This window comes from Haliotis cracherodii, unplaced genomic scaffold, assembly GCF_022045235.1.
Source record: "Haliotis cracherodii isolate W230 unplaced genomic scaffold, xgHalCrac1.p SCAF_5, whole genome shotgun sequence".
In the NCBI taxonomy this organism is placed as follows: Eukaryota; Metazoa; Mollusca; class Gastropoda; order Lepetellida; family Haliotidae; genus Haliotis; species Haliotis cracherodii.
This window is the reverse complement of record NW_027266308.1, coordinates 775,730-847,818: the sequence shown is the minus strand read 5'-3', so window position 1 is coordinate 847,818 and position 72,089 is coordinate 775,730. Positions and strand designations below refer to the sequence as shown.

The 72,089-nt window shown below is 41.0% G+C and overlaps 4 protein-coding genes across 4 annotated transcripts; 2 read left to right on the top strand and 2 right to left on the bottom strand.

The window, feature by feature from the left end:
• Positions 1-9,460: 9,460 nt before the first annotated feature.
• Positions 9,461-10,831, bottom strand: LOC139442219 (tryptophanase 1-like). Its single transcript, XM_071223002.1, has one exon. The coding sequence runs from the start codon at positions 10,829-10,831 to the stop codon at positions 9,461-9,463; it is 1,371 nt and encodes a 456-aa protein (XP_071079103.1).
• A 24,771-nt stretch (positions 10,832-35,602) lies between these two features.
• On the bottom strand, positions 35,603-46,593 carry LOC139443070 (tripartite motif-containing protein 2-like). Its single transcript, XM_071224000.1, has 3 exons — positions 46,493-46,593; positions 39,320-39,626; positions 35,603-37,564 (listed from the first exon to the last, which is right to left on the bottom strand). The coding sequence occupies exons 1-3, from the start codon at positions 46,574-46,576 to the stop codon at positions 36,039-36,041; spliced, it is 1,917 nt and encodes a 638-aa protein (XP_071080101.1). The 5' UTR covers positions 46,577-46,593; the 3' UTR covers positions 35,603-36,038.
• Positions 46,594-57,985: 11,392 nt separating this feature from the next.
• On the top strand, positions 57,986-59,915 carry LOC139443418 (uncharacterized). The gene is made up of 2 exons (XM_071224409.1): positions 57,986-58,054; positions 59,439-59,915. The coding sequence occupies exons 1-2, from the start codon at positions 57,986-57,988 to the stop codon at positions 59,913-59,915; spliced, it is 546 nt and encodes a 181-aa protein (XP_071080510.1).
• A 6,845-nt stretch (positions 59,916-66,760) lies between these two features.
• Positions 66,761-68,880, top strand: LOC139442524 (uncharacterized). The gene is made up of 2 exons (XM_071223340.1): positions 66,761-66,895; positions 68,503-68,880. Exons 1-2 carry the CDS (start codon positions 66,761-66,763, stop codon positions 68,878-68,880), a joined length of 513 nt encoding a protein of 170 aa, XP_071079441.1.
• Positions 68,881-72,089: the final 3,209 nt, after the last annotated feature.

Sequence of the window (72,089 nt, the reverse complement as noted above, 5' to 3'; positions counted from 1 at the left end):
AATGATGTTCCAAACTGTAGGAATTGGATGTTGGTTGATAATGTCACCCATAGCTGATAGCGGGTGTTTACGGGGGATGGCATTCAAGTACTGCATATCCTCAGTACAAAACTTTAAATTTCCTCTTTTACTGTACTGACAACCTTGCTATTTGTCATATTTCTTCTGGTTATGCTTCTGGGAAATACATAAGTTGACGACGTTGTATGTAACGTCTGGGTACTGCTGCAGAATGATTTACATTATTTGCATTTAATAGTAAAAAAATACAACATCTGGTTTGATGGATGAATACTTCAAATATTAATAAATAACACAAACTTCTGGCTGATAAAACAATATCGGGTTTTCTCAATATTATTAATTTGACGTTGTATGTGGCATCTGGTTGAAGTATTCACTGATGCATGATAATGTGAATAATAAATAAAAAATATTTCATTTATTTATCAAGTTCCCAATTTGCACCATCTGCACGATCAGGTTTACAATTCATTTTGGTGTTGTATATGTAAATATCCATTTGCACAATGTCAAACAACTGCTTAATCACTTTGAGTACTTGTAATAAAAGGGGAAAAGTATCTGCTTTGATGGACGAATTCGTCACATATCGATAAATAACACGAACTGTTGGCTGACAAAACAAACCTTATTTTTCTCAATATTTTGAAATTTACAGTTCATATTTGTATATTGAAGTTATTTGTGTTATTACAAAATATTGTATCAACAATAGACATAAGCCCCAACATACCACACCCACGTGGCCCGGGGTAACGGAGTTGTCAAATGTAGTTTGTTTGTTTACATTGCACAGAAAGAAAAAGGATACAAATGGGAAGATTGATGGAGTACATGGGACGGGGTCATGGAACTACACGCAATAAAACCCTTTCGGTAATCATGACATATCTGCTAAATAAGAGATGGTATGAACATGTGTTTATGGATCACTATCAAGTTGTGACGAAACCAGAAGATCGCGAAAAGGTGAGCGTATCTTGCCTCACCGATGGAACCGTCAGAAACACATGCAAAGGCAAAACAATCGTGCACCTGAAAAAAACATTGGGACGTATGGTACAAGTCAAAATAAAATACCTCTGTAGTTTGCATATTAGCAATATTTATATATGTGTCCCTCAATTTTATTACTTATTTAACAAATATGTTCCATACACGTCATGTCAAACATTGTTGATGACCAGGGATATTTGCTTGGTTCTGAATGAAACCATAGACGAAAACAGCGTAAACGTGGAAGCATCGCCTATACGAATGCGTAGGCGGAAATAACTTCATTGGCTGAAACCATTTTTGTCGATTTCATTAAATTGATAAATTAAGATGATTATGTGGAAACACCTGGAATATTTTTGAGTGCAGCGTTAAAGAACAAACAAACAAACAAACAAACAAACATAAATGATAGGCTAATGATTCACATTTTCAGATTTATGGACGAATTATTTTTTGGCTGTTTGAAACCAGAAAGGGGTTGCTGACGTTGCACAAGCATAATAATTAGATCACGCTTAAGTGGAACTTAGTATATACAAAATATAGAAATAATTGCAACCTTACACACATATTTCGTATGAAAGACTGTCCATATTCACGTGGTATACTATGTAATCAGTACCGTGAGTCCCCATAGTCTCTGGAGTGGTGGCCTGTGGTTGTTAGTGATCTGTAGCTAGTTTTTACATTGTATTGTTATGAATATCTTTTTACCTTTTTAACCTTTAGATACTAGCTTGATCTACAACTCTGTGATAATCCATTGTCGACAGATGTTATATATTCTAAATGCGGTTATCAATATTGTGTCAAAGCCTTTTTGCTGCAATTGTTACTGATTTGAGGATTTTTTACTCACTCACTACGTTAATTCGAGTTATCTCCACTAGGCCACAGTATCAATATCACTCCAAGTGCTCTGAGGATTGATCAGCCATGGTAAAATACGTATACGAGCGAAAGACACAACAAATTCTTTTATGATATGATACTGTTTTTTGTTTTGGGAGGACTTGCGTTATATTTGCAAATTTTCGTGAAGAGAGTATAGCGAAAAGCGTCAACGGTTGCACGGAGTTTAGTTACTCTCTTACCCAGAGTTCCTCGCGATCAATCCAGTACCTTTGTCACAGCCCAGCGAGATGGGACGTATTACATCATGCACAGTTCATTTATCTGGCTCAGCTTTTGAAGGGGGCACGGATGGCCCAGTCGTCTTTGGCGCCGCGATTCGCTATGCAGAGTTGCGTCCCTTGGGCACACCAGAAACCTATGATTGTGGGTTCGAATCCCGGTTCGCCCCGATTATGTTTCTAGGTTTGTCAGCACCATACCCGTGCTCTTGCGTTTCACCGAAGTGGTAAACGTCTGAGACCTGCATCACTTCGGGCTTTCCTTCCACATTAAGCTGACGCGTCGTGATATAACTGGAATACTGTTAAAAGCGTCGTTGAACCCAAATCACTCACTCACTCACTTTTTGAAGTGTCTGCACATTCAGATAAATATAGATCATGAAATGGTCAACTTTTATTGCAAAAATATCCTAAAAAGTGAGGAGCTATTTCCATTTGCGTATTTGTCCTTCAATTTCTTTGGGTGTACGGCTAATCGCTCTGTCATCGAAGCCTTTATGGAGAGCTAGCGATACGGTGACTTTGATAAGGGAGTTACCTGACTGACACCCTTGTCGAAATAGGCTGGAATTTCTGGGCTCGATCGTAGCGCCACCAGGAGGATTACGATTCAAACAAAATGGCGGGATCCAGTCAAGACGATCTCGTCAATGATCAAGATCTATATTGTAATAAAACGTATCTTTCCTCGCGAAGTGCATCAAATCACGTTAGCACATTGATTAAACGCATGAAAAGATTTGGAAAATATCTGTCGATGCCCAGTTGACGGTAAACATCCTTTGCAAATCCTTCAGTCGACCGAAATCTGCACGTTGAAATCCATGTTGTTTACGAACCGGATGTCGATTTCGTAACGCGATTTTGATTGGTCCAGGCATAGACTCGCTACTTCAGCCAAAATATAACTCCATAATCCCAGCCTAGATCGGCAAGGGTGGAAACTGGACTTTTACAGTCAGTTAACTCCCTTTCCTCGGGAAGATGTGTGTAAGTATAAGTTGCCATCCTCACTGTTGCAGTTGTCGTATCATATCTTTGTAATTATGCACAAACAATATGTAACTCACACGGAAAGGCTTGCGTGATGCCAGTCTGCTCTGATAGTAGTAATACTCGCGTTTCTTTACAAAGTCCGGTCTCGTGATGTGCAAACTATCTTTTGAGAGTGGTGTAATGCTTTGTCATCACGGCGCCAGTACAGGCGTTTAACCATGTCCTTATATAGGTAATCCTTGAATGGTCACGCTGGTACTACTTTTTCGCATCGTACATACGTCTTTATTTTGATCAAACCAGGGTATGATTTCAGATCTAGATCAAGGCCGATTGAGGTAACCCTAGAATGATCACGCTGGGACTACTTTTTCGCCTCGTACATATATATCATATTGATAAAAATTGTGGAATAAATGCAGATTTAGATCAAGGCCGTTTGCGGTGATTTCTGAAAGGACACGCTTGTATATTCAAAATTTGTATAGCGAAACAATCACTCTTTGGTACGATATACCCTTCAGTAATCATTGTATAAAACAAGACAGCCACACAGGCCATGTTTCCAATGGTGCAATGTTACTTGTACCATACGTGTACGTTCCAATGTTCTTTTCAGGTGAAAACTTGATTTGCCTTTGCGTGTGTTTGTGATCGTTGCCATCGTTTGGGCATGATAAGCTCACCTTTTTAGCGAAAACCTGGTAACGTCATTATTTGATTGTGTTTCATAAACACGTGCTTATGAAACAGTCGGAATGATAACTGCACAGCAATTGCCATGGCAGTACACAAGAAGGTGACAGTACAACAATTGGCAGTATATTTGCAATGACAGTGTAAAATGTAATAGCAGGAGTCAAAATAGTCACCTAGCAGCAACAATGGTCAAGCTTCCAAATAATGCATAGCCTGGAACTCCAGGGTGAAAACAATCAACGTCGTATTACGCGCATACCCCCCTTCATTGCATGTCACAAGTACCCGATACCTCGCACGAGTACCGCAAAGCTACCATGTAGATAAGGAGAGGGGGTAACAATGCATCACACAGTTACTTATCAAAGCCCGACGGCAATGATCGGCCCGAATAGATTGAAAATAAAAGTATGGTGTTTTTTTATCTTCAGAAGGGTAAAGTGTTACGTTATATACAGTATGTCTCTACACAGATGGATGGACATATTTGGTATGCGCATATTGCGCCAAGACGAGGGTCAAGGGTTTAAAGCCGAACACCGACCATTCGGCATCCCAATTGCGTTGATCGATGTTCATGATTTCAATCACTGGATTGTCTGATCGAGACTCGATTATTTTCACACCTCTTTCATATAGCTAGAATATTGCGACGTTAAACAAACAAACATGCACGCACGCACGCACGCACGCACGCACCCATCCAACCATCCATCCAACCAACCAACCATCCATCCAACCAACCATCCATCCATCCATCCATCCATCAGCATTCAGAAACTTAGGAAAGGCTTTAGAACATCAAGAACATGTACTCTTGCATGTCCGGAATATAATGATTGAGGCTCCTCCTGATTTTCTGTCAATATGATTAATTGTCTTGATATAAAATGTGTGTGTTCATCCAATAATACGAAAACAATCTTGATGCCTGCAAGATGTGTGCATAGTGTGTTCGAGATCCGTCACAATATGCTTTGAATATTGTCAATGTGACGTTAAGTTTTAACTCACTCACTCAAGATCCATGGGAATAAGAACCAGTTCCTATGGGTACATCATATTATATAAGAAGATGTATGCATTTTGGGGGGTTGTTTTCTTAAAGAACAAATCAAATGTTGTTATGTTTGTGATGGTGAAAGGTTTTGACGCACTTTGTTTAACAGTCAATACCGGTACCGACCTGTTAGTGTTACTTTACTTCACTAAAGCAGCGACCTTGACCTTTCAAGCGACAATATTGCAAGTTAAAGGAAAAGTATGACATCAAGCAAGCAGTCGGGAAATAACTATTGTAGATTCGTTCCTGTAAAAGTTGAATAAAAAAAAACATAGTGTGCATCCAACATTGTATCTGCGCCCATTTGAACTTATACTGGTGTTTAATAACCCTGAAGGGGCGGTCGGGTAGCCTAGAGGTTAAAGCGTTCGCTCGTCACGCCTTAGACCCGGGATCAGTTCCCGACATGGTTACAATGTGTGAAGCCCATTTTTGGAATATTGCTAAAAGCGGCGTAAAACCTTACTCACTCACTAATAATCCTGAAAGTGAGCCCGGTAGGATTTCCGATCATACTTTACGTCTTAAAATAAGAATTAAAAACAGTATAATTGCAAACTCATTTTTGTCTGTCAGTGTGTGTACTCAGTTAGGGTTAATAACTTCTCTTACAGGGACTGACAGTACCCATTAGAGATGTTCAGCTGTTTTAAGGGGGAGAAACTTGAGCTGTCGTTTTGTCTATACCGAGTGTGCTTTATAACCGTTCGATCAACTTCCCGAGGGAAAGGAGTTAACCGGCTATGAAAGTCCAGTTTCCATCTTTGCCAAACTAGGCGGCAGCTGAGTTATATTTTGGCTGGACTAACGAATCTACGCATAGTCCAATCACAAAAGTGTAACGAATTCAACAGTAGGTTCGGAAACTGCCGTACAGAGTTTCGTCTGGGCGACGCCATTTTGTTTGAAACAAATGCAAGTGATATGAGAGGTTGAATCTGATTGGTCAGAAGGAGGGACATGATAGGGACACAGCTCGTGATATGGCGCTACGACCGAACCAAGAAATTCCGGCTTCGTTCGCGTTGGTAGAAACTGGACGTTTTTTTTAGTGAGTTAATGTATTTGATGAAAGTATCAGCATCTAACATTGTGGAGAAATATACAACATAAGCTCCAGTATCAGTCTCTGACGACATAGACAGATAAACAACATAAATAAACAACATAAGCTCCGGGATCAGCACGTGACGAGGTGGACAAATAAACACCATAAGCTCCGGCATCAGCACGTGACGAGGTGGACAAATAGACAACATCTCCCTGCTCATGTCCTGCTGAGCTTCGCTCAACCAAAACAGTGATTATGTCAAATCTTCCAAGAAGAAACCCATTCATTTGAAGCGACAAGTAAGGTGACTGAAATTGGTTGTAAGATCACAATGAAGAGAGTCACATTCTAATTGATCAGGTAGTTAGGATGGTTGACTGGTGGCGCTCATCAGTGAAGGTATATGAAAGAGTTTTTTTTTAAAAGCTGTAGCTCAGGATATGAACCAATTTATGCTGCATTACAACATCCACGTCAGTCTCTACTACCATGAACATTCGGTGCCATCACACGTGTATGTGGTCACTACGTGTGCTTCACTCCGTCCTGTGACCTTCGTCATTGAAACAATATCGCTAAGGTTATCGGATAAATATCAGCCAGTTGCAAGTTGTTTGCAATTAGAAAAAAATTTGAATACGTCCTACCAGGACACGGTTTGGTGGCTGTGAGGCCACATTGAAAATAGATTTCGACACTTCAAGAAAACACAAGCAACAGCTACTGAATCTTTATTAAAATGATAACATTATGTAACAGTTATGACATGTTTTCTTCATCAAAGAACGAACATAACTGGTTACACATTAAACCCGAAAATCTGAATAATGATACTTAATTCGAATAGTCCACCACAATAATACCACCCTACACCAAGATATCTTCAAATCCTAATGCCATATTGAAGCAGGAGTATGAAATGATTAATACGTGTAGATACATGTATAAGCTTTTATGTGTTATATCCCTCAGCTAGAAACAGGCTTCGAGAAGCTGCCTCATCTGTTTAATATTTATATCTATGCATACAGATTCAGAATGACAAGAAACTATCCACTGTATGACTGCATGACAAGATGGATTACTTTCACATTCCTTCAACTTCACCTTTATGTCGAGCAATATTCCTGCAGCTATAGCAGTTTGTGTCTACATTCCCCATATTGGAGGTACAATCGAGCATGCATCATAGTTAATTCTTTCAAGGCCTTAGTCCAGAGGTGAGCTGGCGTGGCGTTGAAGTGATCCTTCTTGTCATACAGTCTTATGAGCTTCCAAGTCACGTTCATATAATTGAACAACCTTGATGAAATGGTGCTCGTATAGATAAATGAACATTGAAATGTTGTGGGGCATTATGCGAAACTGAATTCTTTCTGAGATTGTTAATACAGCACAACAAATTTTAGAAACACGTCATAATACTATGGGACGTGTGCAAGGTTGCACCGACGAAACAATGTCCTGGTGTCTGAGAATGCGAACTCCTCTCAGTGATCCATCTGTGCACACAATGTCATTGAATAAGCTCAGCGGTGTTGAGAGTTTTGAATATTTGTTTGCTAAATATAGCCTGCAGCGGCGCATTTTATAGTAAGTGCTAGTTTATGAAAGCACTTTTACTTTAAACATATTTTATATTTTTGTTTCAACATAATTCATGGTGCTAAAATGATTATAAATGGGAACGATTATACATATAACATTTTTCGAGCAATTACTGTTCATTATTATACACAGGAATGCAGTTTTTTAGGCTGCATACATCCAAATGTCTCTGGAGGGACATATTTTGCAAGAAATCAATTAGATTTATAGGCTCCGGTTTTTGTGTCAGTGGCTCTGGCATCACTGATCGTCTATCCTGAGGCCTAGGTACCCGTTTCGTGCATACTAGTTTCTTTAGCGGAATATTCCCGAAACCCCGAGAAAGCAGGATGAAAGGGTTTAGTTTAGAATATTTTGGCTACTGGAAACTGTCCTGGAACATTCAAACAAGCCACTTCCATCCGCTACAATTGTTCAGTAATGATTTTAAAAGCCCACCGAGCGTCACTAGCCATGCTTCCCCCATTCCACTAGGCGATGCTCTTCTGCGCTCCACGCGCTCTGAGAGAGCGCCATAGGTCTCATTTTTCATTTATCTGGGGGAACTTACGATCTGATTACGATCAGATAGTGCTCCTGTTGCGATCCAAAGGCGATCTATGCGATCCGATAGCGACTTGAAGACCCTTGCACGTAACCAAATAACACGTGGCGGAATATGGCGATCTATGGCGATATGGCGATCTTGCATGATCAGTTCCCGCTCCTTTTGCGATCCATGGCGATCATTGCGATCTAATGCACTCTACTCTGACCCGATAGCGAACTAGGTGACCTATTGAGCCCTATTGCGACCCGATCGCCGAATTTTGGGTTCGATCCTATAAAAACCCGTAGCGTTCTGAGGCGCTCATCAGAACTATGCTTGGCAGCAGAGGGGTAGGTCCTAGTCTTTCGCGGCGAACGGCGGCTCTAAGGTGATACGATAGGGCTCTGATTACGACCTTGGCGATCAAGTTGCGCTCTGATTAAGATCTTGGCGATCAAGTAGCGCTCCGATGGCGATCTCGACAATCAAGTAGTGATCTGACGGCCTTCTGGACAGAACGCCACGGATCTTTGTGCAGGGCAGTCGACAGGCCGCAATCTTGACGATCATGGAGATCATTTAGAGATCAGATAGCGATACAGTAACGCTTTTGGAGATCTTAGCACTCTAAATAGCGATGTATGGCGATTTGTAAGAGCGCCACAGAGCGCCGCTTAGTGGAATAGGGGTAATGCCTTCCTCGTTCCTCACTGTGATCCCCGCCGTGATATTGCTGGGATATTGCTAAAAGCGGCGTTAAACAATATTCATTCACTCACTCCTTACTGTGATCCACATTATCCTTACTATGTTCCCTCTCACACCTTTCTGTCACAAAATCGCCCGACGAATTATTCAAACCCATGTCATGCATTTCAGTTCGCGCCATATCGGCTCATTCCTCAGCACTCGGTATCTTGTAGATTACGGTAGGGGACGTATGTGCCAAATGGCATCAGGATCACTCATCCGTAGGCTGGGTCACGAGACACCATGCCTATCCGTAACCTTCGCTAGTGTCCCTCACCTATCCGACCCTTTCCTTTCACTTCCGTAACGTCTTAGGCATGACTAGATAAATTTAAAATAAGTTTGACAGTGTGGATCTAGCTCTGTCGGTTAGCTGTCGGACTAACAAACCGAAGTAGTCGCGATATCCCGTTCGACTGATTCTAACAAAAACTGGTCGTTTGTCTTAGTGACGTGTCCCCACTAGAAGTTGTGGTGCTGTATTCTAAAGGTGCTGATTTGTGTTTGATTTTGTGAAGCTGTCTGATTTTGTGGAGTCTCTTTCTGTTTTGGCCAAACGTTTCAAAGTAATATCAAGAACTGCACTCTCTAGATTATATTAGCGCCTACTGTTCAAGAGTACCACTTTTCACTGAGCATGAACCAACTGTGTCGAATAATATAGACTCAGGATTTGTCGCTTTCTGCATCAAGCATAACCCTAATATGTTTTCCTTTTGGGCCAATACACACTTAAAAACCTCACCGATATACAGCATTTGAGAAAAGGTGTAACATCTCCTCGGTAGACAGATTTGTAAGAAGTGTTGGGGATTGTCTTGAGTATTGTTCTCGACATCCTGCAACTCTCCAACATGTTTACATCGAATGCCACCTTCTACATACAGGGCACAGTGCAGGGCCCAAGCTGGATACTGTTCTGTGGGAATGTGGGGTAAACATTTGGCAGCGTTAATGTAGATGGCACTTCCTACTGGCTCTACTAATGGGACCCCGGCCTTCTTTAAGATGTCACCAAACGTGGACAAACTTTCAATTCTGTACTTCAAGTAGCGGTCTTCGAGTCCTTCTGTCAGGCCAATTGTAACAGCTACAAGATCCCTTGCTGCCATTCCACCATGTTTTCTCGTGCTCCCGATCTTCTTGTATGTATCTATAAAATTGAGAAACAGGTCCTCACGTCTACAGGCAAAGAATCCCCCAACGTTGCAAAGGATATCCATGTGTGCAGCCAGATACAGGCCGTCACAGTAGGAAAACATCTCTTTGGCTATGTCTCTGGCTGAACTATCCACATACCTCTCATCTCTTAATTTGATGAAATAGGCATTTTCGGCAAAACGACACCCATCCATAAACAGAGGGACACCCCATTTCTTGCAAATTTGAGAGACATTTTTTATGTTGGTCATGGATACAGGCTGACCTGATTGACCATCACTGGTCACAGTCAAGATAACGACGGCATGTTTAGGAATTCTTGTAAGTTCCTTATCCAATCTATCACAGTCAAGGTTACCATTAAAACTACCGTTATTGATAAATGTGCATGGAAGATTTGTTACTGATGCTCCTACCATTCTGTCCATTTTAGAAGCAGCTGAATGCAAGCTGTTGCTAAATATTGCTAAGTTTGGCTGAGCAAGAATCGAGAACAGTGTGTGTTCCGAAGCACTTCGTTGGTGAACAGGATGTATCTGTGCATGAGGGAAGCCTGTTAGAGATGCCACATTCTGAATAAATGTATCAAAACTGGTGGGGTTAAAGGAACCTTCGTGTGTCCCCAGCATGCTGGCCCACTGATGAATACTCATGGAGGAGGTTCCTGCATCTGTCCACAGATCAAAACAAATGTCGTCATCTTTCAATCTGAATGGGTTGAAATTGTTGTCTTTTATTGTCCTTCTTCTTTCGTCTTTGGTTATTTTTGGTAAAGGTTCCACCAGTTTGATACGAAATGGCTCCATGGAAGACATGCTGCAAGGTGAAAAGAATCGACAGTTATATCACAAGGCACTAAATTCATGTTGACATTCCTTGGAATGTTTCTGGAAGTTAAGTTAAATTATGGTGTTGCATCTGACTGTCTGGAGCAAACCTAAAGTAGTGGCTGTACCACCCGTGCCAAATGGCATTATGGGGAAATATTTACATAATATATGTAAGATCAAATAGAACCACAATGGAAATAAGAATGTATATAGCTCAACAAAACCTTCCTGTTTCATATTCTCTGGGACCGCTTGTGTGGTCTAGTGTTAGAGCGTCCTCTTGATGAATATCCGGGATTTGAATCTCGGCCGCGTCATAAAAGATTTACCTTGTTGTCACCCTGTCTAACCCTCGGCATTACGGGGCTAAAACAAGGACTGGTCGGCTCGGGGTCAGTATATCGTGTCTGTAAAATGAATGCATTTGTTGTGGGGTGCATTTAACCTTCTGCCACAATCAAATATATGTCCTTGGTCATCAACTCTCACTAAAGCCACATCAAACACATGAAAACTGTTCACAGTTTTGCATTTTGCGGGAAATTTACTGTTCTGTGAATTCTAATCAAAGCCAAAGGCACATCGGAAATGTCGCCAGTTTTGACACTTCACTAAATCATCATTCATGGCATTATTTCGTGTCTGTTTATAAATCTATATATCCGATACTTAGTCGGAGAGTTTAATTACAAAAATATCATATTAATGATCACGGGTATTCGTGAAATATGAAATCATCAATAATGATTCTGAAACACCGCCAATTAACCATAGAATCGTTCAGCATGTTACAAACACAAACTTGATGTCATTTCGGATAGTGATTACATAATCATGTTTCGCGTAGGACGTGTTATGAAATTGCTACTACACCACATATTTATTTCACAGTCTGCTGCAATACATACATCCCTGAATTACTTGTACATTTCAGAATAAATGTGTTTGTAACTTTAATAAAATTAATGGTTCAGGCGAAATCAAGCGAAATTAGGTCTGAAAACGAAAGCTGTGCTCTGAAAACTGTACTTCTGTGAAACCGAAAATAAAGCAAAATATAAACCGAAAATAAAGCAAAATATAAACCGTAAATAAAGCAAAATATAAACCGAAAATAAAGCAAAATATACCGTAAATAAAGCAAAATATAAACCGTAAATAAAGCAAAATATAAGTTTTACGCATATCATTGTCATCTATGTTGAGAGATCCGTTAGTTTATTTGTTGTAAAATACTCTCCACTAGACTGTTTTACAAGAGGGATGACTTCAACTTCCAACTAGTCAACTTTATGGCGAGCTATATTCCAGTAGCTCCAACCTTTAATGTCTACCTTTCACTTCTTTTAAGGTACAATCGAGCGTGCCTTTCTATGAAGAGCGCAATACGAATCTTGGTAATTGTTGTTTTATCACGGTTTCTACACTCAAGGCTTAAATAGGGTAAACGGGAAGAGGACATTTCTAAATTTGGGGCATCAGTGACAAAAATGATATCCGATTACTTCATTTTGACTTACGAGTACATTGTATTCCCGTTTTTTTAGGTTAACAATTGACTTGCCTTGTTCATGACGGGTGGGGCAGGTTACGCTAACCTTTTCTCGAGCACCTGGTATCATCACTATTTGATAGTGATTCATAAACACAAACTGATTATAAAGTCGGAATCGTGGAATTATCGACTGATCCTGTACGTTCTCTTACATTAAACTACAAAATAACCCTTTTGTTTAATAACATTCTATTGAGGTTGAAAGATACATTCCCAAAGTATAAAAGACAGCTCTTGCATATATTTTATAATGAGAAATAATATTCTCGAGTTTTTAGGAAATTATTCGTTTGTTTCCAGCTCATCAAGACTAATCGCGAATAAAATATGCCAATCAGGACGCATGGTCCCTGGTCCGGCCGAGTAAAGGCTAACGTCTATGTTGCATGCGGGTATAAAAACAAGGACTAATGTTTGATGAGGCATTTGATGAGGCCCGTGTGCGAAATACGCATCAGTCGGAAAGCGCACGTTAAATCTCCAAAGTAAGTAAATTGATGAGGCAAGACCTGAGGATAAGGAGTAGAAACAAAGTTCTATCCTAGGATACAGGCAGCATCTTCCAGCTGCATCGTTCAGCTCCATGTGTTATTATACAGAAAACAGCATGCTGAAAGTGTACATATCACAACAGTAACGTACCTCAAATTGCTTGATTGGACGTTAAACGTGTCGGCTTTGAAAGCCCCGTATCAGATGAATTGCCTTATATACAGACCACAACCTATTGGTTTTGAGTATGGCTATTGTTGAAGCCCCACCCTGACTACAAATAGCCCGCCAGGTGGCGGTGTTTAGTTTCGAACAATGACTGACAATGTAAACACAAGCGAGTGTTGGGAGAAGCTTTTTGAAAAACGTACGCAAACAAGATCACCATTGGCCGTCAAACTTTGTATCAACTTAAATAACAAACCCTGGATGCCACAAATGGCTCCATATCTAGATAAAAGTCAATAAATCTTCTACAGACTTCTTTATTGACATTTATCATAAAAAAATCGAATCGATCGTGTTTGCATTAATCGCATTGGGCGGAGCTTATTTACGGTTGTGCTATAAATAGAAAAGCACATGGTCATGTGAACATGTGAGGCATTCAATGCATTTGTGGTCAAAGTGTATTGTTTTGTATATTTTTACGGCGGAACAGCAGCAGAACAACAGTTTCGGTTAATGTAACGGTAACGATACATAAATATGAAACTGACATGATTCTTTCAGTTCAATCTGAAAAGTACAGATATTTGTTTAGTTATGGTCATTTGGATTCAACAGATACCACACAATAATCAAATTATATTTATAAAACAGATTACACAGATTTTTCAACAGTGTTTAGGAAGGGGCCTAATTTGAAGCACCAGAGGTTGCGCCAATATTCATTAGCTTGACTGTAATATATGAATATGTCACGTGTGTCAACATAACGATGCACATAAGCAACTAATAAATACGTAACGAAATATACTTGATGTTTTGACCTCCATTAGGCCTATCTAGATACTTACGATAAACGAAAACTCCGATACCCATATTCCAAGACAACTTTAATTGTGGATTTCCTTTTCTTTCACAGAATTTTCACACACAAAACTGAGTTTGATCACACACGTGTCCCATGTATTTTGTGATCGGGGTATTTGGATACACATTACGGACAAGTTTTAAAATACAATCAGGGATCCCTTTCACGTTTTGTCCACAACAATCCTCATCTGCTGCAACGTTTAATATCCGTTTCTTAAAGTCCGAGTAGCTACATGCTCTCCAAACACTTCGTTTATTTAGCTCACCTCAGTCCAGAAGTTTGAGCCATACTGTTTTAGAATCGACGAAATTCTGCAACATGGTGGCCGAACCGTTCCCTAACTGCGATTGTCTGTGGTGTGTTGACAAAAGAAGTGTGAACATACATATTAGGCTTCACCTGGTTCCACAATGAAATATCGCTGAGACATTGATTCACTAATCCCAAGAATCGGCACAGAATTTGTCAAAGTCTCTGTTGCACTTGCAAGGGCGGGAAGAGAGGCGCCATCTTGTCGATTCGAGTTGACGATCGGAATTATGTCATCTTGAATTGGAGTGTGTGAGTTTGGTTTAACGCCTCTTTTAACAGTATTCCAGTGATATCACGGAGTGTCAGCTTATAGTGGGAGGAAAGCACGAAGTGATGCAGGTCTCAGACGTTTACCACTTTGGTGAAACCCACGCACACGGGTATGGTGCTGACAAACTAAGAAACATAATCGGGGCGAACCGGGATTCGAACCCACAATCATAAGTGTCTAGAGTGCCCAAGGGACGCAACTCTGCACAGCGAATCGCGGCGCCTTAGACAACTGGGCCACCCGTGCCCCTCTTGAATTGGAACTTTCTCCACGATAAAGTCACCAATGTCATAATCGAAAGGACAAAAGGCTCCCTGATTATATCGAACAACTGACCGTCAAATTAACCGCCACATGAAAATGTTTTTTTGCTCATACTTACAGTTGTAAGCAGCAATCAACTTTGATGCGCTCATTGAGCGTGGTTGCTAGGAGATTTCGTTCTCGTCCAGAGAATAGGGAAGAACTATAATTTGTGTGTTGGACTGTTTTAGGTAAATCGCGAACAGTCCACAATATCATTTTATTAAGATGTGAAGACGACTTGGCAGGCAGGTTTTGAAACCTAAGGCCTACCCGTTTATCGAAAAGTCTTTGACTCATTAAAATTGATATTTATTACCATTAAAACTTACGTCCTTGTTGTCAAACGGCTCACGTGGGTGGGCGTTTACATGAGTACACCCCTTAACGCATTAACCAATGAAATTCGTCTGTTATCATGGCGTCATATTGACCTGTCAGATCACTCGAATAAGCTCCGCCCACTAGAGTGCGGCAGTCCCTACCGTAAATGTCCCTTTAAATGTAAGGTACTCTCAATCAGAGTAACTCTGAAGCTGTCACAATCTCACCTTATAGCCCCAACACAATCGTGACAAGACTGAACCTTATCAGTGTTTTCTTCATCGCCGACAATTGGCTTCATATTCGAAGAGTGTTTATGCTTAGAGTGATATTTCTTCTGTCGTACTGCCCGTATCCCTCATCAATATTTATCACCTGCGATGCTTAAGTTTTATGTAAATAGAAACAATTACCAATAATGGGAATGAATTCATGTGGAATGCAAATAAAGAAAACAACATATGTCGGATAATACATAACAAACATGAAGTCATTCAATTAAAAAATACGCCTCGCTTTCTCTTTAATTATATGTCTGGAAGTTTCCATTATGATAAAAATCTTAAAAACAAAACAAAATACGCGTTGTTTATTTATGGTAATTATTAATGACAAGTGTATAGTATGTGATGTAGACGCGGAGATACGCACTCGTTCACACCGGCAATTACCTTTAGGTATATTTATATATCCTACAATTACGTCGGTATTTTTTTCAAGGAAATATCATTAATTTATTTCAAAGAAACGAAGTATAATACGTTTTTTCAAGATTTGAACAGGAAGCACATATGCTTTTCGATAATAACAGCCCCCCACCCCCCACCCCCCGCCAACACTCCGAACAAAATAGGGTCGAGCCGAGGTTGAACGCATGACTATTTGAACATAATAATTAACATGATAAAGTTTACTGCAGCCCCATGTGTAGTTGAAAAACGTACAGCATGACCCTGAACTTTTCTAGTGAAACCACGAGGACGAAGACTTGTTTAATATCACGCATGCACTGTAAAACTATATTGAAGATAGTGTATGTAATGATTATACCCTGGCTGATAGAGAATATTAGACATTTTGCCGCGATCACAAATCTATCGGAAAATCTACATTCTGTTAACAGTTAAAACTCACCTTCAATGATCTGGAAAAAAGTTAGAAAAAACTATTTGAGCAGAACAGCCTCTTCAACAGCAATCTTCTCCTTTATTTGCAGCTAGCAAATTTACCGCTTTTGTTTAGAAAGTGCACGGTAGATGTAACTAGAAAGTACATAGTAGATGTAACTAGAAAGTACACAGTATATGTCACTTGAAAGTACACAGTAGATGTAAGTAGAAAGTACACAGTAGATGTCACTAGAAAGTACACAGTATATGTAACTAGAGAGTACACAGTAGATGTAACTAAAAAGTACACAGTAGATGTAAGTAGAAAGTACACAGTAGATGTAAGTAGAAAGTATACAGTAGATGTAACTAGAAAGTACACAGTAGATGTAAGTAGAAAGTACACAGTAGATGTAACTAGAAACTACACAGTAGATGTAAGTAGAAAGTACACAGTAGATGTAAGTAGAAAGTACACAGTAGATGTAACTAGAAAGTACACAGTAGATGTCACTAAAAAAGAACACGGTAGATGTAACCAGAAACTACACAGTAGATGTAACTAGAAAGTACACAGTAGATGTAACTAGAAAGTACACAGTAGATGTAACTAGAAAGTACACAGTAGATGTAAGTAGAAAGTACACAGTAGATATAACTAGAAAGTACACAGTAGATGTAACTAGATAGTACACAGTAGATGTAACTAGAAAGTATACAGTAGATGTAACTAGAGAGTACACAGTAGATGTAAGTAGAGAGTACACAGTAGATATAACTAGAAAGTACAGAGTAAATGTAAGTAGAAAGTACACAGTAGATGTAAGTAGAAAGTATACAGTAGATGTAACTAGAAAGTACACAGTAGATGTAAGTAGAAAGTACACAGCAGATGTAACTAGAAAGTACACAGTAGATGTAACTAGAAAGTACACAGTAGATGTAACTAGAAAGTACACAGTAGATAAAACTAGAAAGTACACATTAGATGTAACTAAAAGTACACAGTAGATGTAAGTAGAAAGTACACAGTAGATGTAACTAGAAAGTACACAGTAGATGTAACTAGAAAGTACACAGTAGATGTAACTAAAAAGTACACAGTAGATGTATCTAGAAAGTACACGGTAAATATAACTAGAAAGTACACAGTAGATGTAACTAGATAGTACACAGTAGATGTAACTAGAAAGTACACAGTAGATGTAACTAGAGAGTACACAGTAGATGTAAGTAGAGAGTACACAGTAGATATAACTAGCTATACAGTAGATGTAAGTAGAAAGTACACGGTAGATGTAACTAGAAAGTACACAGTAGATGTCACTAAAAAAAACACAGTAGATGTAACTAGAAACTACACAGTAGATGTAACTAGAAAGTACACAGTAGATGTAACTAGAAAGTACACAGTAGATGTAACTAGAATGTACACAGTAGATGTAAGTAGAAAGTACACAGTAGATATAAATAGAAAGTACACAGTAGATGTAACTAGAAAGTACACAGTAGATGTAACTAGAATGTACACAGTAGATGTAACTAGAATGTACACAGTAGATGTAAGTAGAAAGTACACAGTAGATATAACTAGAAAGTACACAGGGGATGTAACTAGAAAGTACACAGTAGATGTAACTAGAATGTACACAATAGATGTAACTAGAAAGTACACAGTAGATGTAAGTAGAAAGTACACAGTAGATCTAACTAGAAAGTACACAGTAGATCTAACTAGAAAGTACACAGTAGATATAACTAGAGAGTACACAGTAGATGTAAGTAGAAAGTACACAGTAGATGTAACTAGAAAGTACACAGTAGATGTATCTAGAAACTACACAGTAGATGTATCTAGAAAGTACACAGTAGATGTAACTAGAAAGTACACAGTAGATGTATCTAGAAAGTATACAGTAGATGTAACTAGAAAGTACACAGTAGATGTAACTAGAAAGTACACAGTAGATATAAATAAAAAGTACACAGTAGATGTAAGTAGAAAGTACACAGTAGATGTAACTAGAAAGTACACAGTGGGTGTAAGTAGAAAGTACACAGTAGATGTAACTAGAAAGTATACAGTAGATGTAACCCTAAAGTACACAGTAGATGTAAGTAGAAAGTACACAGTAGATGTAACTAGAAAGTACATAGTAGATGTAAGTAGAAAGTACACAGTAGATATAACTAGAAAGTACACAGTGGATGTAACTAGAAAGTACACAGTAGATATAACTAAAAAGTACACAGTAGATGTAACTAGAAAGTACACAGTAGATGTAACTAGAAAGTACACAGTAGATGTAACTAGAAAGTACACAGTAGATGTAAGTAGAAAGTACACAGTAGATGTAACTAGAAAGTACACAGTAGATGTAAGTAGAAAGTACACAGTAGATGTAAGTAGAAAGTACACAGTAGATGTAACTAGAAAGTACACAGTAGATGTCACTAAAAAAGAACACGGTAGATGTAACTAGAAACTACACAGTAGATGTAACTAGAAAGTACACAGTAGATGTAACTAGAAAGTACACAGTAGATGTAACTAGAAAGTACACAGTAGATGTAAGTAGAAAGTACACAGTAGATATAACTAGAAAGTACACAGTAGATGTAACTAGATAGTACACAGTAGATGTAACTAGAAAGTATACAGTAGATGTAACTAGAGAGTACACAGTAGATGTAAGTAGAGAGTACACAGTAGATATAACTAGAAAGTACAGAGTAAATGTAAGTAGAAAGTACACAGTAGATGTAACTAGAAAGTATACAGTAGATGTAACTAGAAAGTACACAGTAGATGTAAGTAGAAAGTACACAGCAGATGTAACTAGAAAGTACACAGTAGATGTAACTAGAAAGTACACAGTAGATGTAAGTAGAAAGTACACAGTAGATAAAACTAGAAAGTACACATTAGATGTAACTAAAAGTACACAGTAGATGTAAGTAGAAAGTACACAGTAGATGTAACTAGAAAGTACACAGTAGATGTAACTAGAAAGTACACAGTAGATGTAACTAAAAAGTACACAGTAGATGTATCTAGAAAGTACACGGTAAATATAACTAGAAAGTACACAGTAGATGTAACTAGATAGTACACAGTAGATGTAACTAGAAAGTACACAGTAGATGTAACTAGAGAGTACACAGTAGATGTAAGTAGAGAGTACACAGTAGATATAACTAGCTATACAGTAGATGTAAGTAGAAAGTACACGGTAGATGTAACTAGAAAGTACACAGTAGATGTCACTAAAAAAAAACACAGTAGATGTAACTAGAAACTACACAGTAGATGTAACTAGAAAGTACACAGTAGATGTAACTAGAAAGTACACAGTAGATGTAACTAGAATGTACACAGTAGATGTAAGTAGAAAGTACACAGTAAATATAAATAGAAAGTACACAGTAGATGTAACTAGAAAGTACACAGTAGATGTAACTAGAATGTACACAGTAGATGTAACTAGAATGTACACAGTAGATGTAAGTAGAAAGTACACAGTAGATATAACTAGAAAGTACACAGTGGATGTAACTAGAAAGTACACAGTAGATGTAACTAGAATGTACACAATAGATGTAACTAGAAAGTACACAGTAGATGTAAGTAGAAAGTACACAGTAGATCTAACTAGAAAGTACACAGTAGATCTAACTAGAAAGTACACAGTAGATATAACTAGAGAGTACACAGTAGATGTAAGTAGAAAGTACACAGTAGATGTAACTAGAAAGTACACAGTAGATGTATCTAGAAACTACACAGTAGATGTATCTAGAAAGTACACAGTAGATGTAACTAGAAAGTACACAGTAGATGTATCTAGAAAGTATACAGTAGATGTAACTAGAAAGTACACAGTAGATGTAACTAGAAAGTACACAGTAGATATAAATAAAAAGTACACAGTAGATGTAAGTAGAAAGTACACAGTAGATGTAACTAGAAAGTACACAGTGGGTGTAAGTAGAAAGTACACAGTAGATGTAACTAGAAAGTATACAGTAGATGTAACCCTAAAGTACACAGTAGATGTAAGTAGAAAGTACACAGTAGATGTAACTAGAAAGTACATAGTAGATGTAAGTAGAAAGTACACAGTAGATATAACTAGAAAGTACACAGTGGATGTAACTAGAAAGTACACAGTAGATATAATTAAAAGTACACAGTAGATGTAACTAGAAAGTACACAGTAGATGTAACTAGAAAGTACACAGTAGATGTAACTAGAAAGTACACAGTAGATGTAACTAGAAAGTACACAGTAGATGTAACTAGAAAGTACGCAGTAGATGTAACTAGAAAATACACAGTAGATGTAACTAGAAAGTACACAGTAGATGTAACTAGAAAATACACAGTAGATGTAACTAGAAAGTACACAGTAAATATAACTAGAAAGTACACAGTAGATGTAACTAGAAAGTACACAGTAGATGTAACTAGAAAGTACACAGTAGATGTAACTAGAAAGTATACAGTAGATGTAACTAGAAAGTACACAGTAGATGTAACTAGAAAGTACACAGTAGATGTAACTAGAAAGTACACAGTAGATGTAACTAGAAAGTACACAGTAGATGTAACTAGAAAGTACACAGTAGATGTAAGTAGAAAGTACACAGTAGATAAAACTAGAAAGTACACAGTAGATGTGACTAGAAAGTACACAGTAGATGAAACTAGAAAGTATACAGTAGATGTAACTAGAAAGTACACAGTAGATGTAACTAGAAAGTACACAGTAGATGTAACTAGAAAGTACACAGTAGATGTATCTAGAAACTACACAGTAGATGTAACTAAAAAGTACACAGTAGATGTAACTAGAAAGTACACAGTAGATGTAGCTAGAAAGTACACAGTAGATATAAATAAAAATTACACAGTAGATGTAACTAGAAAGTACACAGTATATGTCACTTGAAAGTACACAGTAGATGTAAGTAGAAAGTACACAGTAGATGTAACTAGAGAGTACACAGTAGATGTAAGTAGAAAGTACACAGTAGATGTAACTAGAAAGTACACAGTAGATGTAACTAGAAAGTACACAGTAGATATAACTAGAGAGTACACAGTAGATGTAACTAGAAAGTACACAGTAGATGTAACTAGAAAGTATACAGTAGATGTAACTAAAAAGTACACAGTAGATGTAACTAGAAAGTACACAGTAGATGTAGCTAGAAAGTACACAGTAGATATAAATAAAAATTACACAGTAGATGTAACTAGAAAGTACACAGTATATGTCACTTGAAAGTACACAGTAGATCTAACTAGAAAGTACACAGTAGATATAACTAGAGAGTACACAGTAGATGTAAGTAGAAAGTACACAGTAGATGTAACTAGAAAGTACACAGTAGATGTATCTAGAAACTACACAGTAGATGTATCTAGAAAGTACACAGTAGATGTAACTAGAAAGTACACAGTAGATGTATCTAGAAAGTATACAGTAGATGTAACTAGAAAGTACACAGTAGATGTAACTAGAAAGTACACAGTAGATATAAATAAAAAGTACACAGTAGATGTAAGTAGAAAGTACACAGTAGATGTAACTAGAAAGTACACAGTGGGTGTAAGTAGAAAGTACACAGTAGATGTAACTAGAAAGTATACAGTAGATGTAACCCTAAAGTACACAGTAGATGTAAGTAGAAAGTACACAGTAGATGTAACTAGAAAGTACATAGTAGATGTAAGTAGAAAGTACACAGTAGATATAACTAGAAAGTACACAGTGGATGTAACTAGAAAGTACACAGTAGATATAATTAAAAGTACACAGTAGATGTAACTAGAAAGTACACAGTAGATGTAACTAGAAAGTACACAGTAGATGTAACTAGAAAGTACACAGTAGATGTAACTAGAAAGTACACAGTAGATGTAACTAGAAAGTACGCAGTAGATGTAACTAGAAAATACACAGTAGATGTAACTAGAAAGTACACAGTAGATGTAACTAGAAAATACACAGTAGATGTAACTAGAAAGTACACAGTAAATATAACTAGAAAGTACACAGTAGATGTAACTAGAAAGTACACAGTAGATGTAACTAGAAAGTACACAGTAGATGTAACTAGAAAGTATACAGTAGATGTAACTAGAAAGTACACAGTAGATGTAACTAGAAAGTACACAGTAGATGTAACTAGAAAGTACACAGTAGATGTAACTAGAAAGTACACAGTAGATGTAACTAGAAAGTACACAGTAGATGTAAGTAGAAAGTACACAGTAGATAAAACTAGAAAGTACACAGTAGATGTGACTAGAAAGTACACAGTAGATGAAACTAGAAAGTATACAGTAGATGTAACTAGAAAGTACACAGTAGATGTAACTAGAAAGTACACAGTAGATGTAACTAGAAAGTACACAGTAGATGTATCTAGAAACTACACAGTAGATGTAACTAAAAAGTACACAGTAGATGTAACTAGAAAGTACACAGTAGATGTAGCTAGAAAGTACACAGTAGATATAAATAAAAATTACACAGTAGATGTAACTAGAAAGTACACAGTATATGTCACTTGAAAGTACACAGTAGATGTAAGTAGAAAGTACACAGTAGATGTAACTAGAGAGTACACAGTAGATGTAAGTAGAAAGTACACAGTAGATGTAACTAGAAAGTACACAGTAGATGTAACTAGAAAGTACACAGTAGATATAACTAGAGAGTACACAGTAGATGTAAGTAGAAAGTACACAGTAGATGTAACTAGAAAGTATACAGTAGATGTAACTAGAAAGTACACAGTAGATGTATCTAGAAACTACACAGTAGATGTAACTAAAAAGTACACAGTAGATGTAACTAGAAAGTACACAGTAGATGTAACTAGAAAGTACACAGTAGATATAAATAAAAAGTACACAGTAGATGTAACTAGAAAGTACACAGTATATGTCACTTGAAAGTACACAGTAGATGTAAGTAGAAAGTACACAGTAGATGTAACTAGAAAATACACAGTAGATATAACTAGAAAATACACAGTAGATGTAAGTAGAAAGTACACAGTAGATGTAACTAGAAAGTTTACAGTAGATGTAACTAGAAAGTACACAGTAGATGTATCTAGAAACTACACAGTAGATGTAACTAGAAAGTACACAGTAGATATAACTAGAAACTACACAGTAGATGTAACTAGAAAGTACACAGTAGATGTAACTAGAAAGTACACAGTATATGTCACTTGAAAGTACACAGTAGATGTAAGTAGAAAGTACACAGTAGATGTAACTAGAAAATACACAGTAGATATAACTAGAAAATACACAGTAGATGTAACTAGAAAGTACACAGTAGATGTAACTAGAAAGTACACAGTAGATGTATCTAGAAACTACACAGTAGATGTAACTAGAAAGTACACAGTAGATGTAAGTAGAAAGTACACAGTAGATGTAACTAGAAAGTACACAGTAGATGTATCTAGAAACTACACAGTAGATATAAATAAAAAGTACACAGTAGATGTATCTAGAAACTACACAGTAGATGTAACTAAAAAGTACACAGTAGATGTAACTAGAAAGTACACAGTAGATGTAACTAGAAAGTACACAGTAGATATAAATAAAAAGTACACAGTAGATGTAACTAGAAAGTACACAGTAGATGTAACTAGAAAGTACACAGTAGATGTCACTTGAAAGTACACAGTAGATGTAAGTAGAAAGTACACAGTAGATGTAACTAGAAAATACACAGTAGATATAACTAGAAAATACACAGTAGATGTAAGTAGAAAGTACACAGTAGATGTAACTAGAAAGTACACAGTAGATGTAACTAGAAAGTACACAGTAGATATAACTAGAAAGTACACAGTAGATGTAACTAAAAAGTACACAGTAGATGTAACTAGAAAGTACACAGTAGATGTAACTAGAAAGTACACAGTAAATATAACTAGAAACTACACAGTAGATATAACTTGAAAGTACACAGTAGATGTAACTAGAAAGTACACAGTAGATGTAACTAGAAAGTACACAGTAAATGTATCTAGAAACTACACAGTAGATGTAACTAAAAAGTACACAGTAGATGTAACTAGAAAGTACACAGTAGATGTAACTAGAAAGTACACAGTAGATATAAATAAAAAGTACACAGTAGATGTAACTAGAAAGTACACAGTAGATGTCACTTGAAAGTACACAGTAGATGTAAGTAGAAAGTACACAGTAGATGTAACTAGAAAATACACAGTAGATATAACTAGAAAATACACAGTAGATGTAAGTAGAAAGTACACAGTAGATGTAACTAGAAAGTACACAGTAGATGTAACTAGAAAGTACACAGTAGATATAACTAGAAAGTACACAGTAGATGTAACTAGAAAGTACACAGTAGATGTAACCAGAAAGTATACAGTAGATGTAACTAGAAAGTACACAGTAGATGTAACTAGAAAGTACACAGTAGATGTAACTAGAAAGTACACAGTAGATGTATCTAGAAACTACACAGTAGATGTAATTAAAAAGTACACAGTAGATGTAACTAGAAAGTACACAGTAGATGTAACTAGAAAGTACACAGTAGATATAAATAAAAAGTACACAGTAGATGTAACTAGAAAGTACGCAGTAGATGTAACTAGAAAGTACACAGTAGATGTCACTTGAAAGTACACAGTAGATGTAAGTAGAAAGTACACAGTAGATGTAACTAGAAAGTACACAGTAGATGTAACTAAAAAGTACGCAGTAGATGTAACTAGAAAGTACGCAGTAGATGTAACTAGAAAGTACACAGTAGATGTAACTAAAAAGTACGCAGTAGATGTAACTAGAAAGTACGCAGTAGATGTAACTAGAAAGTACACAGTAGATGTAACTAGAAAGTACACAGTATATATAATTAGCTTTGTACTACCACTCCATTGTGTACTGCTAATGTAATTGCCGTGCAGGAATTTTTGTATTGGTTTGTAAGGCTTGTTAATTTTATAATATAATTGTTGATTGTATATCATTTGCTGGTTGTTTGTTGGCTTCACAATGAATTCGTTTACGTACAGATTTCTGGAATAACATGTTTTATTTTGGGAATCGACACGTAACAGTATGCACATCGTCATGACGTCAGCACAGGATGGTGCACTGTGACGAAAATGTGCTTGTCACAGGGGCCTTTGATCAATTCTGTTAGTTCAGCCTTTGTCACCATGGAAACCATGTTATTGCCCCTCTCGAGACTATGTTAGTATAAGCTAATCTTCGTTACCATGGAAACCCTGCTATCATTACTACAGAGACTTCGCGCAGTCTTCGTCACCATGGACATCCAATTATCATTATTCTAGAAACACTGTTAATTTGATCATCGTTACCATGGAAACCCTTCTAATCCTTTTGTTACATATTTTCATGCTAAATAGTATCTTTGGCTGATCGTGGCTGAACTGATCTTAGTAACCGGCATCTTCCCGGGCAAGCGTGTCCACTAGCCTATATCAAAGTCGAGTTTCCACTCTAGCCACACCAAGGCCACTTTCCTTAGCGCGATCCTGGCGCCACGTCGCGTTGATCACGAGTTGTTTGACGCGTGGGGTTTGACGACCCGTTCAAGATTATTTCATTTTTAAAGCGACGTGCATGCACTCGGAGGACGGTCCTGGCTCACGGAGAAACCCTGCCCCCGTGAATATGGATGCGCCGTGCAGACACAGTATAGTGACTCAGTCGTCATAATATCGAGTGTCAGGCAAGGTAACAACAAGTGCCATCTTTAAATCTGTGACATGACAAGGCCAAGGGATCGAAACGCCAACCTTCCGATCTCTGGGCAGACGCTCTACCTCTCCCCCCCGGAGTCGGCCCGTGACACCACTGTATCATAGTAGTGTAAAGGAACATATTAATAACACCATGCGTTCAATGTGAGTGAATATAATATTGAAACATGAATCTGATAATGTCACACACTAACACAGCTGATAGCGTATCGTTACTGGGGATGATGATCATGCAATGGCAGAACAAGCTTACCCTTTTCGCCAACACCTGTTATCATCACTGGTTTTCAGTGATCCATTCACATTATAATCACCTATTTTGCCCTTTACGCCAAAAGGAATCTGTTACGGTTGATAATCTAAACTGGGAACTCTCTTGCATTGACAATTTGCATTTTTTATGAGCTGTGCGGCGTCTGGCAACAACTATTATTCATGCAAATTGTGTGAACGGTGAGTGCTACCGGTTGGACAAGATATGCTTCTTTTAATGGAACGCCAAGTGCCATCACTGATGTTAAGTGCGCTATTCATATATTTTTCACAGCGTTTGCGCCATACGAAATCTGTTTGGGCGTATAATGAAGACTTGTTATTCTTTGCTTTAACGTTATATTTTTAATTGAATTGGACCAATGTTTCCGATGTGATGGACTGAATGTGGATTGTATACACAGAGTACAGAACAATAAATTAATATCCTCTCTTAGTGTACTGGAAACCTTGCTCAGGGTTACAATGTCATATGTGGCATCTGGTGTAAAAAGTCACAGATGATGATGTGACTAATAAATTCAAAACCGTTCCAAAAAGTTCACAATTTGCATCACCCGCACGATCGGTTCAACTGTCAATTTGTAACTGTAAATATCCATTTGCACCATGCCAACTCACATGTATAACGGCTGGAGAACCCATTTCAGTATGTTATTGGGGAAAATACATCATCTCTGATGGATATATTATTTGCATATTAAACATAACACAAACTGTTGACAAAACAAACCTTATTTTTCTCAATTTATTTCCAGTTCATATTGGTATAATTAAATTTTCGTTGTGTTCATGGAAATTCCTGCATTCTGATTAGCTGAATTGGTCACGTGTTATTGCATTCATTTCCCAATGAATGTAAAAAATTAAGCCACGCCCACCGCTGCGCACTACTTTTATTCCTGCGGAATGTCGGGGAATCCCAATATTACAGTCGAGGGAATTCCCTTTCTGCTCATGTGTATCGTCATGCACAGGACATTTAGCGACTTTCATGCATATTCATTGTCCAAACTACCCTTTGAAACCGAAGGCCGAGAATGAATGAAACAGCAAACGTGCAGGCTCGCTCGCCAGTTTTTTTTCCCGCTTGCCTCGGTTCAACTTTCATGTCTTCGCGTTTCATTTCTAACTAGCATTTCTCCAACTGTTTTACCGTAATCAGAGAAGTAATGTTTGAATCACGCAGTAAATGACCATGTTATTTGAAACAGCCGCCTTCTCTCGGACATATTTCTTCCGTTTCTTTACAGTCTGACTATTGCAAGTCTTTTCGCCTCTTGCCTTAATTGACAGGTCAAATGAACATTGTTTTAATGGTTACAGGCCGGCAAAGCCACATTTCGAAAATAGATAGCCCAAATTGATGTGGCTCTCGCGGCAATGGTTATGGTTGCGTGATTGTATAATGTGGCTCTTGCGGCTATGCTGTCAAAACATGCTTTGTGATTCTAACAGGTTACCGTATATAACAAAACAAATCTTGTTTTCTCATTTTCTATTCAACAAGGATAACATATTCATCAAAACTTTACATTGATGAATATGAATAGCATATGAATATCATAATGCAGATGAAGGAGGTCGCCCACGTGGTCAGCATATTCCATCTCACTCAGGTGTGGGTTCAGGAGCTGGATCTTGAGGGACGCAATACGTGCATCGATTGCCTTGTACTTCTTTCTTCGTGAAGGTTCTGATCACTGGTGTGAGAGTCTCAGGACTGCAACCTCTTTGAGTGACTGCTCTCGCTGAAATAGCTTCACTACCTCGTAGATGTTCGGGTGGCACTTCTTGGCAAGTTTCTTTATCTTGTTGTGCAACCCTTCCAGGTGATTGTTGGTACGGTGGCCTTGGTTTTCGAAATGGTTCCAAATCTCTGGCATGAAGGCCCGTCCTTGAACCAAACAGGTTGTCACGTAGTCCATGAAGGCAGTCACTTTAGGGCCAGCAGGAGAGTCAGCAATGGCATCAAGCCACACATCATCCACTTTGTCACGAGGTACTAGAGGGAGGGCAGCAGCTCTTGTCACCAGCTTCTTCACCTCCTCATCTTCCTTATAGTCCAACGCCAGACCTTCTTCCTGCACCCTCCTCCAGATACATTGGGTGAAGTGAAAGAAACACCCTCTAACTAATGTCTCAGGAAATACCTCAGTCACGGCATTGTGAGCTGCACGTTCAAAGTCCAACTGAATTGTAAGTGGGGCAAACTCTAGACCTCCCCTACTAGCAAAATGGCATAGGTACTGAAACATGTTGACATAACTTTTGTTCGATTGGACAACAAACAGTAAACTAATGGAAACATATGTCCAAACACCTCAGCATGTAAACAATAAATCTGATCAAACAACTTGGGACAGGCATAAGATGTACCATCACAAAATACAATGTCTGCAGTACACAAATGTTCAATGTTCTTGTCTGTAGTGAAGATGAGGATGTCGTCACTAACATGGTGTCTCCCTCAGTCTGGGAGTACCGCGCTTAGTAATTTAAATGTGGGACACTCATATAAAGGTATCGGTAATCGGATTAATTAATTACCCGCTAGAATAGGCGAAATGCACTCAGCTGAAAATGTGGCTTTACCGGCAATAGCCATTTCTGAAATGTGGCTCTCCCGGCTAGACACCGTTTTAATCCCACTCTCCGTTGATTGGCTATTGACTGTGTAGGCGTGTCAAGTTATGTGCATAAATTAAACGATCACCTGATTCATGTCACGCCACTGTATGTATTCCTACACCTGGAATGTTCATCAATGCCGTCATTTTTGTCTGTTTTGATATATGCAACTGTTTTGGGTTAAACTATTGTAGATAAAACATGTTTTACGTTGTCGAATTTAATTATAAGCATTGACTGTGTATTTGTTTCGGTTCATTGAGGTATGAATCGAAAAACCGATGTGCAAACTTTTGTAAGAATCCGCTACGCGGATTCATACAGTTTGCACATCGGTTTTTCGATTCATACCTCAATGAACCGAAAAAAATACACAGTCAATCCTTAAATATTAAAGTTATTTGAGTTACAGTATGTTATTACACTATAGACAAACAACAATGGACAAAAAACAACAGCCTAGTTGCCAGGGGTAATTGAGTTGTCAAATGTAATTTGTTTGTCTACATTACATAGAAAGAGAAGGATGCAAGAGGGGAGGGTTGATGGAGTACATGGGATGGGGTCATCGAACTACATCCGACCAGAGATTATATGGTCTCTGATCCGACAAAACCATTTCAATAATCACAAGAAATATCTGCTAAAAGTGGAGTTGGTTGTACGATTCTGACCATATCATAAGCATGTGTTTCTGAATCACTATCAAATAGTGATGATACCAGATCGTATCCTGCCACGCCGGCGGGATGTGAAGTGTACAAGTCAAACATCCCAACACATGTACACCATACAACGTTTTGAAAGCTTTACTATGGCCTTGAAGGCCAGGCTCGCTGTATTGGCTGATGCATGTCATCGTATGTCCAATGCGTGGATCGATGGGCATGACATCAATCAATGGATTGTCTGGTCAAGACTCAATGATTATTTACAGACCCTGTCCATCAGCTGGAATATTGCTGTGTTCGGCGTTAAACAAACAAACAAACAAACAAACAAACAAACAAACAAAGGCCTTGATTGCTGTAATCTGCTACCTTGATGAAACGATCGACTGTACCCCAAATGTTGTGAAATGTAGACACCATGGCGTAAGTTTACTTTTCGAAAGTTGAAGTCATACCTCATGTCATAGAGTCCTGTTGATAAGCTATTGTATCTCTGAACCTTTGTGCATCGATCCGAATCTATTACTGAAGCATTTATGGATAGCTAGCGATACGGTCACTTTGATGTGTAAGTATGTGTTGTCATGCTTCTCACCGTCGCACCTTTAGTAGCATATCTATATATGATGCAAAACAATATGTAACGCGCACTGAAAGGCTTGCATGATGTCAGTCTCCTCTGATATTGGAATATCCGCTTTTTGTTTACAAACAAGCGCAATGTACCGTTACGTGATGTGCAAAGTCACCACTGATTCGGAGTATGGTTTGCAAGGTAGCCTCATAACGTAATCCATGAGCGGTCACGCGGGAACTACTTTTTCTCATAGTACATACACCCTTTTATTGATCTGTTGCAGACAATTTCAGATGGAGCTCTTACTTCATCCTATCTTATTGGGTCCGTTGTGGGGCCGGTGGAATAGCCCACTGGATAAAGCGTTCGCTCATCACGACGAAGTCTTGTATTCGATTCTCCTCATGGGTACATTGTGTGAAGCCCATTTCTGGTGTCCCCCGCGGTGCTGGAGTATTGAATAATGAGAGCAAACCATACTCACTCACTCACTCACTCACTCACTCACTCACTCACTCACTCACTCAGCCACTCACTCAGCCACTCACTTACTCACTCATGCTTCACCACATAAATTGTTATAATGCGACTTAAAGCTGTCTCTAATTACCACACTACATTCTACCAAATCCTTAATCCTTACAGGACGCCCGATTCTTCCATATTACTTTACTTAATCTGTCATGTCATGTGACATTAACTGTAATAATAGGAAAGGAAAGCTTTTATTAGACCCAGTGACCATGTGATCGTGGAGCGGAAGTCACGTGACTGGAGAAGGAGGGGTGGTGCCCAAAAACAACGAGCATGCTTTTTTAACCGTGTCAATCAGCCAGTATGTACATTTTAATCCTGTTTTTCAACCGGTGTACAGATTAAACCTTTCTACTGAGTTGGACGCGTTTCCTGTTATGCAGGTATACAGCAGCCTGCAGTTGCAGAAACAATAATGGGGTTTTCTGTAGCTTCATTTCAGTAGTACATGTCATGCCATAAAACTGCATAGGTCAGTTCACCAGTACCGTACGTGATGCTGTCTAGGCTGTAAACGTTGCCGTCAGCCATTCATGTATGCAATACTGTGAAAAATGTAAAACCTACACTCAAAAGCAGTGTTCTATGGGGTAGTTTGTGTGATCACTCTATAACAAGCCCAGCACATGGACATTTACAATGTTAATGAATGTGCGAATTGATCATCATTTTCACTTGTTTGAAGCCATGTCAACCCATACGTCATTCATATGACCTGCACGTGGTTTAGACAACCTACTCGTGGAAAGACAACCTACACGTGGTTCAGACCACCTACACGTGGGTTAGGCAACATACACGTGACACAGACAACATACACGCGGTTCAGACCACCTACACATTGTTCTGACAACCTACACGTGGAACAGACAACCTACACGTGGTTCAGACCAACTACACGTGGTTCAGACAACCTACACGTGGTTCAGACTACATACACGTGGTTCAGACCACCTACACGTGGTTTAGACAACATACACGTGGTTCAGACAACATACACGTGGTTCAGGCAACCTACACGTGGTTCAGACCACCTACACATTGTTCAGACAACATACACGTGGAACAGACAACCTACATATGGTTCAGACAACCTACACGTGGTTCAGACAACCTACACGTGGTTCAGACAACATACACGTGGTTCAGGCAACCTACACGTGACACAGACAACATACATATGGTTCAGGCAACCTACACGTGACACAGACAACATACATATGGTTAAGGCAACCTACACTTGACACAGACAACATACACGTGGTTCAGGCAACCTACACGTGACACAGACAACATACACGTGGTTCAGGCAACCTACACGTGACACAGATAACATACACGTGGTTCAGGCAACCTACACTTGACACAGACAACATACCCGTGGTTCAGGCAACTTACACGTGACACAGACAACATGCACGTGGTTCAGGCAACCTACACTTGACACAGACAACATACACATGGTTCAGACAACCTACACTTGACACAGACAACATACACGTGGTTCAGACAACCTACACGTGACACAGACAACCTACACGTGACACAGACAACCTACACGTGGCACAGACAACATGCACGTGGTTCAGACAACCTGCACGTGACACTGACAACTTACTTGTTGCTGTGACATCTTACACTTGACTCGTACAAGGTACACGTGGCTATGACACCTTGCATATAGTTGAGACGACGTACACGTGGCTATGACACTTGCATATAGTTGAGACATCGTACACGTGGCTATGACACCTTGCATATAGTTGAGACAACGTACACGTGGCTATGACGCCTTGCATATAGTTGAGACAACGTACACGTGGCTATGACACTTGCATATAGTTGAGACAACGTACACGTGGCTATGACACCTTGCATATAGTTGAGACAACGTACACGTGGCTATGACACTTGCATATAGTTGAGACGACGTACACGTGGCTATGACACTTGCATATAGTTGAGACAACGTACACGTGGCTATGACACTTGCATATAGTTGAGACAACGTACACGTGGCTATGACACCTTGCATATAGTTGAGACGACGTACACGTGGTTATGACACCTTGCATATAGTTGAGACGACGTACACGTGGCTATGACACCTTGCATATAGTTGAGACAACGTACACGTGGCTATGACACCTTGCATATAGTTGAGACAACGTATACGTGGCTATGACACCTTGCATATAGTTGAGACAACGTACACGTGGCTATGACACCTTGCATATAGTTGAGACGACGTACACGTGGCTATGACACCTTGCATATAGTTGAGACGACGTACACGTGGCTATGACGCCTTGCATATAGTTGAGACAACGTACACGTGGCTATGACACCTTGCATATAGTTGAGACAACGTACACGTGGCTATGACACCTTGCATATAGTTGAGACGACGTACACGTGGCTATGACACCTTGCATATAGTTGAGACAACGTACACGTGGCTATGACACCTTGCATATAGTTGAGACAACGTACACGTGGCTATGACACCTTGCATATAGTTGAGACAACGTACACGTGGCTATGACACCTTGCATATAGTTGAGACAACGTACACGTGGCTATGACACCTTGCATATAGTTGAGACGACAAGCACGTGGCTATGACACCTTGCATATAGTTGAGACGACAAGTACGTGGCTGAGACACCATACACGAAGCAAACATGGCGCCTCGCCTTCATTATGCTTAGTTTATAACTTCTAGGTAGTTGTTGTTCTGCCTTTCAGGCAGCAATAAGGCATCGCCACCTGTACATGTGAGTCTGGATCAGGTAAGTCTGTGGTTGTTATCATGAGTATGGTCCCACGTCAAACATACGCCACAGAGCCAAACCACAACAACTTGTGTACCACGTCAAACATACGTCACAGAGTCAAACCACAACAGGTTGTGTACCACGTCAAACATACGCCACAGAGTCAAACCACAACAGCTTGTGTACCACATGCAGGAAGTTCTTTGGATTGTGTCTGCATCGAAATCTCCACGGAGACACTATATGTATTTGATCTAATGATCTGCACAGACCACATGTCTATACGGCCATCAAGACTGGCAGATCAGCCTTGGCCCTGGCAGCGTCACTGCAAACTAAATCCTCAACCTGTTACCGGCTGTGATGTCAGTGTCCATTCAGGCAATATTCCATCTAAGGACGAGATGTGTTCGGCAGGTATAAGCTTCCACCAGTATTTCATAGATAGAAACAATAACGTCCATTCAGCCGCTCCTATAATATACTGAACCACAAAAGAAACTTCACCATGGATAGATATATGAGAAACCATATTTGTCCAAACACTGTATACATACTTTGAGAGATTTTAGAAAGATTGCAAAACTGATCATCAAGGTGGAAATTAAAGTGTCAAATGTTCTCAAAGTGAAACACAACACTAGTCTCTGAGAAAATGGCATCACATATAATCATCTCGTGTGTCCACCATGTGCATTGATGACTGCCGTGCAACGTCGAAACATGGAATGAATGAGGCGGTTGATGAAGGCCATAGGCACTTGAGCCCACACTCTGAGGAACGCCTGATGCAGTTCAGCTGCAGTTGTCGCCCTTGGTCGGACGTCATTCAGCCGTCTTTGAATCTCGTCCCACAAGTGCTCAATGGCATTTAAATCGGGACTAAGGGCAGGCCACTGCATGGTTCTGATGCTATTCTGCTGGAGGAAGTCTGTTGTTGCTCTCGCAGCGTGGGCACGGGCGTTTTCCTGCTGAAACTCGTGGTTGCGGCGACTTGCCAAATGAGGTATGGCGCGGGTCTCAAGACTTGATCAATGTACCGAGCTGCTGTGACACCATTGCCTCTCCCTGGACCGATGTTCTGGAGGACCACAGGGCCGACCCTCTGTGCAAAACCAATCCCACCCAGCAGCATGATGCTCGGACCACCCAACGAGTCTCTCTCAACAACACAAGCATCCGAATAACGTTTCCCATGGCGTCGCCAGACTCTTTCTCTGCCATCCGCTGTTGAGATACAGTAACGGCTCTCGTCTGAGAAGAGGACTCTTCTCCACTGCTGGTGGCACCAATGCTGGTGCTGTGTTGCCCACTGAAGACGGTCCCGGCGATGACGTGGTGTCAGAATGGGTCATCGGTGTGACCTGTGACAGTGGTGTCCGCTCGTCAATCGTCGACGCATGATGTCAGAACTAATGTATTGCTGGTATGTCCCCATGGTCTGTAGACCAGTTTCCTCAGCAGTAACAAAGCGATCTTGAAGATGCACAATCTGACGATCCTGACGTCGGGTGATGACCCTTGGTATTCCACTACGTGGTCGGTCATCTGTAGTGTTGGTGGTCTGGTACCGTTGCTGGAGCCTGTATATGGTCCTTTCGTGGGCTTGAAATACTTTTTTGCAACTTGCCGGGCGGTTTGTACAGCTTGCAATCGTCCAAAGGCTTGGTGTCGCCGATTTCTTGTCAATCTTGGCATGTGGTAGCAATTCAATAACGAATGAATGTTATCCGATCTGGGTGGATTTTTATAGGGCAAGAAATGGGGGAACGCCCAGAACTCACGTGAATCGGGTTACCATGGCCATTGCTGTGACTCGTTTGGGCGATCGGTTTTATTGTTATCTGCTTTGTTTTTTTATCATCAAATTTCATTTTTCCGGACAAGGTAATGTTAAAGTTTAGAAACTTTGACAAAAAATACCCAGATATTCATAAGACAACTTTTAATGCAATGTTACTTGGGTGACGTTTCTTTTGCGGTTCAGTATATAAGCATTAGAAATATATAAAAAATATAATTGCACCAAATTTATTGCTAAGTTAGGTGTATATATTACAACAAGACAATATAATATGTAATGCAATTATAACTTACTTACGATTTCAACGAATATACATATATATCTTGCCAAAACTAAAGAACATCATTAGTTGTTTGGTTCGATGATAAAGTATTAAATACAATGCGTGGGGGTTTGGTGCTAACGAACACAAGATGATGTTCTGGACGAATATGGGATTCACCTTAGCAACGCATCTGTTTCCAGCGACTTGCCCACCTTGTCCCCCAGAGTTCTTCTATTTTGACATGGACACTGAGAATGTGTTATCATAATCAACAGAAGCGTAAAGCATGACTTTAAAACAAGTCATGACCACTTCCGTTACCTCACATCAAGACACTTAATACACATGATATGTTTCAACAAACAGTAAGGCACGGCGTCAAATCGAATGATCAAATGCTTTTGTTTGAGACTTATAATGTTTTCTTTTTCAATATTGGGCAATTGGGTTATGTAAGCGTGAGGATCGGAAACCGGCATACAGATTGAGTCATTTTGAATTCAAATACTTTCACTCTTTGGGAACTTTCCGTCACAAAAAGCCTTGTGCCATGAAGGAATACCCCACACAAAGATTCAGCTCCATCCTTGGACATAAGGAGGTCTTTGATGAACTCTCCAGTCTTTGTCAGCAGTACCAGCCTCTCCGTCCAGTAGTCCGCCACCAGGATGTGTCCTGTGCTGGTAGTTGTGATACCTCGTGGTCGTTTCAGTTCCCTCCCTCCTGTAGGAGTGTAGGTGAACACAACGTCTCCTTCAAGCGTGACACAAAACACAGAGCCCGACCCACCGTCCGACACCAAGATGTTGCCCTTGTTCGTAGTGCTCAAGAACCATGGTTCACGGATCAGGTTTTTACCAGTGTTGTGCCCAGAGAAAGTTCTCAGCACTACCCCCGCCATGTCCAACACATCAACAGAAGATGGATCCATGCAACCTGCTGCTAATGTTGAAGGACTCAAGGATGTCAGGCATCTGTACTTCTTCTTTGTTTTAATTGTGGACATCAGTAAGAGATTGGGTGTCACCTGTGCAATGACTATCGCATTGTAGGACCAGAATGATACAGCCACCTGATTCTCCCTTAGCTTCGTCACAGTAAATGGATTACTTTTGAGCGTTAGTTTACTCTGATGTGGCCGACCCTGCAACGTGTACAATGATTTCAGGCATTTGTTGCTCCAATCTGTAACCACGAGCGCCTCCACATCGTCTACAAACACAACAACAACATCAGCTGCATCAGGCGCGACTCTGTCACTGTCAAGTCGGACATCAATTGACTCACTTAGCACAGGAGCAGACGTAACATCAAACAGCGGCTTTTCTAGTCTTCCCAGTCGGACACCTGTTTGGAATGCTCTCTCGTTGAACTCATCTATGAATATAAAATCTTCTTCTACTGTATCATCCTCCAGATGGACGTTTCTCTCTGTTGCCTCCTTGATTGCCCCTGACTGACACATCTGGTAAATGTCAAGCATCTCCGTCTCACTCTCCGACTTCATAACCTGAGTAATGTACTCAACATATTGTTGATACATCTGGATATCTATTTTCCCAGATTTCACCTGTCCTTTCAGATCAGCACTCTGCTTTTCAATCGTTTCATTGAGTTGATTCAGCAGCTGTGTCTCCTTCTGTTTAATTAAGTCCGTGGCCCTCTGTGAGACAATCCGGATCTGTAATTCCAACGAAAGCTTCTTCTGGCTGATCTCGAGGATCCGTGATTGGTGATGTAAAACTGTGGACCTCGTGTCATCCAGCTGCTTGCTGATCCTGTCCTTGTTTTCCATCAGTACGGACTTGACCTCCGGCAACACAGTCTGTATGGGGATGACAGACTCACACGTTCTGTGGTGAAGGGTGCAGCAGCTCAGACACACGGCTTTGTTACAGTCTCTGCAGCAGAACTCCACCACGTCCCTCTTCTCCCCCCGCAGTGTGCAGGACACACACATGTGTTCGCTTACATCTGCAACCAATTACCCATGGGGATCAATTCAATCTTTTATGTAAAAGAAGGTAGCATTGCATTGCGGAACACTAACTTATATCATGTACCACTATATGTGCGCTTATATCATATACTTGTATATGAGGGAGGAGGGCCTACGCTTAGAATCCACCCACGTTCAGTTCGTTTGACTTCACCTATGTCGTCTTAAAATAAGAAACATTTCACATATTTTCAAAGTGACTGAATTTTGCATATTCTTTTATGTTTATTGAAAGGCACACATTGAAAGAGCGGAACGTACCTTACCTTGAGATTTGATGTCCTCGATGTGAGAGGACATAGATTCTTACCTTGAGAAGTGATGATCTCTATATAAGCGGAAGGTTCACTTACTTTGATAAGTGATGTCCTCGACATGAGTGGAATGTTATCTGCCTTGAGAACTCGTGTCCTCGATTTCGGCGGACAAAGTTCTCTTCCTTGCGAAGTGATGTCCTCGGTATGAATGGAATCTTACCTTACCCTGAGAAGTGATAACTTGAATATGAGCGAACTGATCCCTACCTTGAGAAGTGATGACTTGAACATGATCGATATAATCTCTACCTTGAGAAGTGATGACTTGAATATGATCGGAATAATCTCTACCTTGAGAAGTGATGACTTGAACATGATCGATATAATCTCTACCTTGAGAAGTGATGACTTGAATATGATCGGAATAATCTCTACCTTGAGAAGAGGTGACTTGAACATGATCGGTATAATCTCTACCTTTAGAAGTGATGACTTGAATATGAGAGGAATGATTCCTACCTTGAGAAGTGAACACTTGAGTATGAAAGGAATGATCCCTATCTTGAGGTGATGACTTGAATATGAAAGGAATGATCCCTATCTTGAGGTGATGACTTGAATATGAAATGAATGATCCCTACCTTGAGAAGTGATGACTTGAACATGATCGATATAATCTCTACCTTGAGAAGTTGTGACTTGAACATGATCGGAATACTCTCTACCTTGAGAAGTGATGACTTGAATATGATCCGAATAATCTCTACCTTGAGAAGTGATGACTTGAATATGAGAGGAATGATTCCTACCTTGAGATGTGACCACTTGAATATGAAAGGAATGATTCCTACCTTGAGAAGTGAACACTTGAATATGAAAGGAATGATCCCTACCTTGAGAAGTGATGACTTGAACATGATCGGAATACTCTCTACCTTGAGAAGTGATGACTTGAATATGATCCGAATAATCTCTACCTTGTGAAGTGATGACTTGAATATGAGAGGAATGATTCCTACCTTGAGATGTGAACACTTGAATATGAAAGGAATGATCCCTATCTTGAGGTGATGACTTGAATATGAGAGTACGGATCCCTACCTTGAGAAGTGATGACTTGAATATGGGAGTATCGATCCCTACCTTGAGAAGTGATGACTTGAACATGAGCAGAATGATCCCTACCCAGAGAAGTGATGACTTGAATATGAGCCGAATTATCACAACCTCGAGAAGTGAACACTTGAATATGGACAGAATTATCCCTACCTCGAGAAGTGATGACTTGAAAATGGACAAAATTATCCCTACCTCGAGAAGTGATGACTTGAATATGAGCGGAATTATCCCTACCTCGATAAGAGATGACTTGAATATGGACAGAATTATCCCCACCTCAAGAGGTGCTGACTTTACTATGAACGGAATTATCCCTTTGAGAACTGATGTCCTCAAGCCGTCACAGTCCCTTACCTTGTGTATTCCTGTCCCCTGGGGCGAACATATCCAGCAGCCCCTGTATGAGGAAGCTAGGTTTGATGGGCTTCACCCACTCCTCCACGGGCCCGTCCGGGTGTGATACTCTGGTAGCTTGGCGGCAATAGGGACACGGAATGCAGCCCTGGAGGGCGTCGTCGATGTTGCGGAGGTATTTCTTCAGACAGCCTTTACAGAAGGTGTGCCCACAGGACAGGGTGCAGGGGTCTTTGTACACCTCACTGCAGATACAACACGTCAGGAAATTCTCATTCAGCTTCTCCAGCTTTGTGACTGCGTCCATCTGTAACAAACAGCAAGGTATACTGTAACAAGTACATCACAAGTTGGTGGATGAACGTCGGCGTCCATCTGTAACAAACTACAAATATACTGTAACAAGCACAACACAAGTTGGTGGATAAAACGTCGGCGTCCATCTGTAACAAACAGCAACGTATACTGTAACAAGCACAACACAAGTTGGTGGATGAACGTCGGCGTCCACCTGTAACACACTACAAATATAATGTAACGAGCACAACACAAGTTGGTGGATGAACGTCGGCGTCCATCTGTAACAAACAGAAACGTATACTGTAACAAGCACAACACAAGTTGGTGGATGAACGTCGGCGTCCACCTGTAACAAACAGCAACGTACACTGTAACAAGCACAACACAAGTTAGTGGATAAACGTCGGCGTCCATCTGTAATAAACAGAAACGTATACTGTAACAAGCACAACACAAGTTGTTGGATGAACGTCGGCGTCCACCTGTAACAAACAGCAACGTATACTGTAACAAGCACAACACAAGTTGGTGGATGAACGTCGGCGTCCACCTGTAACAAACTACAAATATACTGTAACAAGCACAACACAAGTTGGTGGATGAACGTCGGCGTCCACCTGTAACAAACAGCAACGTATACTGTAACAAGCACAACACAAGTTGGTGGATGAACATCGGCGTCCACCTGTAACAAACAGCAACGTATACTGTAACAAGCACAACACAAGTTGGTGAATGAACGCCGGCATCCATCTGTAACAAACAGCAACGTATACTGTAACAAGCACAACACAAGTTGGTGGATGAACGTCGGCGTCCACCTGTAACAAACAGCAACGTACACTGTAACAAGCACAACACAAGTTAGTGGATGAACGTCGGCGTCCATCTGTAATAAACAGCAACGTATACTGTAACAAGTACATCACAAGTTGGTTGGTGAACGCCGGCGTCCATCTGTAACAAACAGCAACGTATACTGTAACAAGCACAACACAAGTTGGTGGATGAACGTCGGCGTCCATCTGTAACAAACAGCAACGTATACTGTAACAAGCACAACACAAGTTGGTGGATGAACGTCGGCGTCCACCTGTAACAAACTACAAATATACTGTAACAAGCACAACACAAGTTGGTGGATGAACGTCGGCGTCCACCTGTAACAAACAGCAACGTATACTGTAACAAGCACAACACAAGTTGGTGGATGAACGTCGGCGTCCACCTGTAATAAACTACAAATATACTGTAACAAGCACAACACAAGTTGGTGGATGAACGTCGGCGTCCATCTGTAACAAACAGCAACGTATACTGTAACAAGCACAACACAAGTTGGTGGATGAACGTCGGCGTCCACCTGTAACAAACAGCAACGTATACTGTAACAAGCACAACCAAAATTGGTGGATGAACGTCGACGTCCATCTGTAACAAACAGCAACGTATACTGTAACAAGCACAACACAAGTTGGTGGATGAACGTCGGCGTCCACCTGTAACAAAGAGAAACGTTTACTGTAACAAGCACATCACAAGTTGGTGGATGAACGTCGGCGTCCATCTGTAACAAACAGCAACCGTTACGTATACTGTAACAAGCACAACACAAGTTGTTGGATGAACGTCGGCGTCCATCTGTAACAAACAGCAACGTATACTGTAACAAGCACAACACAAGTTGGTGAATGAACGCCGGCGTCCATCTGTAATAAACTACAAATATACTGTAACAAGCACAACACAAGTTGGTGGATGAACATCGGCGTCCACCTGTAACAAACAGCAACGTATACTGTAACAAGCACAACACAAGTTGGTGGATGAACATCGGCGTCCACCTGTAACAAACAGCAACGTATACTGTAACAAGCACAACACAAATTGGTGGATGAACGTCGGCGTCCACCTGTAACAAACAGCAACGTGTACTGTAACAAGCACAACACAAGTTGGTGGATGAACGTCGGCGTCCACCTGTAACAAACAGCAACGTATACTGTAACAAGCACAACACAAGTTGGTGGATGAACGTCGGCGTCCATCTGTAACAAACAGAAACGTATACTGTAACAAGCACAACCCAAGTTGGTGGATGAACGTCGGCGTCCACCTGTAACAAACAGCAACGTACACTGTAACAAGCACAACACAAGTTAGTGGATAAACGTCGGCGTCCATCTGTAATAAACAGCAACGTATACTGTAACAAGTACATCACAAGTTGGTTGGTGAACGTCGGCGTCCATCTGTAACAAACAGCAACGTATACTGTAACAAGCACAACACAAGTTGGTGGATGAACATCGGCGTCCATCTGTAACAAACAGCAACGTATACTGTAACAAGCACAACACAAGTTGGTGGATGAACGTCGGCGTCCATCTGTAACAAACAGCAACGTATACTGTAACAAGCACAACAAAAGTTGGTGATGAACGTCGGCGTCCATCTGTAACAAACAGCAACTTTTACTGTAACAAGCACATCACAAGTTGGTGGATGAACGTCGGCGTCCATCTGTAACAAACAGCAACGTATACTGTAACAAGCACAACCCAAGTTGGTGGATGAACGTCGGCGTCCATCTGTAACAAACAGCAACGTATACTGTAACAAGCACAACCCAAGTTGGTGGATGAACGTCGGATGAACTGATGTGTTTGGATTTAACAGAAGTTACTTAGCTTCACCTTTCCGACAAAATGCGTATTTCTTGAAACACTGACTGAAAATAATAATCTCTTTTAAACAAAATTCCCGCTTCCATAAAATACAGAACGGTCAGACCCTAACCGATCTAAAAAAACGTTTCTTCTGTCCACGCTGCGTCTCTATCTGCATTTATGTCTTGTCGGAAGTGTTACCGCCCTGTGAGAGTGAATCAGCCGTTGGAGATATGAGGAAGTTGAAAGAAAGGTTTGCAGTGTTGTGAGTCAGCATGGCTACATATATCCGTGTCCATGTAATGCATTCTGATTAATGTAAATTGTACCATGTTTATGGCTTTGTTAATTCAAAAAAAGTGTATTGAGTCTGGTAATATATCGTGATATATCGAAACCGTACCTTGCTGCACTCAGCAATGTTCCAGCTTTACCGACTCTGGATCTGGCGGGGAGAGGAATAGGGAGTTTTATTTCAACAGCCATGTCAACACGTTATCATGGCAGACATACAAATGTCATTTGATACAAAGAGGTACCTCCGCTCCGAGATCCGGCAATGCCTGAGAATCAAATGACTGACATTATGAGCAACGCCCAACGCCGCCGCGGTACGGTGACACGACAACCAAGTCACGTGACACGACATCCAAGTCACGTCACATGACATCCAAGTCACGTCACACGACATCCAAGTCACGTGACACGACATTCAAGTCGCGTGACACGACATCCAAGTCACGTGACACGACAACTAGGTCACCAAGTCTGACGCTACGTCCGACATGCATGGGTTTTGGGGGCCTTTGTCAAACCCGGAAGCCAAATCAGATCTAAAAGCTTCTTTTTTCTTTAAAATGCGTCCCGATATTACGACAGTATGCGACTAATAAACAGGCCGAATCTATTATATGTATGAAAACGGAAGTTATTTAATTTGCTTAACTTTTGATACCATGTCTCATCGTGGTTTAATCCCGGTTCATAGCGAGTCAGTGAGTTCGGTTTAACGCAGCATTGAACAATATTCCAGTTATATCAAGACTGGTACATTACGTGAGTGAGTGCTTAACTTTTGATACATTGTCACATCGTTTTTTAATCCCGTTTCATATACAGTCAGTGAGTTCGGTTTAACGCCGCGTTTAACAGTATTCCAGTTGTATCTCAGCGTGTCAGCTTTTTGTGGGAGGAAAACCCGAAGTAATGCAGGTCTCGGACTTTTACCACTTCGGTGAAACCCACGAGCACGGGTATGGTGCTGACAAACCTAGAAACATAATAGGGGCGAACCGGATTCAAACTCACAATCCTAGGTTTCTGGCGTGCCCAAGGGACGCAAATCTGCACAGCGAATCGCGGCTTAGACGACTGGGCCATCATTAAGAAATGATGAGGCCATCATTAAGAAATGATGAGGTCAAACTATCGCTTACCGCCACGGGATTGAAACTTATAATGTCATTCATCATAGTACTCTCGTGTACTCGCATTCTCGCGATCTCGACCTTTGGTAACAAGCTAATTATACCAAAAGTGCGAGATCGGGAGAACGCGAGATTTGCCAAAATTTTCGCGTTCTCGCATTTCGTTTTTGTGCATACATAGTACTTTTTGTACTATGAACCGGAGAAGGCGACATGTGGACATTATGTAAGATCTTTCAATCTCGCAGTCTAGATTTGTCAAAACAGTCCACCAAAACACGCAATCTCGAGACAGCGAGAGAATCCCTTGCAGAAATTGATACATTCAATCAGACATATGACTTACAGACTTGGGTACAATGAACGCAAAGCGTTAAAGAACGAATCTTAATACCTCGCGACAGCTGTGTCGAACCAACCAATCACGGATTAGTAGTTACCAGGCAACGTTATCTACCTCGAGACTCCGACCCCTGCTTGTGTTCATTCCAACCAGCTGCATGCTGATCTACGCTCTCTGGGTGTCTCAGTCCACTGTTGTATTGTGTATTCGGCCAACGATATGTTGTCTTGCGTAGCGCGAGAACATCAACACTCGGGTATACAGTAAGCTACGTTTATAACAAACTGGCGGATATAACGAACTGTTTTTTGGTCCTGTTCATTTGCTGTGTATATGTTGTATAAATGCTTATAACGAACAACGGTTGTGACGAACTTTAGTTAGTGGTCCCTTTTTGTTCGTTATAACCGTAGTTTACTGTATTCTAAACAGTTTAAAAACATAAACCAGTCACATCTATGTGACATTTAAAACACTTTAAATTTCTGTGCACCTTTTATATATTTTCTGGATTACCTGCATACGATATGCGTTGCCTGTCGAGTTATGGTTCGCGTCACAAGATGTATGCATGTATAGAAGCTCGGTAAATCTCCTTGACATACACTCAACCGTCACTGAAGAACTCACCCACTCAATCACCAATATCATTCACTCACTCACCCACCAATATCACCCACTGACTCATCCACCACTGCTACTCACAAAACTCTCACTGTATAACTCACTCACCCATCGCTGTATAACTCACTCATCCACCGCTGTATCACTCACTCATCCACCACTGTATCACTCACTCACCCACCGCTGTATAACTCACTCATCCACCACTGTATCACTCACTCACCCACCACTGTATAACTCACTCACCCACCGCTGTATAACTCACTCACCCACCACTGTATAACTCACTCATCCACCACTGTATAACTCACTCATCCACCGCTGTATAACTCACTCACCCACCGCTGTTTAACTCACTCACCCACCACTGTATAACTCACTCATCCACCGCTGTATCACTCACTCACCCACCGCTGTATAACTCACTCACCCACCACTGTATAACTCACTCATCCACCGCTGTATAACTCACTCACCCACCACTGTATAACTCACTCACCCACCACTGTATAACTCACTCACCCACCGCTGTATAACTCACTCACCCACCACTGTATAACTCACTCATCCACCACTGTATCACTCACTCACCCACCGCTGTATAACTCACTCACCCACCACTGTATAACTCACTCATCCACCACTGTATAACTCACTCACCCACCACTGTATAACTCACTCACCCACCACTGTATAACTCACTCATCCACCACTGTATAACTCACTCATCCACCACTGTATCACTCACTCACCCACCACTGTATAACTCACTCATCCACCACTGTATCACTCACTCACCCACCGCTGTATAACTCACTCATCCGCCACTGTATCACTCACTCATCCGCCACTGTATAACTCACTCATCCGCCACTGTATAACTCACTCATCCACCACTGTATAACTCACTCATCCACCACTGTATAACTCACTCATCCACCACTGTATAACTCACTCATCCACCACTGTATAACTCACTCATCCACCACTGCTACTCACAAAACTGTCACTGTATAACTCACTCACCCACCGCTGTATAACTCACTCATCCACCACTGTATAACTCACTCATCCACCACTGTATCACTCACTCATCCACCACTGTATAACTCACTCATCCACCACTGCTACTCACAAAACTGTCACTGTATAACTCACTCATCCACCGCTGTATAACTCACTCATCCACCACCCACTCACTCATTCCCCCACCGCTGTATCACTCTCATCCACCACCCACTCACTCGCACAAGAACACTAACAATTAAGATCAACATGTAACTTCATCAGTTAGTCTGTGATAAGGACGTGCATCTGCAACAGTGCACCTGAGACAAGAACACTGACATTTCAGATATAGACCAACATGTAACTTCATCAGTTAGTCTGTGATAAGGAGGTGTATCTACAACAGTGCACCTCAGACAAGAACACTGACATTTCAGATATAGACCAACATGTAACGTCATCTGTAAGTCTGTGATAAGGACGTGCATCTGCAACAGTGCACCTCAGACAAGAACACTGACATTTCAGATATAGACCAACATGTAACTTCATCAGTTAGTCTGTGATAAGGAGGTGTATCTACAACAGTGCACCTCAGACAAGAACACTGACATTTCAGATGTAGACCAACATGTAACTTCATCAGTAAGTCTGTGATAAGGAGGTGTATCTACAACAGTGCACCTCAGACCAGAACACTGACACTGTGCTATTTTCGTGGAAAACAATTAGCTTCACATAAAAGTGCAGAAATATAAGAAATAAATACGAAGCACCCTACAACTGTACCGAACTAACATACCTGGCTTCCGACACTCCCGCAATGACTGCGAGACAGGAAACGCAACCAACATGAGACTGTTTGACTTTGATGTATTTTTAGCATCAAACAGCATAAACGTCGTGAACTTCCGTCACAAACAATGTTCTCCTAGTTTCTGTGAGTGACTAATCGTATGCTGACTTTACTCTGACGTGTAACATGGATCATATCGCAATGTGAAGAGACTGGGGTCAGCACGTGACACTACAGTATTAACGTGACAGACTTTGAATGCCTGATTAATGTGAACTGTTTCATTTGGAGGGTTCGAGAGAGTTAGATAAGCAATGAAATATGCAGGTGTGAAGTTGCAGGAGTGAGTTGAGCAGGGCTGAAGTTCGAGTTGTGAGATAAGCTGGGATGAGGTTTGACTTGTGAGATAAGCAGGGGTTGGGGGGTTGGTGTGAGGTTTGAGTTGTGAGATAAGCAGGGGTGAGGTTTGAGTTGTGAGATAAGCAAGGGTAAAGTCTGATTTGTGAGATAAGCAAGGGTGAAGTTTGAGTTGAGAGATAAGCTGGGGTGAAGTTGCATGAGTAAGTTGAACAGTGGTGATGTTTGAGGTGTAAGATGAGCTGGGATGAGATTTGACTTGTGAGATAAGCATGGGTGAAGTCTGACTTGTAAGATAAGCATGGGTGAAGTTTGGCTGGTGAGATAAGCAGGGGTAAAGTTTGACCTGTGAGATAAGCAGAGGTGAAGTCTGACTTGTGAGATAAGCGGAGGTGAATTGTCACTTGTGAGATAAGAAGGGGTGAGGTTTGACTTGTGAGATAAGCAGGGGTAAAGTTTGAGTTGTGAGATAAGCAATGGTGAAGTGTGACTTGTAAGATAAGAAGGGGTGAAGTGTGACTTGTGAGATAAGCAGGGGTGAAGTCTGACTGGTGAGATAAGCAGAGGTAAAGTTTGAGTTGTGAGATAAGCAATGGTGAAGTGTGACTTGTGAGATAAGAAGGGGTGAAGTGTGACTGGTGAGATAAGAGGGGTGAATTGTCACTTGTGAGATAAGAAGGGGTGAGGTTTGACTTGTGAGATAAGCAGGGGTAAAGTTTGAGTTGTGAGATAAGCAATGGTGAAGTGTGACTTGTAAGATAAGAAGGGGTGAAGTGTGACTTGTGAGATACGCAGAGGTGAAGTCTGACTTGTGAGATAAGGGGAGGTGAAGTGTGACTTGTGAGATAAGCAGGGTTGAAGTCTGACTGGTGAGATAAGCAGGGGTGAAGTTTGACTTGTGAGATAAGCGGGGGTAAAGTTTGAGTTGTGAGATAAGCAGGGTTGAAGTCTGACTGGTGAGATAAGCAGGGGTGAAGTGTGACTTGTGAGATAAGAAGGGGTGAAGTGTGACCTGTGAGATAAGAAAGGGTGAAGTGTGACTAGTGAGATAAGCAGGGGTGAAGTGTGACTTGTGAGATAAGCAGGGGTGAAGTGTGACTTGTGAGATAAGCACGGTGAAGTCTGACCTGTGAGATAAGCAGGGGTGAAGTGTGACTTGTGAGATAAGAAGGGGTGAAGTGTGACCTGTGAGATAAGCAAGGGTGAAGTGTGACTAGTGAGATAAGCAGGGGTGAAGTGTGACTTGTAAGGTAAGCAGGGGTGAAGTGTGACTTGTGAGATAAGCAGGGATGAAGTCTGACCAGTGAGATAAGCAGGGGTGAAGTTTGACTTGTGAGGTAAGCAGGGGTGAAGTCTGACTTTTGAGATAAGCAGGGGTAAAGTTTGAGTTGTGAGATATACAATACACACAACATGTCACTTAAACCCCGGACTATTTCGAATCCCAAATCAAGGAATACATCAAGCGATTTAACCAGGAAGCTGAAACATGACCTTGAAATAAATAGCTTAAAACTATCATAACAACAGTTTACAGGCTAATGTTGATCATTGTACACATTCCCCTCCCCTCTCCTTGAACCCTGGCAGGACCTGACCACACACAATGCGATGGGCTGCCTCCATACATAAATGCGATACACTTACCCTGGCGGAAAGTCGCTTTTCGCTGCTGGGCTGTCGTGTGCATGACCAAATGTTGCTTATCAGGCTGAGTGTCGGCGCTGCGTTTCTGGGGCCGGAAACATGCTATATTGTGGTTTCACGTAACGGGCTGATCAAACTTCAGTTTAGCGGTTATCATTTCCGGCAACATGTCTGATAAATCACGCTGACAACTACACCCATCGCGATCGCCTGCGTAGAAAATATAACGTTAATTGACCCAACAGTTTTTCATTTATTGTGAAAGTTGTAGCTGATCAGACTTGCAATAATGTAATTATCTTTTAGTATTAAACTATGAAATACTATAATTACGCATTACACATATATGGGCATAGGTATTCCTCAGCTTTAGCTCATGGAGGAACTGCTGGGCAGAATAGACTCAAGGTGAAGGTGAGGTGAAATGGGGCTTAAAGGGCAAGTTCACACGAAAATAAACCTATTTTTCTCATACTTTTTCATCATGAAAAGTATTATCTTAGTAGTGTCAGAGGTAAAACAATAAAAACATCAAAAGTATCTGAATTATTTCATTCATCAAATCATATTTTTCATATTTACCGAGAATTCTATTTCAACAATAAACACACCATGGCTTATGCCTCTTGCAGTATGACGTCATTGGTGCCAATTGATAAAGGAATGACGTCATATGACTTTATTAGTCCCGTTTCACTTGGTGTATGTACAAGGGTGCGTTGCAAAGCGCCAATCGCTTGCAAGCGACTCAGAGCGATTTCCCTAACAACGGGGTGCCAACTTTCATGCGCTTGCAATCGCTGGCTGTGGTCGCTTCTTTCTCAAACCGAAATGGTGTCTGCGGGAAATTTGAGTTTGACGGCAGAAGAAGAAATTCTAAACTGGGTCAACAAGAGAGTGTTATCAGGTTTGTTATGTTTACAGATAGTTACCATTTCAACCTCCACGGACAAAAGTGTTTATGTTTCAATCTGTCAAGCATTATATCACCGTTATCTCATTATCCTCATAGCGGAGATTACGTGCAATGTTGTGTTTATGCACAGGGCCATGTAACTAAGAATAATAACAAAAAAAACCTCTCAGACGATTTTGTTGTTGATATTATTATTAGTTATATGGTCCTGTGGTTTATGTAAGGAGTTGAAAGCACATGTTCATTTGGTTTTGGCACAATCTAGTGGTTGAAACAGCTTGACCCATACATGGAAGGGGTACACCCGTGATGATTCTTTTTAGAATTGCTTGGATTCACAAGAAAATGTAACTCCTTGCAAAAACACAGCATAGCACGCAATATTCGCTATGAAGATTATGTTAGTATGTAAGTCTATCACAGTTGTATGTGGAGACACCCATGTCATGACTCGCATGAAGCAATGACTCCAGATTATTTCCATGAGCTGATTCAAATATTTGCTAATAGACCCGGCTGTCACGTACGTATTAGATCTGCTGAGGGACCTGCCATCTAATAGGGGATGTGGGGGAGGGAATCAGGGGTGGGTCACCCAAAAATGTTACAGTTTCTAAGTGAGAGTCATTAAGAAATAATACACATATTCATTCAGGATGAGTCATGAAAAATGTGGACAATTTATAATAAAAACACTATAGTGCTTTTGCATTTTTTTTTTCAGGGAATGTCCTGAAAAAATCCTACAATGACAGGGAAAGGGATGATTGGTTTGTTTGTTTGTTGTTTAACGCCGCACTCAGCAATATTCCAGCTATATGACGGCTGTCTGGGAATAATAGAGTCTGGACCAGACAATCCAGTGATTGACATCATGAGCATTCCATGCAATTGGGATACGATGACATGCATCAACCAAGTCAGCGAGCCTGACCATCCGACCCCGTTAGTCGCCTCTTACAACAATCAAAGTCACCTTTTACGGCAAGCATGGGTTGCTGAAGACCTATTCTATCCCGGATCTTCCCGGGTCGACATGGGGAGGGAGGGGGATATGACATGGGGAGGGAGGGGGATATGACATGGGGAGGGAGGGGGATATGACATGGGGAAGGAGGGGAATATGACATGGGGAGGGAGGGGGATATGACATGGGGAGGGAGGGGAGGGAGGGGGATATGACATGGGGAGGGAGGGGGATATGACATGGGGAGGGAGGGAAATATGACATGGGGAGGGAGGGGGATATGACATGGGGAGGGAGGGGGATATGACATGGGGAGGGAGGGAAATATGACATGGGGAGGGAGGGGGATATGACATGGGGAGGGAGGGGGATATGACATGGGGATTGAGGGGAATATGACATGGGGAGGGAGGGGGATATGACATGGGGAGGGAGGGGGATATGACATGGGGAGGGAGGGGAATATGACATGGGGAGGGAGGGGGATGTGACATGGGGATTGAGGGGAATATGACATTGGGAGGGAGGGGGATATGACATGGGGAGGGAGGGGGATATGACATGGGGAGGGAGGGGGATGTGACATGGGGAGGGAGGGGGATATGACATGGGGATTGAGGGGAATATGAAGTGTCTAAATTGATCGGGAATTGAGGCACAACCGTCAACCGTCAAGAAGATATCTTAGTTAATCAACGTGGTAGAAACGGCCGTACAATCCACACGTTACTGTCGTACAAGACTCCCACACATCCATCATCACTTAGACCGGTATACACTCACATTTGTCATCGCCAATTCCATTCATTAGATAAAAATGGGTGATTAGAAAGTGGTTGAAAGTTGAAACAACTTATGCTTTTGGCGTTGCCATGTCTGTCGGAGTCCTTTTGTATGTAGCATCGGAGAGGTGGGATAGCCTTGTGGTTCGTTTGATTCTCCACATGGGTACAATGTGTGAAGCCTATTTCTGGTGTCCCCCGCCGTGATAATTCTGGAATGTTGCTAAAAGCGGCGTTAAACAATACTCACTCACTCACTCACTGTATTTAGCCTTCTGTGCAGGTCGTACTCAAATTCACAGAAACGGAGGGTCTTCAGGTCGACGTGTGTAATGCATTCACCTCATTCTTGGCTGCAAGTCTGACTTTGTGTTTTTGACAGAGTTAGATTGATGTTATTGTTTGTAAACTTACACATGCATATTTAGCTGATATGCACAGATAATCGTAACTTGTGTGAAAATCTTGAATCTGTGTTATGCCGTTTGGGGTTAAACTAATCTCCTGATGAGATCCACAATACTCGTGGGAATTACGGGTGTGAAGTCGGGGATAGTACACCCCCCAAGCAACAGTTCGGGGAGGTTCCTGGTGCCATTGCCGTTCAGGGGAATTTTCTGATTCCAGGTACCGTGCTGGAGAATGGCTGGTGCCATTTATGTTGGTCGTCGTTCATTTACTTAAGGTGGCCTTAATTTAACAAACGGTGCCTTTAGAAGATCACCTGGGAATAGCAGGCAAATGTCAAAAGAAAATACAAAGGACTGACAGATCTATGAAAGAAAATATTATTATTCAGTTATTTTTGTTTATATTTCATAAATAGAATTTATGTGTATATAGTCTTTACACATTTTGTCTACACAGAACATAAACTTCATAGATACTTCATCAATTGTATTTTCTCTCTCCCAGTTGGGATTCCAGGGCAGTGTAGACATCAACCTTTTGTCGTCAAAGCTGGCTGACTGGGACCTAACACAACCCGGACCTGACATATCCTGGACCTGACATATCCCGGACCTGACATATCCCGGACCTGACTTACCCCGGACCTGACACTCCCTGGACCTGACATACCCTGGACCTGATATATCCCGGACCTGACGTATCCTGGACCTGACATACCCCGACCTGATATATCCCAGGCCTGACACTCCCCAGAACTGACATAACCTGGACCTGATATATCCCAGACCTGACATATCCTGGACCTGACAAGTCCTCCACCTGACATACCCTTGACCTGACATACCCTTGACCTGACACTCCCCGGACCTGACATACCCTGGACCTGACACTCCCCGGACCTGACATACCCTGGACCTGACATACCCCAGACCTGACATATCCCGGGTCTGACATACCCTGTACCTGAGATACCCTGGACCTGACATACCCTTGACCTGACATACCCCGGACCTGACATATCCAGCACCTAACATACACTGGACCTGACATACCCTTGACCTTACACCCCCCGGACCTGAACATATCCCGGACCTGACATACCCCGGACCTGACATATCCCGGACCTGACATACCCCGGACCTAACATACCCCGGACCTGACACTCCCCGGACCTAACATACCCCGGATCTGACATATCCCGGATCAGACACAACCCGGACCTGACATATCCCGGACCTGACATACCCTGGACCTGACACTCCCCGGACCTGACATACCCCAGACCTGACATATCCCGGATCAGACACACCCTGGACCTGACATATCCAGCACCTGATATACACTGGACCTGACATACCCTTGACCTTACACCCCCCGGACCTGAACATATCCCGGACCTGACATACCCCGGACCTGACATATCCCGGACCTGACATACCCCGGACCTGACATATCCCGGACCTGACATACCCCGGACCTGACACACCCCGGAACTGACACACCCTGGACCTGACATATCCCCGGACCTGACATATCCTGGACCTGACATATCCCGCACCTGACATACCCTTGACCTGACATATCCCGGACCTGACATACCCCGGACCTGACACACCCCGGAACTGACACACCCTGGACCTGACATATCCCCGGACCTGACATATCCCGGACCTGACATATCCCGCACCTGACATACCCTTGACCTGACACTCCCTGGACCAGACATACCCTGGACCTGACATATCCCGGACCTGACATATCCCGGATCTGACATACCCCAGACCTGACATTCCCGGATCAGACACACCCCGGACATGACATATCCAGCACCTGACATACACTGGACCTGACATATCCTGGACCTGACATATCCCGGATCTGACATATCCCAGACCTGATATACCCTGGACCTGACATATCCCGGACCTGACACTCACCGGACCTGACACTCACCGGACCTGACATACCCCGGACCTGACATATCCTGGACCTGACATATCCCGGATCTGACATATCCCGGACCTGGCATACCCCGTACCTGAAATATCCCGTACTTGCTCATACAATCAAGCGCTGGCTGAATAAGTCCATAAGGCCGATGAAACCACTATTCGCCCTGTTAATGGATCGGTGTGCACTCGATGTGTATTCTCAACTCCCTAGGAAGTATACAACTCAAGCTGCCCGCCAGATTCTAGAGGGTGTACATGAACACCCCTGTTTAACTATTGACTGATTCAACATCATCATATTGTTTCAGAGTGGGTGTTTCTCTGCTCTGAAACAGTCCCTATCGAACGAGTGTGTGTTTTGTAGCTTGTATTTGCAGACAGTGTTAAACAGTGGAAGCTTAGCAGCTGCCCCAGAGACCATCATTTCAAGTTGTATTCCGGGCAATCTAATGGCAATACAGTTGATGGCTACCTGCCAAATACTGGGGTAATACATTTCCGATGTCACCGATATTAGCAACATGAATTGATCTCAGTAATCATGTCAGTATGAACATTGACACCCCTTATCTGTACAGCGATAACTGATAGAGTTTTCCATTAATTTCAGTTGAAATAGACATGATATTGACAAGCTTATGTCTGACATAGACCAGTATAGTACAAAGGATCGGTGAAATTGATCAGGGTGGGGGATGTGTCTTATCTACGTTATTGATGTCTTCATTTGGTTGAGGGATATTTATGCAACTAAGGATATTCGATTAGAAATCCAATCAAACTGATATGTCAACACACACCAAAACACGTAGGACTTTCACTGTTTAAAAAACCCTTCACACAAACCCGAGTATAGAGGGGCTATATGCATATTGCACGTCGAGTCAAGGTGCGACTGGTTCATTATCGGCAAAATAAATGAGTTGTAAGTCCCGTGAAGATAAAAGTGTCTTACGTGTATATTGGATATCAGAAAAAAATCAAATAAACAAATATCCATTGCTGAGTGTGAGCATGATAAGCCTCCTGGGTACTGCATACACACACACGCACGCACACACACACACACACACACACACACACACACACACACACACACACACACACACACACACACACACACACACACACACACACACACACAGGCACACACGCAAACACACACACACAGGCACACAGAGGCACACACACAGAGGCACACACGCAGGCACACACACACGGCTCACACACAGACACATACACACACAGACACACAATCACACACACAAATACACACACATACACACACAATCACATACATACACACACAGGCACACACTCATACACATACACGCAGACACACATACACAGACACACACAGGCACGCAGACACACATACACAGACACACACACACATACATACATACAGGCACACATAGAGACACACACTAACAATCACAGACACACATATACACACAGCCAGACAGACACAGACACACACAAATACACATACAGACACTCTCACAAACAGACACATACACACAGATATACACAGGCACACACACATACAGACACACAGAGACACAGACACACACATACAGACAGGCAGACACATAGACACACACACGTACGTTCCAGCCGATACAGTGTATGTGACCTGAAATGTCGTCAGAAGTACATGACCTCGTGTCTCCATGGTGCGTTACGTCATTGTAGCTATCGGGGTCTTCCATTCGAGCCTTATGGTTCCTTCCGGCAACATATTAACATTTAAGCGTTATTGTTTTTATTATCACAGGGGACCGACCATTTACAGACACAGCTCCAAAAGCAGATATTTTTTAAACCAAAACTATGAGCAAGGATATTTTTAAAAAGAAAAACACCTTCCAACAATGTAATTTTTGTGGGAGACAATTTCTTTATATTCAAGTCTGAAGTATAATAATTCTTTTCTAAATACAATTTATTTTCTTCGATAATACCCCAGCACCACTCCCCTCCCCCTCCCCCAACCACTCTCCTCCCCCTTCCTCCGCCCCGAATACCAAATGATCGGTCCCTAAATGAATGAAGCACAGTTGGTGTTTAAACCTTCATTTTAGATTTCTGAAAGCCGAATAAAATGTAAAGTTACCACTGCACATGACACCTTATGTGATTTCAGGTTGTGTACACACGACCAGGGCCCACTTGCACAAAGCGATCTTAGCGCTAAGACTATAGTAAGCCTATTTGAAAGTATGGGAGTTACGATCATCTTAGCGCTAAGATCGCTTTGTGCAAGTGGGCCCAGGACTTCAAAGCGCATGATGGAGTAGACCCACTCACCTGAAGCTCCCGAGCTACCACCAATGTCAACTCTGTAAGCCCACCTGAAGCTCCCGGGCTACCACCAATGTCAACTCTGTAAGCCCACCTGAAGCCAGAATGGACACCATTGTTCACCGTTGTTATACGACTGCGGGTTTTGCTTTGAAGTTTTACCGTTATGTTTGATGCGTCGGATTTGCAACTGTAATTAGCTGTCTATCATTTGCCGTTATCTGAAGCAGAGTAAGGCGAAGTGTCTTAAGAATAAAGACGTGATAATATATACGATTTGTTTGTTTTGTTTGTTTGTTTGTTGTTTAACGCCGCCCTATCCATTTTTTTCTTTAATGTTGTTTCTACAGGTGATATATATGATACTGAGACAGTATTTGTTTGGTTGTTGTTTAACGCCGCACTCAGCAATATTCCAGCTGTGTGACGGTCGTCTGTAAATAATCCAGTCTGGACCAGACAATCCAGTGATTGACATCATGAACATCGATCACCACTACTACGACAAATACAACTGCTACTGCTACTGCTGTTGCTGCTACTGCTACAACCACTACTTCTGCTGCAGCTACTACGAATACTACTGATGCTGCTACTACTACTACTATTACTACTACTACTACTACTACTGATGCTGCTACTACTGCAAACATCAGAAATAAATCCTGTAAAATAACTAACTCTAAGGTAGATCCTGTTAAGTCACATAATCGCGTACGTTTACAGTGAACAATTTAAATGTTGCTGCGTGAACGTATTTTTCTCGAATAAAACACTTGTCTATGCAATGTGCTTGGAACTTGTGACAGGACCCGAGAGCACGCCTCCATATCACGGTACCGGTGCTACAGGTTGGTTGGTTGGTTGTTTTATGCCGCAGTCAGCAGTATTTCACCTATACAGCTGTAAATAATCGAGTCTGGACCAGACAATCCGGTGATTGATATCATGAGCATCGATCCATGAAATTGGGGTCGATGTTATGCTTCAACCAAGTCACCGAGCCTGACCAATCGATCCCGTTAGTCGCCTCCTACGACAAGCATAGTCGCCTTTTACTGCAAGCATGGGTTGCTTAAGACCTATTCTACCGGATCTTCACGGGTCTCGGTGCTGCAGGAACACGGTGCAATACGATTTTTAGTGCGTCAGTACCATACCAAAATATACGTCGCATTCAGCAATTATCAATGCAGGTCAATACTACGACTGGACTTCAAACATGAAGGGAATCGAACCTCGGTCTGCTGGTAAACGCTTTAACCATGGGGGACACGGGTGGCCAAGTCGTCTAAGGCGCCGCGATTCCCTGTGCAGAGATGCATCCCTTGGACACGTCAGAAACCTATGATTGTGGGTTGGAATCCCGGTTCACCCCGATTATGTTTCTAGGTTTGTCAGCACCATACCCGTGCTCGTGGGTTTCACCGAAGTGGTTAACGTCTGAGACCTGCATCACTTCGGGCTTTCCTCCCACATTAAGCTGACACGCCGTGATATAACTGGAATACTGTTAAAAGTGGCGTTAAATCCAACTCACTCACCCACTAACTTTAACCAAAGGGGTTACCCAACTGACCTTAAATGGGTTCACCGCCGTCATAGAGCTGGAATATTGCTCAGTGCGGCGTCAAACAACAAACAAACAAAAAAACAATTCACGAGGTTCGAATCTACAGTTCAACAGTAGACTGTTTTCTGTACCCAAAACCACGTGTCTCTCTTCTTGATCGACAAGACGCCACATTTCGCTGTACAGAGTTACATCCCTTATCTGTGCCAGGAACCTATGACTGGGATTGTGCGTTTTGGTCACTCACTCACTCACTCACTCACTCACTCACTCACTCACTCACTCATTCACTCACTCACTCTCTCACTGGATATACCATACATTGACAACGCACGTAAATGCAGAAGCAAGAAGACATCTCACAAAAAAACAAATAATAGTCACCAAAATATATACCTTGCCTGTCGAAATAACGTGAATAATTATAACTTTATAAATTTAGAAATTATTAAAACATAGTATTAACATGTTAAAATGTGCTTTCTTATCGGTCAATAATCAATACATGTACCGCGGCCATGAAAGTGGCGACATAGATAAAATCCCTGTCTTAATGTGGGATTTATCAACACAACCACACAATCAGCACAATGGCGCGTCCTCTGCTTGTGTGTGTGGCCATCTGTCATCTTTGTCTTGTGGTTGCGGCCGACAGTTTCGTGAGTTATCGCTTTCGATATATTCTTATTGGCTTTTACGTTTCTAATGATTTACCATTTTCCTCAAAACGTTTCAATATCTGTGAACACTACGACACTACATAACTACAGCACTACAAAACTACAGCAGTACAGGACTACAACACTACAGAACTACAACACTATAGAACTACAACACTACAGGACTACAACATTACAGAACTACAGCACTATAGAACTACAACACTACAGAACTACAACACCACAGAACTACAACACTACAGGACTACAACACTACAGAACAACAACACCACAGAACTACAACACTACAGAACTACAACACCACAGAACTACAACACTACAGGACTACAACACTACAGAACTACAACACCACAGAACTACAACACTACATAACTACAACATTATAGAACAACAACGCTACAAAACTACAGCACTACACCAGAAATATCGTTGTATCGTAATGTCTCTACAAGGACAACAGCGTTTTAACTATAACATCTTTAACATTCCATTGTATTGTGAGACCGCCTCCATGGTCTAGTGGTAGAGTCCGGAGAGCGGAAGGTCCGGGGTTTGGTCCCCGGCCGCGTCATACCAAAAGACGTTAAAAGATGGTACTTATTGTTACCCTGTCTGGGGCATTAAAGTGCTAAAACAAGCACTGGTCGGCTCGGAGTCAGTGTACTGTGTATGAGTGGGATATTCATGTTAAACTGCGGCATGGTATCTCAGTGAGCTAGCACTATAAATCGTCATCAGTCCGGACTTGTACAAGCAGCCACACAAACACACACACGTACATGTACATGCACGTCGCTATATAAATGCAATAATCTTGGACGCGACGTTAAACCCCATTTCACCTCACCCATTGTATTGTGTTGAGTAAATAATACTAGTGTTATAAATTAAGTGAAAAGTTAGCAATGTTCTCTGTGAAGGTGGACGTAAATAATTGGATTACTGTGCCCGTGCCGGATGGAGTCGACCCTGGGTATGGGTGTGAATAGGAATGCGTTAACCAAAACGCTAGCTCGTAGGCTGAGCGAGTTCAAACCGACTGTACACAACTAAAAAGTTTCAAAATATAATTTACTCAAACATTAATGACAACCAGATGAGCAAGGTCAAAACGACAACTTCATATAATACCCAGTCTCAAATATCTGCAGAAACAAATTCTATTTGTCGTAAAGGGCGAAATAGCTTCCTTTAAAACGTAGGGGCTAGTGCCTTGGAAAGTATGACAGCTGTGCTACAGTAAGGGATGGCGCTTCAAACAACGTTTTGACAAACGATGTCTCATTTTGAATAAATACCCGTGACCATCGACGGAGGTCAGACAAAACTATTTGACTTATATTGAAATGTCTCTGCATTCTAGTGTGCGCGGACCTGTAACTGTACTTCCGGTGGCGGACAGGGTACACCAATCTGGCCGGAAGCTGTTGCTGCAACAGCAGGAGTTGTCGCTCCCCTTGTCCTAGGGGGGCTTGGGTATGGGGTGTGGAAATTGGCATCCTCGTCGTCGGGTGGGTTCAACGTCACCCACCCGAGTTTCCCCAAACGGCAGGGGCTGATAAAGGACTTCGACCGGAAGGCCTCCCTGGAAAGCAGCACAAGTTCTGGCTATGACCCATACAAGCGACGGCAGTCCGCGTTGTCGGTGTTTGATAACGATGACGACGACTTTCCCTCTGATGTTGACCTTCCTCGCAACTCCTCTATAAACTCCTTCACTGGGGAGGATGGATCCATGTTCAGCGGGACCCCCAGGGGGGCGCCCATGTCTCGCCCCTCCTTCTTGCCGGCTCCCCAGTCCGGTACTCCGCGTGCCGGAAGCTTCAACTCGTGGATGTGATGGGTCCATCATGTGTCGTTGTCAAACTAAGAACATACTGACAATCGAGGTATGCGTGTTAAAATACGTTGGTGTCAGTAGGTCACTTAATTGAGTTATTATTCACTGATTAATAATCAAGAAACGCTTTCTTCAAAATTAAATTAGCACTAAAGCCAGAATTAATTGGCATACTGTTTTTCTCCTAGAGTTTTGCTCGTAAATGATGGACTGTTGTGTGTCTTTGATTGATTGACTGTGAACTTCAAGATCTACATAATTATATTACATTTGTATATTAATGTCTTTCAATGTATAAGGTATAATAAATACATGAAAATATGAAAATTGTCTCGTTTCTGCAGAAGTGTATCCTTCCAAAAGCGATGGCGTATAAATGCTTTTACGACCAATCCTTATTTTAATAATGACGGTAACAAATTAAACATTTCAATTTGTTTGGTAAAAGGCAGCGTCTCCAGCGTTAAAGCCTGGCATGGTATGTGCACATTCATTCATGCAGTTTGTAGGAAATGTGACGTTTGTTTTCTTGACCAGGATTTTATGTCGGACGTGATTGTAGTTTTAAGACATGATCGCAGAGTTAAGACATGATTGTAGAGTTAAGACATGATTGTAGAGTTAAGACATGATTGTAGAGTTAAGACATGGTTGTAGAGTTTAGACATGATTGCAGAGTTAAGACATGATTGTAGAGTCCAGTTTGCAGTCCAGTCGCCATTCTCAACTTCCTGGGGACATACAACCGAAGCTACCCAGGGGCGCTAGAAGGTTTTTTACATCCTTCTCACATATCGGGTACCCATTCCCTGCTGGGTGAACAGAGGCACATTTGAACTAAGTCAATTGCCCAGGGGGTGACACCACAAGTATTGACACTTGTGTTTCGAATCAATATGTTCCATAGATGGAAACAGTAGTTCGACTTGTCTTTATTGACGTCCCTCAGTTTGTGTACTCTGTCTCCCCCCCCCCCCCCCCCCCCCCCACACACACACACACACCTCCCCCTCCGCTCCCCTGCGAGGACCCCCCGGAGACGTCTGTCACGGACGTGTTATCCTATAAACCCCCGGGACTGGTAATGACGTCACCATATCGGTCAGAGTACGATTGGAAGATTAAGAAATCAAATGTGACATGCCTCGTGCAACTAAGGCCTACACATAAAACACATCCTACGCTCTGATCCTACTGCAATTCCATGATGATTTTGTATTTTTATTATTGGCAAAGCATAAAAATTTAAATAAAATAAAATGACCTCTTGAACTGTTTTTTTGGGGCAGACAATTTTATGTTTTCTTCAACAGTTTAAAGCATATGTTAAATATCTTAACAATTCACATCTTTAGGGCACATCCATACCTTTCCCAACCCCTGCATATAAAATGGTAGGTCCCTTACTTGTCTCTGGTGTTGCCGATTTCTATTTACCTGATAAGAAGGGTTTGAAATGAGATGACACTTATTCAGAAAACCCAACCCCAATCGTTCCCCAAAGTGTTGCAGCGACACCAAACCATCACAATAAATAAGTCATAAGCAGTTAAACCATCACAATAAATACGTCATAAGCAGCTAAACCATCACAATACATACGTCATTAGCAGCTAAACCATCACAACAAATACGTTACAAGCACCTAAACCATCACAATACATACGTCATATGCAGCTAAACCATCACAATACATACGTCATATGCAGCTAAACCATCACAATACATACGTCATATGCAGCTAAACCATCACAATGAATACGTCATAAGCAGCTAAACCATCACAATATATACGTCATTAGCAGTTAAACCATCACAACAAATACGTAACAAGCACCTAAACCATCACAATACATACGTCATATGCAGCTAAACCATCACAATACATACGTCATATGCAGCTAAACCATCACAATAAATACGTCATAAGCAGCTAAACCATCACAATACATACGTCATTAGCAGTTAAACCATCACAACACATACGTTACAAGCACCTAAACCATCACAATACATACGTCATATGCACCTAAACCATCACAATACATACGTCATGTGCAGCGAAATCATCATAATAAATACGTCATAAGCAGTTAAACCACCATAATAAATACCGCAATAAGTAGTTAAACCATCATAATAGATACGTCATAAGCAGCTAAATCATCACAGTATATACGTCATAAGCAGCTTAACCATCACAATACATACGTCATATGCAGCTAAACCATCACAATAAATACGTCATAAGCAGCTAAACCATCACAATACATACGTCATTAGCAGTTAAACCATCACAACAAATACGTTACAAGCACCTAAACCACCACAATACATACGTCATATGCAGCTAAACCATCACAATACATACGTCATATGCAGCTAAACCATCACAATACATACGTCATATGCAGCTAAACCATCACAATAAATACGTCATAAGCAGCTAAACCATCACAATACATACGTCATTAGCAGTTAAACCATCACAACAAATACGTTACAAGCACCTAAACCATCACAATACATACGTCATATGCAGCTAAACCATCACAATACATACGTCATGTGCAGCGAAACCATCATAATAAATACGTCATAAGCAGATAAACCACCATAATAAATACCGCAATAAGTAGTTAAACCATCATAATAAATACGTCATAAGCAGCTAAACCATCACAGTATATACGTCATAAGCAGCTTAACCATCATAATACATACGTCATATGCAGCTAAACCATCATAATGAATACGTCATAAGCCGCTAAACCATCATAATGAATACGTCATAAGCAGTTACACCACCATAATAAATACCGCAAAAAGTAGTTAAACCATCATAATAAACACGTCATAAGCAGCTAAACCGTCATAATAAATACAGGCATACAAATCTAAACCATCAAATGAATACGCCATAAGCAGCTAAACCATCACAATGCATACGTCATTAGCAGCTAAACCATCATAATAAATACAGTCATAAGCAGTTAAAACATGGCAATAAATATCGCCATAAGAAGCTAAACCATCACAATAAATACGTCATAAGCAACCGAATCATCCAATAAATACCTCATAAGCAGCTAAACTTCAATCTATCAGTATTGACTTTGAAGATAAATCTTTCAATCACTGCTGACTTTATATTAACTCATTTGGATACACGCCAGTTCTGCAGCTGAAGTCCGGCAGCAAATGACAATAAAACAACTACTGATCAATTTATTTGATATACTTTGACTCGTTTACAGGAGTCAGTATCTGCGCCACCGTGGACTATCCCAGGTTGCTCGACAGGGAACATGCGCTATAGACGCACCTATTTGTTCAAAAGATTAAGCTATTAACTTGAAGTGAATAGAGACAAGTAAAGGGAGATTGTACGAGGGAGATCCTGGTATGGCGATATAATGAAGGATTTATGTGTCCAGATTGGTATGTGTTAATATCTTCAAACAACGAAACCTAGCTGATGCTAAACGTGTCGCTGATCAGACAATATAAACTCGGTATGACTTATCATGACTTACCAACGAAACGTATTTGCAATTAATCAACTTTTGGTTATTAATATTCATAAAATATTTATGAATAATTATACATATTTTGTACTCACATGTGAGGTAACTGTTTTAAATCGTTTATGGATCAATTCTAACATGATTGCCCTGTTACCTACAAACCACGTCCCAAACAATCGCTTGAATTAAAAACTCATGATTAAATTGTAATTACATACTCCGAAACGTTGTGTTCCTCATAAGAAAGAAGTTGACATCCATAGTTGACATCTTCTTTATTGGATATTTGGACTATCACAAAGATTGGGGAACCCTGACTTGATCCATAGAATATTTGTCCCTAACCACGGAGACCGTAGATACAGTTACAACATTACATGAACTTTAATGACAGTTTGATAGATGCAATCATTTTGCCAACACTCCAATAGTTTGAGTATGGGCACTCAATCGTCCCATAGTTTTCCTTGAAAGGTTCCCCTCCCATTGTTAAACAAGAGCGGTCACCCTCCCATAGTATAGCATAGTATAGTGAATATCACTTGAAGATTAGTTTGAGGCATTAACTTGATCGACCTTTGTTTTAAGTAGGAGAAAGTCCTCAATCTCGCGATTATTTTCGCACGTGAAACTTGCCTGACAGCCTCGAACACGCTTCATGCGCGAAAATAATCGCGGGATTTCGGACATTCTCCTATACTTACATCTCTATCTTCGAAGTTTGTCCCTAAATGAAAGCAAATATGAATGAATAAGTGTAAGCGGGTAGGGCATTAAGGTAACGAGAAGGCATTCCCTAGGCACCAACCAGTTCCACTCCTTGCTGATCGGTTTCGTTATGCATAGGCATCGGAATTTGTGCTCGGATATGAAAACAATGAAACAAGGGAGTTTGGCCAAGAAGTTTAACTTAATGTTGATATCAAAGAGACAGGTGTTTCATAATTAGACCTATGCATAACGATTCCTAGTGACAATGCCTATCCACAAGATTGCATGACAAGAGGGATGACTTCAATTGTCTCATCGTAACATTTCCCCTTCCTGTCGAGCAACATTCCAGAAGCTCCACCTCTAGAGATACAATCGAGCATGTTCTTTCCTCAAAGATTTCAAAGAATGTCATACGGCTCATGCTCCAAAGTTGTTGATTACAACATTCAAAGCCCCATCAAGGCTTTCAAAACATTTTATGGTGGACAGATCCATATTTTGACGCCAGTGTCATATATTTCAGTTCTTGTTTAGATGAACTCTTACTTTGCCTTTACAGGTGTCTGTGACGGGCATCATATGTGACAGAATACACCCAGCTTTTCGCGAACATATTTTATCGTATTCGTTGTCAGTGATTCCTGGACGCAGGCTTATGACATAGTCGGAATCGTATACCTTCAGTCTACTGTCAACGGAGATGTTTAAAGATTCTGGAAAGAGCTTTGTCGCCCCTATGTCATTGACAGTATTCTCACCAGTGACATGTCGTTAATTAAGTCTGAAGATCTGTATATTCACAGCTCCAGGTACAATGATTATAGTTTCTACATTGTATATATCCCATGTCATGAATACAAATCACATTAAGCGAGCCTTTGGAGAGCATACAACCTATTTTCTGTTCCTGATATATGATATATAATAATGCGGAAAATTTCAATACGGAAACACAGTTTCAGTGAGTGAGTGAGTATGGTTTTAGCAATATTCCAGCAATATCATGACGGGGGACACCAGCAAAATGGCTTCACACATTGTACCAATGTCGGGAATCGAACCCGGGTCTTCGGCGTGACGAGGGAACGCTTTAACCACTAGGCTACTCCACTGCCCCCAATGTTAGAGTGTACCGTCCTGTGTATCATATGTTTGTTTTGTATCATATGTCACCATGAAAACCTATTGTGGATGTTAGGTGGGGGTGTATTTAGTAGAAAAACATTGTGGACGATAGGTGGGGGCGTTTTTAGTAGACAAACATTGTGGACGATAGGTGGGGGCGTATTTAGTAGACAAACATTGTGAACGTTAGGTGGGGGCGTATTTAGTAGACAAACATTGTGAACGTTAGGTGGGGGTGTATTTAGTAGACAAACATTGTGAACGTTAGGTGGGGGCGTATTTAGTAGACAAACATTGTGAACGTTAGGTGGGGGTGTATTTAGTAGACAAACATTGTGAACGTTAGGTGGGGGTGTATTTAGTAGACAAACATTGTGAACGTTAGGTGGGGGTGTATTTAGTAGACAAACATTGTGAACGTTAGGTGGGGGTGTATTTAGTAGACAAACATTGTGAACGTTAGGTGGGGGTGTATTTAGTAGACAAACATTGTGAACGTTAGGTGGGGGTGTATTTAGTAGAAAAACACCGTGAACGTTAGGTGGGGGTGTATTTAGTAGACAAACATTGTGAACGTTAGGTGGGGGTGTATTTAGCAGACAAACATTGTGAACGTTAGGCAGATGTGTATTTAGTAGACAAACAGTGTGAACCTTAGGCGGGGGTATTTTTAAGTAGACACAAATTGTGAACGTTAGGAAAAGGTTATTTAATAGACAAACATTGTGAACGTTAACCTGATGTGTATTAAGTAGACAAACATTGTATGGATTCATGGAGCGTATTAAAAGCAGTTCCTGCAAGGTGACTCACGTGCATGTTTATTGGAGTGTTTTTTTTATCTGAATAAGTATAACTATATAAGTCGATGAAGATGCTGTCGCCGTCATACATTTACACCATCTTAAAATGTATTGCGGTAAACTATATTGTCTTTAAGAGAATGATAATGTAAATAAACAATTTTGAAAATAAAATATTTATAAGATACGTCTTTATCATTCCACTATAATCAGTACACATTACACTGCCGTGGTAAGGTATCACGGCTGATGCTATTCACACGTGTCAACAAGGAGAGAACCCGTCTTGTGTCATGTTGGCCGTCACATCAAACAACGACTGTGTCAACTCCATGACGTATATTGGGTTGTGCACAGCACGGGAGGAATCTTCCATACAAACGTCAACACAACATCAACTCTTTAATAAACAAAAATAAGCATATGTCAAACTGTCCATGACACCCCGATGTTGCTCGGCTATGTGATAACACTGGAAGATATATCTCTTCACGAAGGCAATTTAATCCTACTGACTTCTGTTATTTTCGTCCGTGGACGTGGGGTTGAGACTTTTGTAGTGTATTAGCCAACAGGAACCCTGATAACCTACTTCGATTGTCTGCTAATGACACGTGACTGACGCTTGTGTTAACGCTGGTTGCCGCTACTGCTGGTCCCCGTGGTACGGGACTGGATGGGGGTGCGCCGTCGTGACTCGGACAACGCCGTGACACGCCAAGCGGAGTGGAAGATGAGTCTGAAGGTGCCCGTATGTGGCATTGTGGTCAGTTGGATTACCTTGCTTCTCATCGAAGTGGTTGCTGAGGAGGTGAGTTACAGAGAACCGAGCATCTTCATCAGCTTGTACAGCAAAATACTGTAAACTTTAGTTTAACTTTTAATTTTAACATCTAACTAAAGAACTACAATGGTGTTTGTTAATTATTTTGGATTTTTGTAGTTAACAAACTATACTTTTCATTAACCACGCACTGACTGAAATCGATATATTTCAGATGTAAATGATGCCGATATCAGTGGCGGATTCAGAGGAGGGGGTAGTCTGGGGTGACCACCCCCATTTTTAAGTGTTAAAAAGATTCCACCATGATAACGTGGCAATTTGGTTGTTAAAGTAAAACAATGGTTTACATATCGTGTTCGTGATGTTGTGGGTAGACTTTTGGATTATACCCACCCCACCCCATCCAACCTCACCCCACCCCATCTCTCTGAAGGTACAGACTGTCGACGCGGAACCCCCTGTTTTAAAGATAAACTTTTTTAGCCTGTTTAAAAATATTTATCGTATTCATGTGGCGCCAAATGGTAAAAGCTATTAATCTGAAGCATCTACAATTTGCTAAAGTTCCACCTTTTTTCAAATCGGTATTTATAAATGTTATTAAAAATGCATTGTTCATATAACGTAATATGTTATTATGATGTAGCCATCAGGACAATACTCATGATGAGATTTAGAGGGAGCGGGTAAAAATTGTGAGTAATAAATAAACACGCACCCATGTGTCCCTCTCACAGCTGATCTCTCGTTTGTTGTAAACAATCGAATTTTTGGACTAATTTAGTTACATTAGAGAAAGGCCACGCTGTCGAAATGTTCACCATCACTTTCAGACATCTAGATGACCTCATTTCTGTCAGCAAGGCCAAATAAATGAGCATCTTCTCTCATCTATCCACCAGAATTGGAAGTCATAGACACAACTGAGATACCGTTTTCAGTGTCCTTTCTGGGTGGATGCATAAACATTCAGATGCTGACTTCTTTAAGTGGCATTTAGAAGTTGGTGTGATGAAGAAAGAAAAGTTCTATGGATGAACAACTTCTTTATTACAATTAGTGCGACGTTTCGGTGTAGATCCTAACACCTTTATCACCTTTGATAAAGGTGTTAGGATCTACACTGAAGTGATAAACGTCCGAGACCTGAGTGTATTACCTACACCAGGATAAACAAATTAAGTCATGATGTCATGTCCCTTTGTACACCTTCCCGTTTGTATTTCCAGCAGGCAAATTTCAATTGTGAAATATCAATAGATCAAACATATATCAAATAGATATATCAAATATACATCCACACCGTATTATCAAGATTCTATACTACCCATCATGCAATGTGCTGGAAAAGCATCAACATGATATATTGCTTTTCAGACAGACAGACAGACAGACAGACAGAGAATCTCTTAAGGCCATTTGCCCAAAATACAATCATGCAAAATTAATCCGCCGTATATTACAGCATTTACCAATCGAAGAGGGAAAATGTCTTCCTGTTTTAACACTGTATAAATACAAGCTTACATCATGAATAATTTCGTGATGTGCAGTATTTAGTTTCTCAACTATTTCTTACAGCGGTCTCACTAACAAATCTTATAAACACTCTCATGTAAATTGCTTTGCAGTGTAATACAAACACCGGCTGCACGTGCACGTTCCAAGATGGCGACACGACGGCTTTCGATGCCAAGGACACCCGTAGTGTCGGTCTGTCGGCTGCCACGGGTGCCCTGAGTTCCATGGTTCTGGCAGGGGGAGGCATGGCGCTGTGGAAGTACTTCAAGAACAGGGGCAGCGGAAACATGACCGACACGTACGGTCGTCCCCCGAGCAGCCAGGGGTCGTGGATGGGGGAGGAACGCAGGGCGCCTAATCGGAGGGGGTCCGTCCCGCTGTCTGAAGACGGGTATGACATGTCGGGGAGAATGACGACAGGGTCTGGGAGGAGCCACCCCACAAACATCTACAAACACGGGGGTAAAATATGGCCTGGATCCAGATAGAGAGAGGCCCCGCCGACGACCTGTTGAAGTGTATCTGTGATATAACGGTAGATATTACACTGTCCGGGCCATCCCCGGGCGTCATGAAACAAGCACCATGTATATTTAAACTTTGAACAACGTTGAAGTAGGAGCTGAAAAACTAAGGAAAATAATCAATGCACGTGTGTCACTTGACGTAAAAAGTCAACACTTACTGTGAAGATGTATTGTCATATATATATATATATATAAAGCCAACGGATAAAAACGATATCCGTTGGGGTCATATGGATATAAATTTCGAAACAATTTTGCGAGGGCACGAGGCCTAGCCAAGCGGGATCAGTGGCCATATCTGTGCTTGTAGTCCTCTGCGGCTTGAAACCTACCCCACAAAGGCTCGCTAAATACAATACTTATTCTTAATGCAGGATATTTACCATCCCCAAAATCCCAAACACACTCGCGTGATACCCCCCCCCCCTCTCTCTCTCTCTCTCTCTCTCTCTCTCTCTCTCTCTCTCTATATATATATATATATATATATATATACATATATATATTTATATACATATATATATTTACAACTAGTACTAGTATGTTTATACATTAGTAATTGTTGTTAAGTTGTTATTTGGGGACAGGTAACAGTTACTTTCGCGCCTAACATTTGTGTGAACTAAATTATATACTTACGTTATTATCTCAGTAGAAGGAAAGACACTAAAATATACTCACCAGCAAAAGAAACACAACCCACAGAAACATATAGAGAAGTATTACGTTAAGGAGAGATGTTTGTCATGTTTACCAATTAATGACAAAACTAAACAATCAGTCAAGTGTTACCACAAAGTGTGTTTATTCTTATCACGATATGCTGCACGTGATTTCCAAACATGATATTCTAATCCTGCACGAGACTAATGGTGTATCTCGAGTCATGGATCTATGACGTCACATTTGATGCGTTCAAGAGCGTCGGTTCACACAACAAACCAGTATGTTCGTTTGTGAATGTGAGTAATTCTTCATGTATTAACCAACATTAATGGTATTAGCGTTTCTTTTGTCGGTGAGTATATATTAATAAAATCCACATTATCCTGTCATTTCAATTCATCCACACGTGTTATCATTTTGGACTCGGTAGCCGCTGAACAAATAAATTACCCGTGTAATACCTCTATTTTCTATTATCTGTGAACTATTAAGCATAATTGTTCAAATTCAAAACTATCTGTGATTTGACGTTTTAGTACAAATCATTTAAAAATATTATTCCAGGAGAGGATTTTTTTAAATAATTTTCGTAAATTACAATATTAGCTGTTACTTGGTTTACGTACCTGCCGACCTTAGAATTCAGGAATGTGAAATAAATAGTTTAATTTAATGGGTTTTTTTTTATTAACGCAGTTACGTTTCTGACGAAAACGTCATTACTTGTTTCCGTGCCTGACAAATACACATGGTACATGCACAACGAGTGATTGTTTGCTTTATTCATAGTTTTATCGGTATCCAAACAAAGTGCGGCTTTCATATGTTTTCATATAAAGTCTATAAATGTTTTATAATTCCTCATTTCACATAAGAACCGAAAGAAAAATATTTAATAAGTCATTTTATTTTCCCTGACTACTCGCCCTTTATTATAAAAAAGTAAATGAAATGTATTTTTGAAAACCAACCAAAGGTTTTGAGGGGGAAATCCGTAAGCCAATGAATGAAAGGATTAGGTTCAGGTTGTATGTGGTTCTACGTATACAGGGGGCACGGGGTGGCCCAGTCGTCTAAGGCGACGCCAGAAACCTATGATTGTGGGTTCGAATCACTGTTCGCCCCAATTATGCTTCTAGGTACCCGTGCTTGTGGGTTTCACCGAAGTGGTAAACGTCTGAGACCTGCATTGCTTCGGGCTTTCCTCCCAAATTAAGCTGACATGCCGCGATATAACCGGAATATTGTTAATATTTACAAAGCGGCGTAAAACAACCTCACTCATACTCACTCTATTAGGACAAAAAGCGGCTTTAAACCAAACTCACTCACTCACTCTTCGTTTACAGGGAATGCATTGGTAATATGCCATCAGAAGGATGGGCTTGTTTAGGCTTGGAACACGTCGACACCAGTATTTTTATTTATTTTGTACATACACATCGCACAAGTTACAATTACTACCGTATCGAATGTTTACAACTCATTGTGTCCGTTCTAGTAGTATACAAACACACATGGCAATTTAACAGGGTGCACACTTCAATGCTGAGGAATCAGCCCACAAATGAATGGCATGCTTACATTGTAACAGTATATTTGCTGATCTGATTACATATTTTCAAAATTAACAGTCACGTACAAAACGTCACCACGAAATGGACTTGATCTCGGAATAACGTAGAATTCTTTCTTTAAGAAAAAATCTTGCAACGTCATTACCAGATTGTGCCAGCTACCTATTTTATACTATATCTGACCCAATAGAAAGAAGATCACCTACATTCACACTTTAACTACATCACATCATATGCAGTCGTTTTGTATCAGTGTCCTGCGCAATGATAATGCCGCGGGTTTCTTATAATTGTTCCGAGAAATTGTTATTGCATGAATTATACCTTGACACAACCCACAGACCCAGGTGATAATTGACTTATCAGAAAAATAGAATTCCCGGTGACGAAATAATTGGATGTTGTTAGAATTAATTTGAGTTTTATATAGGTAATTATTATTTTACACGTTTGATTTGATGCACTCACTAATTAAGCAGATGTCTAGAATTTGAACCACAGACAAGTTGTGTACTTATATAAGATGTATATTATTATTATTATTATTATTATTACCATATCACGATTGTCTTATTACGTGTTACAATGCGTTGTAAATCTGCACATAGGAATACCAACGACGATCACTGTTGATCAAATAAATACTATCTTGATTACTATGGTTGTTTTGCTTTACAACAGGCGGGCGATTAAGTTATGACGACATTTCTACAACAGATAATTTTGTTTTTCTTTAAACGCAGGGGTAGCCTGTGGTTAAAGCCTTCGCACGACGAAGGCCCTGGTGACCCTCGAATCCCCACATGAATACACCGTGTGAAGCCTATTCCCTGCATCGTCCACCCTGATATTGCTCGAATGATGTTGAAAAGCGGCGTGAAACCATACTCACGTACTCACTTTACATGCGACACATTACACAGACAC

What these genes read in the sequence shown, in the direction of transcription:
- LOC139442219 (XM_071223002.1), bottom strand. Translation starts at nt 10,831, where the DNA reads ATGTCTTCCATGGAGCCATTTCGTATCAAACTGGTGGAACCTTTACCA.
- LOC139443070 (XM_071224000.1), bottom strand. Translation starts at nt 46,576, where the DNA reads ATGCTAAAAATACATCAAAGTCAAACAGTCTCATGTTGGTTGCGTTTC. An exon ending in GCGGGAGTGTCGGAAGCCAG is followed by an intron (nt 39,627 to 46,492) that starts GTATGTTAGTTC and finishes TGTTTGTTACAG; the next exon opens with ATGGACGCAGTCACAAAGCT. An exon ending in AGGGGACAGGAATACACAAG is followed by an intron (nt 37,565 to 39,319) that starts GTAAGGGACTGT and finishes AATTGGTTGCAG; the next exon opens with ATGTAAGCGAACACATGTGT.
- LOC139443418 (XM_071224409.1), top strand. Translation starts at nt 57,986, where the DNA reads ATGGCGCGTCCTCTGCTTGTGTGTGTGGCCATCTGTCATCTTTGTCTT. An exon ending in TGGTTGCGGCCGACAGTTTC is followed by an intron (nt 58,055 to 59,438) that starts GTGAGTTATCGC and finishes TCTGCATTCTAG; the next exon opens with TGTGCGCGGACCTGTAACTG.
- LOC139442524 (XM_071223340.1), top strand. Translation starts at nt 66,761, where the DNA reads ATGGGGGTGCGCCGTCGTGACTCGGACAACGCCGTGACACGCCAAGCG. An exon ending in TCGAAGTGGTTGCTGAGGAG is followed by an intron (nt 66,896 to 68,502) that starts GTGAGTTACAGA and finishes ATTGCTTTGCAG; the next exon opens with TGTAATACAAACACCGGCTG.